The sequence below is a fragment of the Ceratotherium simum genome, chromosome 31 (assembly GCF_057802395.1).
Source record: "Ceratotherium simum simum isolate JZ-2026a chromosome 31, ASM5780239v1, whole genome shotgun sequence".
Classification (NCBI taxonomy): domain Eukaryota; kingdom Metazoa; phylum Chordata; class Mammalia; order Perissodactyla; family Rhinocerotidae; genus Ceratotherium; species Ceratotherium simum.
In genome coordinates, this window is record NC_141930.1 from 5597714 (window position 1) to 5669802 (window position 72089).

At 35.0% G+C, this 72089-nt stretch overlaps 1 long non-coding RNA gene across 1 annotated transcript; it reads right to left on the minus strand.

The window, feature by feature from the left end:
• Positions 1–17264: 17264 nt before the first annotated feature.
• Positions 17265–53495, minus strand: LOC147913006 (uncharacterized). Its single transcript, XR_015549270.1, has 3 exons — positions 53420–53495; positions 18078–18210; positions 17265–17827 (listed from the first exon to the last, which is right to left on the minus strand). It is a non-coding gene; the product is annotated as an uncharacterized LOC147913006 (long non-coding RNA).
• Between the last annotated feature and the right edge of the window lie 18594 nt (positions 53496–72089).

The window sequence follows — 72089 nt, forward strand, 5'->3', positions numbered from 1 at the left end:
CTTATCTTCAAGTTTGCTTATTCTTCACAAATTCGACCCAAATCTGCTCTTGAACCCCTCTTGTGATTTTTTAAAAATCTAGGTTATTGTACTTTTTAGCTTCAGAATTTCTATCTGGCTCCTTTTTAATAATTTCTGTCTCTTCACTTACTTTACATTGTCTATTTGTTCATACGTTGTTCTTCTGATTTCCTTTAGTTCTTTGCCCATGGTTTTCCTTACCTTGTTAAAACAGTTGATTTAATGTCTTTTAGTAGTAATTCCAATATCTGGGCTTCCTCAAGATAGCTTTTTCAAATCATTTTTTCCTGTGAATGAGCCATACTTTCCTGTTTCTTTGTAATGTTTTTGTTGCGAATAGAACATTTTGAGTACTATAATGTAACTCTGGAGCTCTAGATTCTCTCCCTCTTCAGGGATTGTTTTTGTTCCTCATTGAGTCCTGCATTCATCCATTTTTATAGTAATTTTTTCAAACTATTTTGGCAAACTTTGTGTTTCTTTTTCTATGTGGTCACTGAAGTTTCTGTTCTGTTATCTCTGTGGTCAGCCATTGACCCGATAGAGATTTCTTTAAATATCTAGACCAAAAACAAAACAGGTACTTTCAATAAACGCTGCTGGGGAAGCCAGGCCTAGGGAAATGAATCAAAGGCAACCATATGTGTTAGTCCCTCAGGGAACCATCAGAATGACCAAAACGCACAAATCCAAATTATCGGAGGACAAGTCCTTACCGTCCACCCTAGCATCAGCTGGATGATTTAGGAATGTGGGCTCTCATCCCCACAGCCACAGCAAGGGTGAGGAATGGAGGATAGAAACATGCCCACCTCACTTACCAAAGTGCAGCAGCCTCTCCCTACATCACACACTCCCCTTGCTTGCTATAAGTACATGATCAGGTTCCAGATCTCCAAAATAGGTGATTCTCACAGTTTTTTACAGCTTAATGGTTGTTACGATGGAGGGACTGACAATGGGAACTTCCTACTCTGCCATTATCAATGATGTCAATCCTAGGTTATCTTTTAATCTATTTAAAAATCATACTATGACTCATAGCATCTTGTTCTAAAAGCTGTTTTGAGATTAGAATATTGTCAATAAATATACTATGAGTTTTATGAAACATGTTTAGGGCATAATAAATAAACTGACTTAGTCCATTATAGTCCATATCCATCTTTTCACTAACAATATCTTATTTTATTCTCACAACACCTTGCATGGGTACTATTATTCACATTTCAGAGAAGACAAAATAAAGATTACAAAAGTTAAATGATAAATTCACAACTTGTGAATGGGAGAACCGGAATGGAAAGTCAGGTCTCCTAAGTCTGTATCCTACACTCTTCCAACAATACAATACTACCATAATTTAGACATTACCATCTGATGATTTCAGTAAACTATGAATGTAAAATGTGTAAATTGAAGAATCTGTAGACTTTTCAAACTATTTCATCCCGTTACCAAAGTTGTCATTGTTGTTTTCAAATAAGAGAATGAACACTTTTACACTGTTTTACATGATAAAAACAAATATCTCAAGAGATGCCCTTCTACTTCTTTTTCTAACGGTATTATTTTAAAGTTTGAGAGATATGTCAAAACACTCGTATCTTACAATAAGAATAGAATGGCAAAAAAAATACTTCCAAGTTTTCATTTGACTGGTGGAACTTTTCAGTTGTTTAGAAGCAAGTTATTTATTTGAAAAGATTGTGTGTTTTGTTTTTCCTTACTAAGTCAGCATTATTGTTAATCCACCCAAGTAAATAACAGCAACCTGCATGCTCCCTAGCCTAATCAGTCCTCTGAATCAAGGGGGATAAAAGTTTCTCTGTATGTTGACATTAAAGTTCTTCTTGTTTGCGATCGGAACACCATTTACTTTGTAGAATATAGAAATTTTTTTGCATGGCTTCCTGGAAAATTTAAGTAAGGAAATTTGAAGAGAGTATGCAGAGATGATAGCTTACTATAGGTAGACCCAAGGATAAAGAGAAATGTGACAACTTACAATGATTAAAGGAATGGACAGATTCCTGAGATGTTGCAAAAAATGATGGCTACAAAAAGTGATTAGTCATAGTTAATTTATTATAAAAGGATATTAAATTACTTCAGCATTACATAATAAGGAAGGAATATGCACTCTTCTCTGGAATATTTCTATACATATTTTAAACATTTAATGTGTTTCCTGGGGCCGGCCCAGTGGCACAAGCAGTTAAGTGCGGGCGCTCTGCTGCGGCGGCCTGGGGTTCGCCAGTTCGGATCCCAGGCGCGCACCGATGCACCACTTGTCAAGCCATGCTGTGGCGGCATCCCATATAAAATGGAGGAGGAAGGGCATGGATGTTAGCCCAGGGCCAGTCTTCCTCAGCGAAAAGAGGAAGATTGGCAGATGTTAGCTCAGGGCCAATTATCCTCACAAAAATAAATAAATAAATAAATGTGTTTCCTTTGGGAAAAAAATAAAACTTGATGCCAAATAAATATGGCATTGTAGTGCATGGTTTTAATACATGCTAACTTATTTCAGTCTACAAAGGAAGGTGATTATAAATTGGTAACTAACTATACAATAGGGTTTTCTTAATAACTTCCCCATTTTAAATCTCAGTGTTGTGTGAAATACATATTGGACAGAAAAGGAATGTCATTTGATCCAATTAATTTAATGATATGTAAATTAATGCTTATTTTGAGTACATTGTTAATTTAAAGAAAACATGTAATCTGAATGTCCAGCAGTAGAGGAATGGGTGGATAAATTATCATGCTGCTAGTACATGGAGCATATTGTGCTGTTCACTATCTATTGATACTCATCTTCATCCCCAACCATGTCAACTTTTAATTATATCTCTTAGAATGGATTATATTTCCCATACACACTTACAAGCAGAGTTCTCATTTAGATTCAACAATGAAAAGCACTTGTTCAATATTTAAAGGTAAAAAAAAAAGGAGAAACCGTTATTCTCTGCTGGAAGAGATAGACACGTGGTTAGCTGTGAAGCATGAGTGTGAGCTTTCGTTAATAACCTGCAGCTGAGATAACTGATAGGCCCTTCTTGTGATATGAGGATTTACTAATTTCTTGAAAGCTATAAGAGGTGACCATTGTTCGTTGCCACCCCCCCATACTTCCAACTGTTTCTTAAACATCTAATTTCCTTTATCACATGCTCCTGATAAAATGTGTAATTCTAGCCCTTGAGTTAAAAATAAATTATATGTCTTTTAAAATTAATGACTTAGACCTCTATGCATTGACACGGAGAAAGGTTCACAAAATACCATTCCATCAAAACAAAAGAATGCTGCAGAATGATAAATGTTTTGTTTACTTCATGAAATTTTAAAACTCTGTTTTAATAAACTCTGTTCTCACAAAATATGTTTATATTATAAAATATACATTTATATGAACATAGTTATGGGAGTAAGATGGTGTAGGGGCAAAAGGATAACCTCTACTCATCTCAAAATTATTTAACTGGATAAAGCATACATTTTTTATTTGTAATAAACAATAATCTTGAGTAAAATTATTAGCATTACAAAGTTTTCAAAAGAATATTCTGTCAAAATTATAATTGTTTATAAAGGATTAAATTGTCTTGATTGTATCAGGGTACACAGTTTTTCTAGTCTATGAAGTTGTTTGCTCTTTTTGTTCTCCATATCCATTTATCCTTCCTTTTTGTTGTTTTGCCTTGTTTGTCAGTTCTGCATCGACCACTCTTACACAGCTCATATACTTTGAGAGAAGCAGAGACCAGTACTAACTTTAGGATTAGTCCCTAGTTGGCTTACTTCAGGATGATATAAGAAGCCCAATTCAAGCAAATAAGATAGAGTAAATGTATTTTGGCATGCCAAAACATCATGTCCCACTCTTCAAGTGTTTCTGAGAGATACTTTCTCTGTCCATATGATGTGAAATGTGAAGTTTGTAGATCCTGGAAATTTCTAGAAGCTATTTAATGAGTTTGAGAAAAATCAACAGGAAAAATTGCACTCCATTGAAGGTAGAAAAATAAGACACAAAGAAAATAGATCTTTGAAGACAGTAGGAATCATTCGATCAAGCTTTCCGAGAAATAAGAAAAATCTTAACTAAATTGAGTCGGGAAGGCCTGTAAGGGGGAGCTCTCATGCCCTATCATACCTTATCAATCGTACTAAACGGGAAGGGATGTGTGCTTGCATCTCGGACAGGAAGTACAATTACTTTATTACTGAAGGAAGATTCCTCTCCCCTCGCATGCAGCCCAAGCGATGAGAAACGCTGCAGCTCAGCCAATGAGAAACTGTTGCCACCCTGGACTGTTGCTTTCCCCCAATGGCCCTTCATTTAGAACAGACTCTTCCTAGTCACACTTTTCCTGTATAAAGGCAAGATCTCCTCCTTTGTTCTCTGGATTGCCTATGGTTCACCCTAGCATGCACATCCTGAATTGCAATTCTTTTGGCTATTCCCAAATAAACACATTTTGAGGGTAGAATAACATGCAAATTTGCTGTTTAAGTTAACATTTCTGAACCTCATCCTAACTTTGAAATAATTTTGCATATTCTTAAAGCTAGTGTGAGTCTTGTATTCTTATACTTGCAAATGAAAGACTCCTAACAAATACAGAATAGGCGATTAATCTTAAATTGTAGACTTGAGTAAACAAAGGATGTACTCTATTTCAGGTTGGAGGTTGGAAATGCATCTTTAGTAGAAAAATAATTGTTAAAATTGTTTCCTGTCATAATGATTAACTCATAGTATTTATTTGACTTCTAAGAGTATAGCTTAGGAGGTTGGGAGGAAAAATGCAGACTTTTTGGATCATATTTTAGTTTTCAGTATTATAATGCCAAATATTGGTGGAAATGTGAGAAAATAGGATTCCTCAATTACAATAGTGGGAAATCTGGTTTATATATCCATTCTTGAGACCAATCTGACAGCATTTCATCAAATTAAATTTGCATATATCATGTGGCCCAACAATAACTCCCCAGTTTATGTTCCAGAGAAATTCCCATACAGGAATTCTCATAAAGGACCACGCAACATGTGTAAAGATGTTCATTACAGCAATGATTGAATAATGTTATACCAGATTATTAGAGACATTCTAGGTTTCCAATGGATAAATATAATGAGGTAGATGAACACCATGGAAAAGAGTTAGAAACAATAAACTCAGTGTACACAGTAGGCTATATAGGATCCAAAAATAGTGGTGGTAGAAACAGAGTCAAAATGAAATTTATAGGAGAGTACCATTTGTGTAAATTTGTATAAATTAACAATAAATACATACGCAAAATACATGTTTTTAAGAGCTACACACAAACTCAAAAGTCCATAGCAAGCAGCCTAGAACTGTTGTCTAAGGGGATGGAGTGAGCTAAGAGTGGAGAATAGGAAGAAAAGGAAAGGAAATGTATCAATAAGGAAAATAATAATACGGGATTTTGCAAGGAGTGATAATATTTTGCTATGAAGTGAGACGAATGATTAATTCAAATTTTGTCCCAGTTCCCAATAGTATAACAGTACTAAAGTAACATACCTTGAAGATCAGGGATTTGAATTTAGGTTTATTTGACATTAAAATTGGTACTTGTTTCACTGCACTATGTCCTTAAAACAAATTTCATTTAATTCATGCAAAAATAATTAAAAATAATATCATGATATCTACATTACGAGAGAAAAATCTTTTCAAAACATCAGATAATAGTAATTTAATATCCCCAGAAGACTAGGATTCAAAGCTGGCAGTCATGGGTGGGAATCTATCACAGTCAAGTGCTGAGAATTATTGGGTTGTAGGGTTAGCAACGAAAACATACTTTGCAGAGATTTATTATGGGATTTCAATTTAATTTCCCCCAGGCTATCAGTGGTAACAAAGCGTTGTTTCCACATATCCAGGGGATTTACAGCCAGCAATATATCATTATTTCTCTCACTTACATTTTATATTCTTTCAATTTATCTAGATCTCAGTAGGGTCACAAGTGTGGTTGTGAACATCAGTGGCCTCTGTGAATTATATTTTTAAAGTAAATAGATAAGTACGCTTACCATAATGCTATAAATACAGAAAAAAAAAACCTGTTTAAATAATCTAAAGTTGCCTGACTACAATTTGGACATGTTTTACAAATAAAGTCTATGTTGAGATCAATTATTATCTCAGACAGTGTTTAAATAGGCAGTATTAAAACATCTCTGACGTTTTTCATTTTGTTACCCTTCGTATGTGTGAACTCCCCCTTTTTTGCCAAAACCTCCTTTATCTGGATAACTTTTAATCGCTCTTTTTTTAACCATTGGTTAACATTTTAGACATCATTATCTGAAACCTCAGGCTGATATTTGAGCCCCTCCTTTGAGTAGCATGCACCTTACCACACTCTTAACTGATAATTTACTTTCTTTTATCCCTAAATAGACTATGATATATGCGAATGGAGAAGTGGCCATATTGAATCCTCAGTACTTGATAAATATGCGAGATATGTTGGTTGACTATATGGGTATAAGTTACAATTCTGTAAAGGTATAGGTTTATGGTCTTAACACTGATAATATCTATCAATTAAGCTTATAATTAAAATTTACCATAGGAGTAAAATATTGAAAAACAGCTTAGTGGTGCTTGGGATATCTTGGTTCTTCGTACAATATTTTTGATACACAGTTAACAGAAAGAAGAATGATGTAAGTTTCTCCATGTCAGTTATCCATGACTCTGATTTTTACTGAAATTCTTGATAAAATAATTTCTGATTATTCCTTCTTACTTCTTCTGTCTCCTAAATAGACCTTCATAGTTATTTCAAACCCCTCTTCAATTCTCTCTGTATATTCTGTGCATTTCTGAATTCATACACCTGCTTGGTTTGAATGCTTATATAGCCGTCATTGAGCCCGTAAGTTTCTTCTGTGTCAACCTTTCCTCATAAGAACAGTGTCAGAGTCACAGATGTTGGATGGCTATCTCCACTGGAATGACTTCCAAATGCAAACTCCTTACCCTCTACCCACCCAACCAAACTCTTGCATAATGCTCTTAATAACGTGATGAATTTGTAAAATTAACACTTGTTAAGCGGAGCACTTGTTAAGGGTACTGATGGTGAGCTGCAGTTCAACAACAGACTACAACAGAAGTTGAAATATGGATCCTCCTTGACTTATGATGGGGTTATGTCCCAATAAACCCATCTTAAGTGAAAACTATCTTAAGTCGAAAATGCATTTCATACACCTAACCTACCAAACATCCTAGCTTAGCCTCGCCTACTTTAAATGTGCTCAGAGCACTTACATCAGCCTACACTTGGGCAAAATCATCTAACACAAAGCCTATTTTATAATAAAGTGTTGAATATCTCATGTAATTTATTGAATACCATACTGAAAGTGAAAAGCAGAGTGGTTGTTGTGGCACAGAATGGCTGTCAGTGTATCAATTGTTTACCTTTGTGATGGCGTGGCTGCCTGGGAGCTGCAGCTCAGGGCCGCTGCCCAGCACCGCGAGAGAGTACTGTACCACATCTCGCTAGCCCAGGAAAAGATCAAAATTCAAAATCCGAAGTACGATTTCTACTGAATGTTTCTAGCTTTTGCACCATTGTAAAGTCAAAAAATTGTAAGTTGAATCACCTTAAGTCGAGGACGGTCTCTAGAGATGTTTATTACTTACAAGTCCTGGAAGAAGTACCTGGCTCAGGGAGGTCAAGGCAGAGTGCATACAGAGAGAGAGACAGGTCTTGGGGAAACGCCTTTACTAGGGTCGGTGGGTGGAGTGCTTTGGGATTCCTAGCTAAAGCCAGATTGATCAATTCAAACCAAAAGAGCAGGGTTTTGGTAAGCCTCACGGAGGTCATATCTAAGAGGCACATAGGGGAAGGTGTTGAGACGTGGGGGAGACTGTTGATCACAAGGGCTGTTGGGGAAGTCACATCAGGAACTTACATTTACCTTTGCTGTCTAGTGTGTGCACTTGCATGAGGAGCTAGTGTCAGTTTAAGGTCCCTGCAGTCTGGTTGGCCAAAAAAAATGGATGCCAAGGCAGCAATACCAAGGAACAGCTTAACTGAAGTCTCAACAACACACCATATTCTTTCCTATTCATTCACATTGAAAATGAACAGCTACAGTTAAATTCTCTCTTGCCCACACCCTTCCTTGATTACCAAACCTTTTTAAATTTTAATTTCTATTTTCAAATAATCTCCCACATTTATCACTTTAAAATTTAATTTCATCACTAGTTATACTACTCACTATTAATTTATTTATGCATTTATTCTAGAAATATTTATTGGGCATCTACTATGAGCTAGGAGCTATTCTAGGAACTGGGAATGGTACAGTCAACAAAATGGACAACAATCTCCAGCCTCATGGGCCTCAGATTCTAACAGGGTAAGACCAATAGTAAAAATAAATAAATAAATAAATAAATAAAATGCATGTTTATCTTGGAGAGTGATAAACGCTATGGAATGAAATAAAGGGAAAAAATGGTGATTGAGAGTATCAGCAGAAGGCTAGAGTGGGGCTATTCCCTGAGAACTACTATAACAACCTCCCTCTGCTAGTCACAAAACCAGTCCCGCGATTGGTTCCCGTAATCTTTCCTCCACATCACTGTCAATCTGTGCAATGCTGATTTTTTCTCCCTATTTGTTTGAGTTTTTTCTCATTTCACTTCTTTTTTCCTCTGGAAGCTTTTAGGCTAATTCTCTTTTACAGTATACTTTCAAACGGTATCATAGGCCATCTTTTAGGGGTTTTTGTTCTGTTTTGTTTTTTATTGTTCTCTGGTTCAGAAGCCCATGGGCCCTCTCATGCTGGAGGCTCATGCTATTCAACTTTAGTAAGTCCCTTCATATCATATTTTTAACTTACTCCTCCATACGTTCACTGTTTTTCCTCCTGGAGCCTCTCTAACTTGAATGTTAGACTTCTTAAAGGGTTTTGCTTTGTTCATATTTTCCATGTAATCATTCTAATATTCTAATTCTTGATGGATTACTATTATTTACAGAGTATGTTAAAAGCTAACTTTGAGTAACATTTCCTATATTTTCATGCGTTCATATGTTTATTGGCCACGGGGTAAACTCAAAAGTATTATTCATCCTTATCTGTTAAGCTTTCTCTGCTGGTTCACCTTTATATTTCTGTCTTCTGCATCTTGGCTGGGTGATATTTTATAACATTGATAGTTCTGCCATGTGTTCTAGATGTTCTGAGTGGGAGAGTTTGTGCAAAGTACCTTGTCTGCCATTAATCAAAGTTGAAGTCACTAACATTTTTGTAATTAACCAAAACTGACATGGTGGAGTTACTCGACAGTCAGCATCCCTTTCATCTCTAAAGCAGGCAGACCTATGAAACAACATGTGTGCATTCTTTCATTCCCTAAATATTTATTGAAATTCTATGTTGTATGATTAATTCATTGCATGCTAAAAGCAGAAGACTCAGTTTGAGTATTTTCCCTCTATGTCCATCTCATACACACGTAATATAATATCGTATATACTATTTGTGCTGAAACAAAAGTATTCTCTTCTGATACACTGGAAGTGTGAACACAAATTCATCATTCAGCAAATATTTTTTAGTATCTTTTGTTCTATCATGCATTAGACATAATTATGAGATTGGGAATTTCAGCAAAAATCTCATAAACAATTAATAATAATAAGACCGTTATGGGCAAGACTAGAATTATACAATATGTTCAAAATGTGGAGCTATAAAAAGAATAGAAGCTTGGCAACTTTCCTAGTTTCTATCCATGAGACAAGTATGCCACTGCTCCATCTGGAGTTATTTAGCAAAATGTATTTCAGTAGTTTGATAAAGATGGCATGGGAAGAAGAGAAAATAGGACAAAATCATAAAACAAAAGTAGCAAATGTCAAACTGACAAGACTTTTAGGTACTGAAAAGTCCTGAGAGGAAAAATGTCTTGTCTTACTAAATCTCCTTTCATGACACCACAATATCTGTCTGGAGCATGCATTACCAAGTTACACTAGCAAGAGAGCACAAGTCTAACTGTATCACATAACCGCAATCACTCAGTGCAGATAAATATTACCTGGATAAAAAAGAGTGATAGGTGTGATATTAAATGATCTATTATAATTGGTATTTCTCCCTCATTAGCATGGGCTTCCTGTGAAGTAACTTAATAAAGGTGGGCTTATAGCTAATTCTCATATTCAACTTAGAAATCAATTACTTCTACTTACTATGTTATAAACATTGTGTTTTAAGGTGCCCTGCTGGATTAGAGACAAACTTGTTTGATTTCCAAAAATAAAATGCTATGTAATATAATAACAGAGCACTTGAAGCAGAATCTAATAAGTAAACAATGCTAAAGATTAAAGAATAGATATTATTGAATAATGTAGGACGTTCAACACAGCCCATCATTTATGATCTATAAAGTCAAATAAACACTAAGCACATAGTTAAAATTCAATGACATCAAATTTTGTCATGTCTCTTGGGGACTCAGAATCTTTAAAGATTAGTCTTGCAATTAGCTATTATCCATATCTATCAAAGAGGGTGCCTATATTCTTAGTAAGGCATGTAGTTACATTGTTTCATCACTAATGTGTTCAATGCTATTATCTCAAAAATATTACTATAAGACATAATTTATGGAAATTCACCCATATCACAGTAAACAAAATAATTGGAAAAGACGTGGCACATTTATTTGTGTAACAAGAGTGTTCAAAGTATTTTAATAGGACTTATTTTATCAAATCAGCACAGATTGGTGAATGATCTTCTAGAAATGTCTTTGGTTTTAGAACTAACTAAACAATAATGATAGTAAAGTTTCTTTAATCTAAAAAATCAATTTTAAGTGATATAAAATGGATAACATAGTTTTGCAGAATCTCAAAGTCTTGTTTTTTGTTCTTTGATTTTTTTGTGAGGGAGATCAGCCCTGTGCTAACATCCGTTATCAATCCTCCTCTTTTTGCTGAGGAAGATTGGCCCTGGGCTAACATCCGTGCCCATCTTCCTCTAGTTTACATGCGACGCTGCCACAGCATAGCTTAAGGAGCAGTGTATTGGTCTGTGCCTGGGATCCGAACCAGTGAACCCGGGGGCGCCAAAGTGTAGCATGCGAACTTAACCGCTACACCACCAGCCCAGCCCCCAAAGTCTTTTGTTTTTAATAAGTGTATTTTACTAATCTTTTCTAAGTAAAAACTTTATAAAAAACTCTTTTTGAGAGAAAAATAATTGGCACATAATTTTAGTGGAGAGCCTTTATCTGTCCTCCAGCACCATCCTGTCATCTCAGCAGAACCTGTCAGGGGCCCAACAAGATGTCCGACTCCCAGCTACTTCTGGCACTGAAAGGATTTTTTAAAAAAAGGAAAGAGGCGTATTTTGAGAACACCAAGCTTTTTCAAATCACAATAACCCTAGGTCAGCAAATGAATATTTCCTTGCACCCTCACTCCTTATGTAAGTCTTTTGCTCTCATCCTCCTATTCTTCAGAAGAACGCCAAGCTGTCTGTCCAAACACAGTCGTCATCTCCATCTCAACTCATTTCACTGAGCCCTGCATACACAGCCCCCAGCATCACTCTCCTCTCCAGGATACGTATACACACAGGTAACACTCTCTTCTCAAGACTGCTCAGTATTTTAAACACTGAGCAGGTGACATTGACTTCTGTACTGAAAAACAAAAATAGAAGTTATGAGACTTGCAATGATACTGCCTTTCATCTAATTTACAAATAATAATATGTTCGTGCGTGGTGGATAGGAAAATAGCATCCAAGAGACACCCACCTCTTAAATCCCCGTAAGCTGTGAATATGTTACCTTACATGGCAAAATAGACTTTACAGATGAGATTAAGTTACGGAATTTGAGAAGAAGAGATTATCCAGGTAGGCCCAGTCTGATCATGTGAGTCTTAACAGTGGAGGATCTTTTCAGAGAGATGTAACGTTCTGAGATGTAATGTTGCAAAATGCTCAGAGAGATGTAATGTTGCTGGTTTTGAAGATGGAAGAAAAGGGCCATGAGCCAAGGAATGTGAGCAGTCTCTAGAAGCTGGAGAAGACAAGAAAAAAGATTCTCCCCTAGAGCCTCTATGATGGAATGCAGTCCTGCAGACACACTGATTTCAGCCCACTGAGACCCGTGCCAAATTTCTGACCTAAAAGGCTATAAAATAATAAATTTGTGCTGTTTTAAGCCACTAAGTTTGTGGTAATTTGTTATGGCAGTGTTATAAAACGAATAGAGTGGATATATACACATCTATATCTATACCTGTAACTATACCTATACCTAAACCTACACCTATATATACACATGACAGATAAATATATGTAAGAGGCATAATAAGAAATTTGAGATGATACCAAATCACTTCTTATTAGTGGTTATTTGTGATAGGCAAGGTCACTGAGGTTGGTGATAGGGATAAAGGGAAAATTAGCTTTGTCAGTAATGTTCCAACTTTCAATTCTTCTAAATTCCTTTTAAAGAAGAATGCTTCTTGGATAATGAGTGTAACAAATAAATTAAACTTTTAAAAAGAACCAGAAAGTTCTAGAGGGTAGAGGGATTGAAACTAATGTAATTGAGAAAATCTATTTGTAAAACTGTTATACACATCATCTTTTCTACCTATTTCCATTATCCTGGGTGTTCAGTAGTGATTTGGCCCCCCAGGGAGAATATGGATCCAAACTTACTAAACCAACGATTGGGTAGATGAGACCAGCACTCACATCATAATAGTGTCTAAATTACAAGTTACTATGACAGTTAAGTGAGTTAACATCATGCCTGACAGGTAGTATTTAGTATAAAAGTATTAATAATTAGTACTATTATACCCTCAATGTCCATCCACGTTGTCACAAATGGCTGGATTTCATTGTTTTTTATGGCTGAGTAGTATTCCATTGTGTATATATACCACATCTTCTTTATCCATTCATCCCTTGATGGGCACTTAGGTTGCTTCCAAGTCTTGGCTATTGTGAATAACGCTGCAATGAACACAGGGGTGCATGTACCTTTGCAAATTGGTGTTTTCAAGTTCTTTGGATAAATACCCAACAGTGGAATAGCTGGATCATATGGTAGTTCTATCCTTGCTTTTTTGAGGAATCTCCATACTGTTTTCCATAGTGGCTGCACCAGTTTGCACTCCCACCAGCAGTGTATGAGAGTTCCCTTCTCTCTACATCCTCTCCAACACATGTTGTTTCCTGTCTTGTTAATTATAGCCATTCTGACGGGGGTGAGGTGATATCTCAAGTGAAATAAGTCAGAGGGAGAAGGTCAAATACCGTATGATTTCCTTCATTAAGTAGTAGATAATAACAACAATAAACAAACACATAGGGACAGAGATTGGATTGGTGGTTACCAGAGGGGAAGGGGGGAGGGAGGAGGGTGAAAGGGATAATTTGGTACATATGTGTGGTGATGGGTTGCAATTAGTATTTTGGTGGTGAACATGATGTAATCTTTGCAGAAATAGAAGTACAATGATGTACACCTGAAATTTTTACAATGTTATAAACCAATGTTACCGCAATAAACAAAAAATTTAATAAATAAAAAAAATAAACAAAAAAAATAATTAGTACTATTATGTAATGCACAAAATCTTGCATAAGAGGTCCACATTTCTGATCTTTTATTTAGACCAAAACCCAAATTCTTTTGTGTCTTTGATTATAGAAAACTTTTCTTAGTTTTAGAAATCTGTTGCACCATTGCTTTGACCATGAATTCTAAACTGAACATTCTCCACTAATTGGAATATCTACTCATAATTATGTAACGCTGAATTCTATTTCCTTTTCATTTTGCTGCCAATTTTGTCTTTCTTTTGGAAAGGCATTAAGATCTGCCAGGAATTGAACCCTCTTCTGGAATGTGATCTTCGTCCTTTTAGAGGAGGGAGGTAGGAGACTCTTGGAGTCCTGCCTCTTAGTCCTAGGATAATTGGTGTCTGCGTATTCTGACTAAGCAGGTCTCATTCATCCAGTGCCAAGCAAAGGACAAGTTGCTTCCCTCATTCTCCCCGTTCTAACTCTAAAAGTAGAATAAGCTGACATATAAGTATTGTTTTCTACCCTCCATTTAAATTGAAATCCCAAACACAGGAGTTTATTCCTGCGTTTTATTTGAACATTAGAAGACCTTTCTTGTAAGTCAGGTCAAGATAAAGATTTTCATAAAATGGGCGTGCTTAAAGCACTCTGGCCTATAGGAGTTCTCTGCTTGCGAGACTAGAAACCTAATTATTTTATTAAACATACAAATTCAGATGACTATAAGCACTCCTAGCCCAGTGTTTCTTTGTTTTAAAATTAATATTGTTATTTTAAATTCACTTAATAGCCCCAGCAAATCTGAGAAGCAAGAGTTCTATCTATCTCACTTCTCTCTTAAAGATGTTAGGAACATACCAGGCTTCATCCAAGAAGAAATAATTTGAGGATAATATATATATGAAATTTATAAATGCTATATTAGTAAAGTCAAATCTCAATGGAAGTAATAATGAGGCAACTTTGTCTAACTAGAGAAAATAAGAAAAGAACAAATGATTATAGGGAAGAAAGAAGGGGAAGAAAGGTGGTAAGTAAGCTTCAATAAAAGCGATTACCAATAAAGCAGACATTGAACATTATTACTAGTAGGACTGCAACTATGAATAACAAAAATAATAGTTTCTGGCATTTAATGAGCGTGTATTATGCACCAGGAACTTTTCTAAATGCATGGCATTAATTAACTTATTTATTCCAAATTGTAATTGTGTTTTCCCCAAAGAAAAGAATTATAAACACATTCCAGAGAAATAAACATCATGGTTAAAGGACTAAAAGTTCAGGGTATACAAAGGGTGAGTCAAAAGCATGGGGTGTGGCTGGAAAACAGTAAGAAAGAAAGTTCGATTGAAATTGTACACAACTTGAATGTCACAGTAAGACATTTGAGTTTGATGACTTGGTGGTGACGAGCCATCAAAATAATGTAAGTAAATAAAGTTTGCAAAGCTGATCTATCTTTTAGAAACATAACATTTCAACAATGTGAAGGTTAAATTCAGTAGTATGGCAAAGATACTGGAGAAATAAAGATCAGATAGGAATGGAGAGCAAGGCGGAGTTCGCTCTTCAATGGCCCTGAATTTGCTCTTCAAAATACTGAGACTGAAATGCCAATGGCACACCTTGGAGAGAAGGCTAAAGATAGAGATTCATAATCATAGAGATATGAGCAATGCCTGAAGCCAGTAATCATATAAAGTAAAAAAGAGACAAAGAAATAAATAGAAGAAGACAAATGCCAGAGAGAGCATCATTCTAGCAAGAGAAACTGGGAGGAGTAATAAGCGAAGGAGACTAAAAGAACATTGTCATGGAAAACAAAGATTTTCCAATGAAAGAATCCGCAGTGTCAAATGGGGCAGATGTTAGCTGGTTTAATTACTGCTGGATTTTGAAAATATCAAGACGTTGATGAGCCTGGAAACAGCAAACTAAATGGAGGGTGGGAGTGATAATTAGATCCTGGAAGATTGAGGCCCTAAATGGTTACTTTTAAAAACAACATTCTTTAGGACTCTTAAAAAGAAAATTTCCAAATAAAGAGAGGGAAACAGATGGAGACAATTGTTTGAATGGGGGAGGAGGAGTTAAATTAGAGAAATGTTAATGAAGGCAGTTGAAGTACTTTCTAATAGGTTACAAATTACTTAGCGCCAGAGAATACCCAATGCTCATAAACACTCCTCTGAATTATATTGAATTATCAATAAGCTCTTAGGAGATAAGTTATTTTTAATTTGTGGATTGCCTGGATAGAACTTTTTATATCGTACATTTTTCTCAGGGGATCTTGTAACAATATCTTCGAAGCTAAGAAGAGATGGAGACACAAAAAATATGACTAAATAATATTTTTTAAATGTTATTAAATGAAAACAAAAATTATTTACCACGTAAATCTTGTAATTAGTCTCCAAACAGCAAATGCCCATCACATGTGCTTATTGTGTTTGGACATTTAATGAAATGGATAATTAATGTGAAAAATCATTGTATTATTTGCTGCCCTTGACAATATGGCTAAAACTGTAGCCTAAGGGGTGAAATTAAGGAACGTAGCATTTCAAATGTGTAAGTAACTATACAAATAGACATATTCCAAGTAGTTATGTTGTACTTTGTGCAATAGTAATAAACACCATAATCTGAGGGATTGATTTATCCGAAAATCTCTGTGAAATATAATACTTTAAATAATGTTAATGCTCATGTTACTATTTACCACTCCTATAATTTAGTAAGTTTGAAAAATACTATAGGACTTGATCCTAAATTTCCCTAATAAAGATGGTCATCATGCCACAATTGATTCCTTTTCAAAGAATATACTATATTTTTATGGACATTTCAGAAAAAAAGTTCAGCCATTACACAAAGTTCCTCTGTAATCATTGATGTATATTGAATGCATGAATATTGAATATTAAATTCATATCCGAATAATAAAATACTTTCCTATCATAACTAGGGCTTATATTCTGAATTTTTTCTCTTCTCTCTTATTTCTTAAAACAAATACTTTCCAGGTAGCTGTAAGGGATAAAACAGCATTTAAAGGGCAACGATTTAAACTTATCACAACAAAATATTACATTTCCCAACTACTCATATTACACTTAAAATTCACAGATGAAAATGTCGAGGCTTAGCAAGGATAAGAAATGTGTTAATTCATAGATAGTTCTTTTTGTAGAAATAGCTTTTATTTTAATCACCCACTAGCCAATATACTCCAAAAATTTATAGAACATTAAAAAATATCACTTTTGTTCATGATCTTTCAATTAACGTAGAGAACTTTTTAAAGTACTAGTTGAAGGGGTTACTTTTTCCTTCCCATCAACACTTCCTCCGCTCATATAGCATTCAACAGAGCAGAAGACCAGAAAGACGGCCTGAATTCTCTCTTCTCCAGGGAGAGTGCAGAGCTTAATTGAGACCGCACCATATCAGTCTGCACAAGTAAGAGTGTTCCTTTGGGTTTTGTTGGTGCAGCTTGTCTTTTCTATATCAAACTAATTTAGCAGTTGCGATTTATATTTAATATACTACGTATAAAATAAGGACTACAGAAGCCTACATAAGAAAATAAAAGCAGCAAACAACCAATTAAGGATTTCCTGCTACATTTTTCTGTCTGAGTTGCCTTCCCAATCAGAGGAAATAAACTCATGGCAAAATTACTAGCAGATAGAAGGCATTGATGGTCAGGTAAAATTCGTTAACACCCCAATCGTTCTTCTCATCGTTTGTAGGCATAGCTTTCCCTTCTCCCTGCAAAACCCATATACAATTAGAAGTACTTACGTGGAAAAGAGATGTGGGGACACAGCAGAGGAGGCACACCAGCCAAAACGACAAGCTACGATTTCTAATTTCATCCCATTTAAAACGCATCTACATAATGTTTTCCGAAAAATATTTTTCCATGTATCTTCCACTCTTTTCAGGCTCATTGCCTTGGCAATAGTCTTGTGACTTCAATGGTGGCAGGAAAGCAAAAGAGAAGTCAGTTTTCTGGGAAAATGTCCCCGTACTGTAGAGATTTCCAGGTAGCTTTATTCGGCCACGGTGCTCACTGTAACCAGTTCACAGGCCCTCAGTAATCCTCTGGAGGCAAGCCAGGTATCACAGCCTCTGAGTCTGGGGGAAGCCATATGGTCATGCTTTAGCAGATATTCTGTCAAATTTTCTATCATGCAGGCTGAGAGCTTACACACACGTAGACACACACGCATACACTCCATACGCAGATATACATGCACACACTCACACACACACACATCTTCAGAGACTCCAATTTCTCTCAGAGTAAAAACTAAAGTCCTTACAGTGGTCTGTAGGTTTCTGAGTGACCCGCCCCATCCTTCACTCGCCTAGCTTTACCTCTTACCTCTCTTCATCTTCTTAGAGCTTCTAGTCAGCGCTAGCCATCTGGCGTGCAGACATTCTTGCCGTTCTTAAGACCCTCGGTAGGCTTCCTCATGAGGGCCTCCACTCTGGCCATTCCTCCCGCGTAGGCCGCTCTGCAGATGGGCACATGACTAGTTAACTCGTCTACTCATGTGAGTTGTGTTTGTCTGGTCAAATGTCATCTTCACAGTGACGCCCATGTTGCCCATTCTTTTTAAAACTTCAAACCACTTTCAAGTGCAAATCTCATCCTCTTACTCTGTTCTCTGTTTAAAAATACGCTTATCTTGTTTAAGGTACAATATAATACACTTACTGATTATGTTTTTTACCGTTTATTTTCCTCCACTATCAAGTAAGCTCCAAAAAGGTAGGGGCTTGCATTTTGTTTGTTTTGTTCTCTGATAGACCCCAGGTGCGTAAAAGAATGCATAGGATAGGGAATGCATGTAAAGCATAGAAGAAAAGAGGAAGAAAGAAGATAGAGGAAAAGAATAAAGAAGAGAGAAGATAATCGAAAGGAACAGGTAAAGGTGAGAGGAAAGAACTGGAAATAAAGGTAAAAGCAGAGATTAAAAGAATCTGCTCTCTTTATCAGGATCTTCAGTTTCCCTATCATAACTGCCCTCCTGTCATGAAGTGCCCATCCTGGGGATGGCTCTGTGCCAGAGATCTATGATCAAAGTCTCTCTCTCCTTCATCCAAAGGACTCTAACCCAGGATGTCAAAAATGCAGACATTTTCAGATTTAGACTTGTGTATTAGCTCAGACACTTTTGCTTCTTCTGTCACCTTTGTACTTCTGTCAAAAAAAAAATTCATGCTGACATGTCTGTTTTAGAATTCCTTTCAATCTCAGAAAGATCTCATTCTTCCATAAGTTTTAGTTAATATGGGCTGGTTAGAACAGAGATGTATTCCTTAAAGGATTAAGTTAATGCTTCTAATGTTCTGTTTCTCCAACATCACATTTTTACCATAAAGATGGGCACAGGGAAATGTCTAAAAGGAAACGGGATTAAGATTATACATCATTTTAGGGGGGTTTTAGTCTCACAGGAAGCTATTAGTATAACATAGTTGAGATTTTTTTGAACCAAAGTGAAATATTTTACAGCTATTATTTTTAAAGTAGAAAATAAAATGCATTTTCCTTTTTAAAAACAATTCATTCTTTTGTATGACAAATACCTTTTTTTAAATCTAGATTCACCTTATTACTCATCTAAATAATGTCTTCCAAAGTACTTAAATATAATAAAGTTTATAAAAAGTGATTTTGTATGCCAATTAATTATTATATGACTGGTATTATGAAACGTCACTTGATTTCCTTAAAGAACATAAAATATTAACACAGTTAATGAAATTCATCTTTATTTTGAAAGTGAACATAATAAAAAAATAGGCAAGTACTTGATTTTTACTGTTATTGATATGCATGTCATATTTAATTTTAATGTGGGCCTAACAATCTAATCTGAGATCATTAGAATTTAAAGTTATACTTTAGGTATTTTGTAAGCAAAATGAAAAATCATTACCCTGGATTTTTGCCCTCTGACAAGACAGATTTAATTTTATAATTTCAGTGATCATTGAAAAGTGAAATATTACCTAAAACTTTAATACTCAGCTTCTTTATGATATTTAGTTCAAAAACTCAAAAGTTAAAAATAAAATCATACTCTGAGCAAAGACTCAAGGTTAAAAATAAACCATATTCTGAAGAAAACATCCAGCTTCTTATTCCTAATTGGAACCTCACAGATAACATGGATTTTTTTTTTTTAGAAAAATCTGTGACTGCAGGCCAACAGTAGCTTTCTAATTCATTATTATTCTATGACTATATCACATTTCTGGATGTATGTGGATTCAGAAAAGGCAAGAACAACTATGTTCTTTGAAGGAAAGGAAGTGCTTAGCAAAGGTAGTGGATAGGTAAAAATAAACACAAAGCAATGTGAATGCCCACTGTAAAAATCATGTTTCCGCATCTCTCCTCTCTCTTTGTCAAAAGCCAGAGAGATCAAGCTTTCTTTTCAAGCATTTAATTTTTCCTCAAAATCTAGACGCGAGGTCAGGTTCAGATGTATCTAGATTATATTTTAATCTCTTAAGTAAAGAGGAAGATGGGAGGTAGAAATAGAAAGGAACATATTTCTTAGCTTTCCCTCTTTAAAATATGATAATACATACATTGAGGGAAGAAAGATTTCCTGGAAAGTTTCACCACCATCTCACCAGAACTTTTGTTGTTTTTGTTATTTCTATATACAAAGTGCCTGTGAATCATTTGACAGAGATACTTAACTAAGGAGTATCAAGGGGGCAAACTTTTAAGAAATAGTTTGAATTGAAATGTTAATCATTTTCTCAACCTAGAAGAGACAAGAAAGCAAATTTCAGAGTATTTTATTTTGTACATTGCCACAGTATGAGCTAAACAAATAAATCATACATAATATGTAATATAATTTATTATATTAAACATATATATATTTATATTTATATAACAATGATCCAAATGTTTAACCAAAGTTAAAGGCAAGACATCCTTGACATTCAGAATTAGTACAAGCCGTGTATGTAACAATTAGCAAATTTAGAATTGTCAATATTTCAGCCAATTTTTAAATTCGATTCTGTCCTTGCTATACAAATGTAGCATTATTTATGAGCCCTCTCCCTACAGGGGAAATGTTTTGCAGGGAACTAAATCAATGTATTGTGGGTCTTGTTACACTTAGTGTCACAGAAGATTTCATTGCAAATGTTTATAGGTCTTTTAGCATTTTACAAAAAACAAAATCAAACTAACAAAAAGCAACCTTTTACACCCCTTATCTTATTTGATCTTCACAAAATTCTAGTGACTTAAATTGCCAGGTATCATTATTCCTATCACTTAATTAAGGGAGTTTATCTTGAGAAATGCTAAGCAACATATCGAAGGTCAGATTGAAGCTCCATATCAGCACTGAGTCTCAATTCTAGGTGTTTTATTCTTCGCACCTTTCAGCTACTACTATTTTTAAAATTTTAATTCACTAACAGATTGTTAAATGCCTATCTGATGAAAACGTCTATACAAATGCTAATTCATCAGATTGTGTGTTTGGAGCAATTACTGCACTTTGATAAAATTGCAATCGAAATTTTGAAAAATATTATTGTTCTTATTTTAATTTATTGTGATATAATTTGCAGGGATGTGGAAGCAATAATTAAAGACCCTCACACTGCTTTTGATAAAGATGCTACAGCTACCAGTAGTTTGAAAAATTATTGCACTTTTAAAATTAATGCTCAACTTAGTACTAAGGAGCTATTTACATCCTTAACATACACTGATTAATTTCTTATTAAATGCTATTGCATCTTACAATTGAAATGTGTATTAGTACGCCTTAATTGCAAGATTTCTGAGGAGTAGGATAAGTTTTGAAGATAATGGATTAAATTATTTATTAGATGCAAGAAGCTCATACTGAGGTTACTAGAGATGATCGTTCTTACTTCTTATTGAATCAAAGAATAGTCTCAGGTCAGAATCCTGGTTGATCCAGTCCAATAAAAGCATAATGTTTTCTCAAGAAATAAATCTGTATACATCCATAGAGTACCATGATAGTGGCATTATTTTTATTATTTTTATAATTAATAGCTCCTGAAACATAAAGCAATTTATATTTACAGTGTTCTGGCTCTAATCCAGTAAATAAAATAGAACTGCTATTTTCCAATGGCTTGTTATTCTGCCAGCTTGATGATTTACTATATACGTAGGCAGAATGAGTAAGCAACAAATTAACTTCTATTTTCAAGTGAGAGGGCTAAAAATTAATTAGACCAGTTTCATAAAGCAACAAGGTTATTCTAGTCTATCCATACACAGACTTTGATGATGTAAAAATGAATCCCTTTCCATCTCTTTTAGAAAGAAACATGGAATAGATACTTGCTTTAGTCAATAGGTTCTCTTGAAGTTTGTGATAAATTGGCCAATTATACTCTCCGATCTCAAGGGGGAAATTAGGCAAAATTTGTGTTTCACATGATTTTAAATCTGGTGATTTCTATTGGAAAACATGCAATAGCCTGAGTGCAATTTGTAGGCTATATTCAATGTACTTCTAATGAATTTCTAGGCTGATGAAAAGGACTAAAGTAAACTGTTGCAAGGGCATTTGTGAGCGATGTGCTTAAAATTGTCATTTTAGAGCAATCTGTGGTCCTATGATTTTTTTCCAGGTAATTGTGATTCTTAGATTTAATATAAATAATTAGACATAAATTGTATGTTGTCCTCTGATTATTATGCACATTGCCGAAGAAAGACCTCCTCCTTTCATTCATCCCCAAAACTTGATTGAAATTTATTTTAGCTAGGGTCAGGTTAGAATGCATTGTCATATCAGAGATCATAATCCTTAACTTAATTTAGAGTCCCTGGTGCTCTGTGGAAACATCTAGGCAATTCAATTAGCCCATTTGGTGATTTCTGTAAATACAATGTAGATAAAAACAACAACACATTGTACTAAAAATACTAGAATAAGTATTTTATAATGCTCCAATATTTAGTCATTATAAAAATCATAACATAGAAAATATTATCTTTATTTTATGGTTTAGGCAACTGAGTATCTGGTATGTGAAGTTATTTCAAAAAGTCAGGAATTTCCAAGTGATACATTTGAGTTTCCATTCTGAGTCTTTTCAACCAGTTTCTCCAATGGTGGTCCCTAGACCAGAATCATTTGCATGGTCTGGAAACTTGTAAGAATCAGTAGCAACACGTGCAAACTGGAAATGGAAATTCTCAAGCATCACTCCAGAACTGACATATCAGAATCAGAATCTTCGGGGGTAGGGTCCAACAATCTGTATTTTAACAAGCCCTCCAAGTAGGACTGATGCACACGAAAATTTTAGAACTGTCTTAGACTATAAAACCTATACTTTTTAAATGATTCTAAAGGACTCCCTCAGACAAAGTTTTGAAGTTGCACAGACATCTATGTAACAGACATTAATAATAGGTTATGTAAGGAATGGAAAGGAGAAAATGAAACTCTAATTACTGGTGGATAATATAATTGTCTCCGAAGAACATCCAAATGAATTTATTGACAAATTAATGAAATTAATTTGAAAGTTTAGCAAAGTCATTGTAAAAAGATCAGTATACATATGTTGTCTGTTTTTCTATATACTATCCAGAAACAATTAGAAACATAATTACAAAATACATTATTTAAAATTCTAAATAAAATTGTGAATTAATTGGAAAGATCTGACAAAAATTTGTGTAAAACCTATGCATTAAAACTTAGAAAACTATATTGAAGAACATTAAAGAAGACCTAAATAATTAGTTTAATATTTAAAGTCCATGCATAGAAAGATTTACTACCATAAGGATATCATCCTCTCCAAATTGTTCTAGAGTTTTAATGCCATTCTAATAAAATTCCAAATAGAGTTTTTATGGCCTTGCCTGGTTAATTTTAAGTTGAATATAGGAGAGCAAAGATCAGAGAATATCCAAGATACTCTGAAGAAAAGGAGGAAGGAATTACTCTAAAATATATCAAGATTTATTGTAAATCGATAACAAACACAGCAGTCTTCTTCTGGTGGAAGAAAAGACACACTGGAGGTAATAAAAGTTTTGAAACAGGCATATATGCAGAGAAAATTTTGATGTCTGACAAAGATAGCATAACAGAGTGTCAAGAACAAAATAAACTGAATAATTAGGGAGCTAGAAAAAAGGTTTTTTTTAGAAAAAGGAAAGAAAAAAGGAAGGAAGAATGAGAGAGAGGTAAGGAAAAGAGAAAGAAAGGAAGAAAGGAAATGCAACCAAACCGTTCAGAAAAAAGTATAAACATTTTACAATCTTGATGTAGGAAAGGATTTCTTAACCCTCTCCCCCCTAAAAAAGTCAATATAATATAATCAATATATGCATATATGTATAGATGTATATGAATTCAAATGCATTAAAATTGAGAAATTCTGTTTATCAAAAGACATATTAAGTGAAAAAAAGCTATAAAATAGCTAAAGGGTAATTGTAATATATATTCTATAATTAACATTCAAAAATTTTAGTAACCGATAGGTCATGAACACAGATCTATAAGAGTGGAAAGTAAACAATCAGTATGCACACACTTGTTCACATCAACTGCACATAGTCAACAAAGGAGTAGAATCAAGAATGTGTAAATAATTCCTGCCAATTAACAAAAAATGAAACCATATATAAAAAAATGGCAAATGACATGATCTGATAATTCATAGAAAAATAACATATATATGGCTTTACACACACACACTAAGAGAAGCCCAGACAAACCATTAATCAGAAAAATGCAAATTTAGATCATAATTACACTTTCTATCAATGTACCTCGAAAGAATTAAGACAAATGATAGTAACAAATGATAGAAAGAATATGAAAAATATGAATCAATTATTTTCCGGTGGGCATGTAAATTAATAGAACGACTTGGGACAAAAATTAGCATTATTTTAAAAATTTGCTAAAATTCTGCACAGCAAAGGAAACTATCAACAAAAGAAAAAGACAATCTAACAATTGGGAGAAGATATTTGTAAATCATATATCTGATAAGGGGTTAATACCCAAAATAGATAAAGAACTCATACAACTCAACAACAAAAAAGCAAACAACCCTATTAAAAAGTGGGCAGAGGATCTGAAGAGACATTTTTCCAAAGAAGATATTTAGATGGACAACAGGCACATGAAAAGAGGTTCAACATCACTATTTATTAGGGAAATGCAAATCAAAACTACAACGAGATGTCACCTCACTCCCCTAAGAATGGCTATTACTAAAAAGATAAGAAATAACAAGTGTTGGAGAGGATGCGGTGAAAAAGGAACACGCATACATTGCTGGTGGGAATGTAAACTGTGCAACCACTATGGAAAACTATGGCGATACCTCAAAAAATTAAGAATAGAACTACCTCATGATCCAGCTACTCCACAGTAGCTGGTATTTATCCAAAGAACATGAAAACACAAATTCACAAAGATATATGCACCCCTATGATCAGTGCAGCATTATTCATAATAGCCAAGACATGGAAACAACTGAAGTGCCCATCAATGGATGAATGGGTAAAGAAGATGTATTATATATATACAATAGAACACTACTGAGCCAAAAAAGATGAAATCTTGCCATTTGTGACAACATGGATGGAACTTGAGGGCATTACGCTAAGTGAAATACGTCAGATGGAGAAAGCCAAATACCGTATGATTTCACTTATATGTGGAAGATAAAACAACAACAGCAACAAAAAACAAACACATAGATACAGAGAATAGATTGGTGGTTACCAGAGAGGAAGGGAGGATGGGGGAGCATGAAGTGGATAAAAAGGCACATGTGTACGCTCATGGATGAAAATTAGACTTTGAGCCATGAACATAGTGTAGTCTATGCAGAAATCAAAATATAATGATGTATGCCTGAAATTTACATAATGTTATAAAGCAATGTTACCTCAATAAAAAAAACAAAAATTTGAAACTATTAGGAGCCATTCTACTTCTAGCTATACAGGCAAGGGAAAATGCTGTACATTCAAAGCAAGAAATAGGTACAAAAATATGTATAGTATTGTTAACAGTAGTGAAAAATGGGAAACAACCTAAATATCATAGACTAGATAACTGAGAAATTAATTTTGGTATATTCATATAATAGAACACTGGAGAATAGTGAAAACTCAATGCGGTTATATAAAATAACATAGATGCATTTTAAATACCAAGTTTCAAGGGCTTTACGCAATTCTCGGATGGTCATTTCTCTACATGTCAAAAATAGACAAAAATAGCTGTGTATGCACCCTACACATACACACATATGCATATGCATCAATCAAAAGTCATTAAAGGCATGATCAGTGGTTTGCCGGCAAAATTTAACAGTAGGCTCTCCAGGGAAAGCACAAAAAGTCCTGACTTGTAGCATTTGTAAATTTCTGTGATGTAAATATTCCCATAATGATATCAAACTACAAATGTCGAGACAGAATGAAGGAATAGTAAGAGATGCACACCTTGTCAGTTTATTGTCTGCATTGATCCTATCAATAAGAAACTAAAGCTACATATTTTCCTGTCAATTCTACTACCTTACAGCCAATAACTATCCCTAATTATGTGATCCTTTCAAAGAATGAATATCAGTAAAATGAGGTGCATATTCAAATGTATCTTAAAAATATGTATCAAAATGATAATCATAAAGCAGATTCATGAGTCCCAGCATAGACCTGTAGAAATCAGCACAGTGCCTTTCCCAAACTAGCTACTCACTTATATTTTATTGAACAAACAAATGAAAATCTGGATCTCTTAAGGACCTCATATTTTTGCTACATTTTTAATCTTCCCCTCTTTTTCTGCCATCTCTGTTTTTTTTTATTCCATTTGTTTAAACTAAAAAAAAAACAAAAACAGTTAACTCATTTCTCCTACTCACCCTCCACCTCCCGGCAACCACCAATCTATTCTCTGTATTTATGAGCTTGGTTATTAATTAATTAATTAATTTATTTATTTATTAGATTCAAAATATAACAAAGATTATATGCTATTTGTCTTTCTCTGTCTAATTTATTTCATTTAGTATAACGCCCTCGAGGTCCATCCATGTTGTCACAAATGGCAAGATGTTATTCTTTTTAATGGCTGAACAATATTCCATTGTATATATATACCACATTGTCTTTATTCATTCATCTATCTGTGGACACTTAGGTTGTTTCCATATCTTGGCTACTGTAAATAATGCTGCAGTGAACGTGGAGGGTGCATACATCTTTTTGAGTTAGTGTTTTTGTTTTCTTTGGGTAAATACTCAGAAGTGGAATTGCTGGATCATATGGTAGTTCTATTTTTAATTTTTTGAGGAACCTCCATACTATTTCCCAAAGTGGTTGCACCAATTTACATTCCCACCAACAGTAGTGCACAAGGGTTCTTTTTTCTCCACATCCTCACCAACACTTGTTATTTCTAGTCTTTTTGATAACAACCATTCTTACAGGTGTGAAGTGATACCTCATTGGCATTTTGATTTGCATTGCCTGGATGATTAATGATGTAGAGCCTCTTTTCATGGACCTGTTGGCCTTCTGTATGTCTTCTTTGGAAAAATGTCTGTTGAAATATTCTGCCCATTTTTTATCAGATTGCTTGTTTTCTTTTGCTATTGTGTTGTATGAGTTCTTTGTATATATCGGATATTAGCCTCTTGTCAGATATATGACTTGCAATTTTTTTCTCGCATTCAGTAGGTTGCCTTTTCATTTTATTTATGGTTTCCTTTGCTGTGCAGAAGCTTTTTAGTTTAACGTAGCCCCCCTTGTTTATTTTTGGTTTTGTCACTTTTGCTTTTGGTGCCAAATTGAGAAAATCATGGCAAGACCTAGGTCAAAATCTTACTGCCTATGTTTTCTCCTAGGAGTTTTATAATTTCAGGTCTTATGTTCAAATTTTTAACCATTTTGAGTTAATTTGTGTGTGTGGTGTAAGATAGTGGTCAGGTTTCATTCTTTTGCATGTAACTGTCCAATTTTCCCAGCACCATTTATTGAAGAGACTGTCCATTCCCTTTGTATATTCTTCCCTCCTTTGTCATAAACTAATTGACCATATATGTGTAGGTTTATTTATGGGCTCTCTATTCTGTTCCATTGATCTGTGTGTCTGTTTTTATGCCAACACCATGCTGTTTTAATTACTATAGCTTTAAAATATAGTTTGAAATCAGAGAGAGTGATGCCTCCAGCTTTGTTCTTCTGTCTCTAGATTGCTTTGGCTATTTGGGGTCTTTTATGGTTCCATACAAATTTTACGATTTCTTGTTCTGCTTCTGTAAAAAATGCCATTAGAGTTTTGATAGAAATTGCATTGAATTTGTATATTGCTTTGGGTAGTATGGACATTTTAACAATATTGATTCTTCCAATCTATAAGCATGGAATATCTTTTCATTTATTCATGTGTTCTTCAATTTCTTTTGTTGATGTCTTGTAGTTTTCAATATACAAGTCTTTTACCCCCTTGGTTAAATTTATTCCTGGGTATTATTGTTCTTTTTGATGTTATAGTAAATGGGAGTGTTTTCTTAATTTCTCTTCCTGATAATTCATTATTAATGTATAGAAACACAACAGATTTTTGTGTATTGATTTTGTATCCTGCAACTTTACTGAATTCATTTATTAGTTCTAACAGTTATTTGGTGGACTCTTTAGGGTTTTCTGTATGTGGTCTCATGTCATCTGCAAATAGTGACAGTTTTACTTCTTTCTTTCTAATTTGGATACGTTTTATTTCTTTTTCTTGCCTAATTGCTCTGGCTAGGATTTCCAATACTAAGTTGAATAAAAGTGGTGAGAGTGGGCATCTTTGTCTCATTCCTGGTCTTAGAGATAAAGCTTTCAGCTTTTCAATGTTGAGCATGATGTTAGCTGTGGGCTCATCACATATGGCCTTTATTATGCTGAAATATTTTCCCTCTATACCTGCTTTGTTGAGAGTTTTAATCGTGAATGGATGTTGAATTTTGTCAAATGCTTTTTCTGCATCTATTGAGATCATCATATATATATTTTTCCTTCATTTTGTTAATGTGGTGCATCACATTCACTGATTTGCAGATGTTGAACCATCCTTGCATCTCTGGAATAAATCCCACTTGATCGTAGTGTATGATCCTTTTAATGCATTGTTGAATTCAGTTTGTTAATATCTTGTTGAGGATTTTTATACTTCAGTTCATCAGGGATATTGGCCTGTAATTTCCTTTTCTTGTGGAATCCTTGTCTGGTTTTGGTATCAGGGTAATGCTGGTTTAGTAAAATGAGTTTGGAAGAGTTTATTCCTCTTCTATTTTTTTGAGGAGTTTGAGAAGGATTAGTATTAATTCTTCTTTGAAAGTTTGGTAGAATTCACTATGAAGCTGTCTCGTCCTGGACTTTCATTTGTTGGGAGGTTTTTGATTACTGATTCAATCACTTCACTAGTAATAGGTCTGTTCACATTTTCTATTTAATCATTATTCAGTCTTGGTAGGTTGTATGCTTCTAAGAATTTATCCATTTCTTCTAGGTTGTCCAATTTGCTGGCATATAGCTGTTCTTAACAGTCTCTTGTTATCCTTTGTATTTCTGTGGTATCAGTTGAAACATCATCTCTTTCATTTCTGATATTATTTATTTGAACCTTCTCTCTTCTACTCTTGGTGAATCTAGCTACAAGTTTGTCAACTTTGTTTATCTTTTCAAAGAACCAGCTCTTAGTTTTATTGATGTTTTCTATTGCCTTTTAGTCTTTGTTTCATTTATTTTTGCTCTAATTTTCATTTCCTTCCTTCTACTAACTTTGGTCTTCAGTTGTTCTTTCTCTAGTCCTTAAGGTGTAAAGTTGGGTTTTTTTATTTGAGACTTTTCTTGTTTCTTGACATCGGCATTTATTGCTATGAACTTCCCTCTTAGAACTGCTTTTGCTGCATCCCATAAATTTTGGTATGCTACATTTCCATTTTAATTTGTCTAGAGGTATTTTTTAATTTCTCTTTTGATTTCTTTGTTGACCCATTGGTTGTTCAGTATCACGTTGTTTAATTTCCACATACCTGTGGCTTTTCCAGTTTTTTTTTTGTGGGATAAATTTCTAGTTTTATACCATTATGGTCAGAAAAAGATGCTTGATATGGTTTCAATCCTCTTAAATTTATTAAGATTTGTTTTGTGGCCTAACATATGATCTATCCTGGAGAATGTTCCACATACAATTGAGAAGATTGTGTAATTTGGAGGGAATGTTCTGTAAATATCTGTTAAGTCTATCTGACCTAACATGTCATTTAAGGTTGATGTTTTCTTGTTGATTTTCTGTCTGAATGATCTATCCATTGGTGTAAGTGGGATATTAAAGTCCTCTACTATTATTGTATTGTTGTCTATTTCTCCCTTTAGGTCTGTAATATTTGCTTTATATAGTTAGGTGTTCCTATGTTGGGTGCATAAATATTTACAAACGTTATATCTTCTTCTTGGATTGACCTCTGCATCATTATATAATGCCCTTTTTTGTCTCTTATTACAGTCTTTGTTTTAAAGTCTATTTTGTCTAAGTATGGCTACTTTAGTTTTCTTTTAATTTCCATTTTCATGGAACAACTTTTTTCATCCCTTCACTTTCAGTCTGTATGTGTCCTTACACCTAAAGTGAGTCTGTTGTAGCCAGCATATAGACAGGTCTTATTTTTTTAATTCATTCAGACCCTCTATGTCTTTTGATTAGAGAATTTAGTTCATTTACATTTAAAGTAATTATTGATATATATGTGCTTATTACCATTTTGTTAATTGATTTCTGGCTGTTTTTGTAGTTCCTTTCTGTTCCTTTCTTCTTTTCTTGCTCTCTTCCTTTGTAGTTTGATGAATTTCTTTAGTGGTGTGCTTATATTCCTTTGTCTTTATCATTTTTACATTTTTGCTCTGTGGTTACCATGAAGCTTGCATATAACAATTTATATCTATAGCAGTCTATTTTAAGTTGATAACAACTTAAGTTTGATCCCATTGCAAAGCTCAATATTATTACTCTCCCTCCTCCAACATTTTATGTTTTTCATTTCACATTTTACATCTTTTTATCTTGTGTATCTCTTAACTAATTATTGGAATCATAGTTATTTTTACTACTTTTTCTTTTAACCTTCATATTAGCTTCATAATTGATTAATCCACTACCTTTACTGTATATTTACCTTACCAGTGAGATTTATTCTTTCAGATGTATTCTTGTTACTAATTAGTGCTCTTTCTTCTCACATTAAAGAAGTGCTTTTAACATTTTTTGTGAGGCTGGTTTAGTGATCATGAACTCCTTTAGCTTTTACTCATCTGGAAAAATCTTTATCTCTCCTCCCTTCTGAATCATAACTTTTCTGGGTAGGATATTCTTGGTTGGAAATTGTTTTCTTACAGAGCTGTGAATATATCATGCCACTCCCTTCTGTCCTGCAAAGTTTCTGCTAAAAATATCTGCTGATAGTCTTATGCAGATTCCCTTGTATGTAACAAGTTGTTTTTCTCTAGCTGCTTTTCTTATTCTCTCCTTGTCTTTAACTTTTGACATTTTAATTATAATGTGCCCTGGTGTGGGTCTCTTTGGGTTCCTCTTATTTGGAACTCCCTGGGCTTCCTGGATCTGTTATCTATTTCTTTCCCCAGGTTAGGGAGGTTTTCTGGCATTATTTCTTCAAATAAGAGTTCTGCCCCACTCTCTTTGTTCTCTTACTGGAAGTTCTGTGATGCAAATGTTAGTCTGTTTGATGTTGTTCCATAAATGCCTTAAACTATCTTCACTTTTTTTCATTCTTTTTTCTTTTTTCTGCTGATTGGGTGACTTCCACTGCCTTGTCTTTGAGTTGAATGACCCTTCCTTCTACTTCATCTTGTCTCTTCCGGAGCCCCTCTACTGTATTTTTTCTGTTCAGTTATTGCATCCTTCAGCTCTGTGACTTCCATTTGGTACTTTCTTAAATTTTTCATTTGTTTGTTTGTTGAAGTTTTCAATGTGTTCTTCTCCCCAGTTCAGTGAGCATCTTTATCACCATTACTTTGCACTCTTTATCAGGTAAATTATCGCCATTTCATTAAGGTTTTTTTTCTGAGCTTTTATCTTGTTCTCTCATGTGGAACATATTCCTGTGGGTGGTAGCTATTTAAGCACTTTTTCTCCATTGGCTACAGTCCTCTGGGACTCATGAGCCTAAGCCCCACTGGGCACCAGAGCTAGGTGATGTAGAGACATCCCCTGGCAGCAGTCACAAGAATTGGGGCACCAGAGAGGAGTAGAGGTGACTTCAATTTTTACAGTCCTATGGAACAAGGAATGCAAGCTCCTCTGGCCTCCAGAGCCAGGCAATCAAGAGGCATCCCCTAGGCAGTAACTGCAAAAATCGGGGCACTAGATGTATGTAAAAGCTCCCTTCCAGGAGATATTGGTGTCTGAAGGACAGCAAAGGGAGAGGATGAAGATAGCATCCACCAGTCTCTGTGTCCAGAGAGTATTCCAGCAGGATCCTAGATGCATGTGTTAAATTCAATGCCTTCCCCTCAGGCAGACACTTTAATATAAACAAATAAGCCTCCTTCACTTAAAGTCTGGGTGGGATTGGCTGCCTCTAAGCTGGGCCCTGGGGTGCATAAATCCTAGCGTGGGAGCCCTTTAAGAGTGGTGTCTCAGGTCATTTCAGTCTTGTGTGTCTCGGGACATGAACCCTGTTGGTTTTCAAAGTTAGATGTTTTGGGGGTTTGTCTCTCAAATGTATGTCTTAAAAGTTGGGGTGCCCAATGTGGGGTTCAAACTTTTTACTCCTCAGGAAGAAGCTTTAGGTTTTAATTCCTTCCCAGTTATGGGTCACCACACCCTGGGGAAGGAGATTTATTGTGAGATTGTGTCCCAGCCTCTCCTACCAGCTTTGATGTGGTTTTCTCCTCATTTGCCCAATGTGCAGTTGTAATTCAGCCAGGCTTTAGACTTTTTTAAGAGGAAATTGTTCTGTATATGTATAGATTCAGTGTGTCTGTGGGAGGATGTGAGTTCAGGATCTTCCTATATAGTTACCTTAAAATGGAACCCCTCAGTTCTCTGCTACTTTTTAAAAAATAGTTTTATTGATATAGGTATAACTGATACACAAAAAACTGTACACATGCAAACACCTGTGAAACCATCACCACAATCAAGGTAATAGACATATCCAATATCTTCCAGAGTTTCCTCGTGTCCCTTTGTTGTAGTGGTAGGGTGTGTGTGTGTGCATGCGCACATGCGGTAAGAAGACTTAACGTGAGATCTTCTACTGAGACTCTCAATCTTAGACATCTTGAAGTTTTATTGAATTCCCTCTCTCTTTCAAAATCTGACTGAAAAGTTTGCATTGCAAATTAGCAGATCTACAATCATTTAAAGTATTCAGAAGCCATGGTATCTCCTGCATTTGTGGTGTTTATTCAAATACCAGAATATTTTACTGTTTGCCTCTGTGCTTTCTGGGAAGGATACACTGAGGAATATGATTTCTTGGGGTTCAACAGAGCGAATGCATAGCTTTGGTATAGTTTTGTTTTTCAATTTGTGTTTAGTTGCTTTCTACCTAACATGCTATCTCCATGTTGTATTTTATCACCTACAATTTACTTTTGTAAATTAAATGCCAAGCTGGGTGATCTTGGTCAACTAAATAGTATCCTTAAATTTTATAAGCATAGATAGAAGAATTGAGAGGAAGTATATCATCCAGATGCTTTAACCAGGTAACCTAGTTTTTAATATGCTTCTTGAATGTCAGGTTGTGATTCCATTCGGCAGAGATTTCCTGTTCTGTGCATTTCACTTGTTTTATTTTTCTTTCCTTTTTGTCGTGGGTTTAGTTACACTATGTAAATGCAAACTTGAAGCACTTTATAATTTGCATTTATGTAGAAAAAATTAAAAATGAAATTAGATGCTGTACTTAAGCAGATGTGATCACATAAAGTATAAAGGCATATTTTATTATAAGTGGATATATAATGAATGTACGCATGTTTATATATAATCTAATTCCCCAGTTGTTTTGAGAAATCACATTGCAATTTTTAACAACTCCTGCATGTAATTCCCAATTAATGATAACAAAATTAAAAAATTGGCTTCACCATGAAAATAAATTTACAACTTTATGAAATTTTGATATGGGAATTGGTGGCTCACATTGGAAATAAATTTTATTTTAGCAGTAGCTACTACTTTAGATAGTAAGATGCAATTCTGAAATGCTGTTTAGAATTATCTCCTTTAAAGATGATATAATTATTGGATATATTAGCAGAACATAATTTAGATGCCTTGAATTTTCTCATTCATTCACCCAACTATATGTATTTACCATATTCGAAATACTCAACTGCTTAAGTATCTAAACTCTTCTACATTGCAAAATTAGTGGGGGACTGCAAAGAAGATTGGAGATAGAATAGGAGAAATTTCTTAGTGTTTAAAATAAAATAACCTGAAGGACCTTCTGATTATGTTACTTACTAGCTCTCTACATTTGGCACATTATGCACACTCTCTAAACTCTTATTTATCTGTAAAAATAACAAAATAAAGAATGTTAACATCAAAGACTTGTAATAGACAAAAGGTAAATGGTGCTAAATCATATATAAACCTTAACTTACATGCTGATGGCTTTAAAATACTAGATGTGGTGTATACAATAAGCATAAATAAATGGTAACCAATACTAGTGGATGAAGCCACACTATATTGTTCAATAAACAGATATTAAGAAACTATACCATGCTAGGTAATGGAACAACACAAAAATTATTCAGTGAAAGAGTAAACAATTTAAGCAAAAAACCCAGATAAGTCAAAACACATCTACAATATAATATAAGTCATATATGGGTTACTATATTTAAACTCTCTCCAAGAGGATCTGACTCATTTTTGGATGGACAACAAAACTGCTACTTGGAAAAGTTGTTGATCTACAAAGATTAAGTACCAATAAGATGAAAATATGAATCTTCCAAGAAGAGAGAACAGCACATATAAAGGCTGAGAGTCAAGAGGGTCTAGTTATTTGGTCAACTGCAAATAATTCCTCATGACTGGAAGGCAAAGCGTTAGGCAGGATTGCTAACAGATGAGGATAGAGGTGTAGGAAGGAGCAGGTGAATGTTTGCTTATGTGTTATCCTAAGGACTTCTGATTTTATCCTGATGTTGAATGAGGAGCCATTAAAGATTTTTAATTAGTATAGGAACATTCTCATATTTGTGCTTTATAAAGATGACTTTGACTGGACATTAAAAGCAGACATAGCATTTAGTGGGCCATTACAGCCATCTATGGAAGAAATGATGAGCCAATGGTCTGAACAAAAGTAGATGTAGTGGCTAATGAAGAGAAGTGGGCAGTGGACAAATCAGAGGCAAAATGAGGTGATGTGAACGTGGGGACCTTGTATGGCAGGTTGAAATAGTAGGCTTTTGTCTCTTGGGCAAGTGAACGATTTCTGAGGCAGACAGAAGGCAGATGAGGTAGAAATATTTAATTGCAATGGGAAGAGAATAATCGCAAATTTTTTCTTAATATATTGAGTTTAAGAGGAACCATCCAACTGTGGAAACTCTGACCACTTTTTAACTACGTAGAGCGCCCTTCTTCCTGTGAAACATCATCACAAGACAATCGCATTCTTTAGTCTTTATGCAATCTGCAATAATTCACACAATTAGACTTTTGAAATCACAGCAAAGGCTTCACATCTCTCCACAGTTTGCTGTTACCAGATATGACAGAACAGGCTGTCGACTTCAGGAAAGTATAAACTAAATAGTCAGTTTTGAGAAACGAGACTTGAGCATTTTCTTTTCACTAAAAATAAAGATAAATCATCTTCAAACTATTGAATTATGCTACTGAATAAGTGAGGACATTTTTTAATGAAATTCAAAGAATTAAAAAAAATTTGTTAAGATTATGGAATGCCTTCCTCATTAAAATCAATGTGATAAATTTTATTAAAATTTTAAAGTCTAATTTTCCACTTATTAACTTTCTAATAATCTGACAAGAGGATCCTGATCTTGTCCTATTTTGCAATTTTGAACCAAATGGAAACACATGCTATTGATTCTTTGGGTGATCTTTTCACTTCATACGGCAATATTTAGAAGTTTTGGAAAACATCAAAACTGCCAACCATATAGTGAAGTGAATGTTAATTTTTTTAATACTACTGGCGAAATAAGTAGAAACCTTACACAGGTTTGCCCCAGCATCTACAGTATTCCCTCACTGACCTCTCTAAGTTTGAGTATATTTATTAAATTTGGGATCATGTGATTATTTACTGTTTGAAATGCATGACAGCCAAACTGTAGTTCTGGCACTGTTGCATTAATGTCTTTATATGAAAACACCAAATCACACATCACTTTTGGTTATTTTTTTGATTTGGGCTTTTATTTTATTACTAGGCATTTTCAAATCTCTTCTTTTCAGGTTACTCCCTAAATACTGAGAACTAACTTCAGAAAGAAGGTCCATAAAAGTTTACTTTAGGTGAAGAGTTCAGATTTACCCTAATAGAAAGTACTAGAACAATAACCTCTAAATGAATGAATAGTAGGGAAATGAACACAATGATCCTTTTTCTTATGGTAGTTTACCACTGTCTTCTACTTCTGTTTTTCTACTCTTTGCTTCATAGCTTTAGGATTTGTGTGACAATCCTTCAAAGCATTATTGGCTGTGTAATTCAGAATTGAAAGCTGAATTTTGAGCAATACCAAAAGCAGAGCTCCTAGATTGAAATTTTCTTGTTTGTCTTCCTATCTAATGGTTCTGATGTGTACCATGATCATTCAAACAAAAGTGATGGTTATGGATGTATTACCTTTTCTTGTTTGCCTCCATTTGGGGATGTCTAAGAACCTTGTTTTGAAATATCAGCTGGAACAAGCTAGATTTAGCATTAGACTGCACACTTACTGTTCTAATTATTATGAGACATCTGACTGAAGATATACGTAGTAACCTTCCTCTTGGTAGTGAGTTATTAAAATGCCACACGATGGAACAGGCAGGAAAGATAAACCTATTGCAGCATATAATAATGTTTCATCTGCCAACACTGACAGCCTTTGTTATCTGGCCTTTTCCTCTTACAAGTGTTTCTCTATAACTTTAATAACATTATTACTATTCTCTCCTAGATACATTTTTCATAAGCAATTATTAACAGCTTTATTTTTAACGAGAGTATCATGAGTATCACAGCCTTGTTGCATACATTTGGTGGTGCATTTACATATGTGTGGCTTAATGACTTTGCAAGCCATATTGCATTTTATTCTTGAAAGATGTGATTAGAATTTATGCCTTTAATTTCCTAGAGCTCTTACTTCCACCTAAATAGGTAAGCATCTTATCATTTTAAGTTGTTCATTATAAATTCATGCGTGTTAAATTGGTTTTCAAACTGAATTCAGGAATCATCCAATTGATAAGCATAGTAAATTAATGCAAAATGAATCAGGCTGCCAAGTAGTAGTTGTTTACTGAGATTTTTCTGCACAGATCTTTGCACATATAAACAGAGTTAGTTTACCCATTTATCACTTTAACTGCTAAGGCGCTATAGTAGTGCTATATGTCATTTCTACACTGTGCACATTGGAAGAATTTGCTTGGTTACACAATTGTGATAGTTTCTCTGTTTTCTCCCTACAGCAAATGTAATACACTCCCTCAAATGCCAGATGGAAAACTAATTTTCTCTAAAACAAATACAGCTGTAGCTACCTTCACAACTGGTATGTCTTAGTCTGGCCTGGAGGAGCATACCTAGAGACAAAAGCCAAGCATAATATTTTCATGTCTAGTTTGTCATCTGAGACTTCAAATAAGAAAGCGTATTGTGAGAAGGGTGTGAGGAATTTTTTCCTGGTTAGTTTGGAGGGAAGAGTTGAGGTTCAAATGTCATATCCACGGCCAAGAATTATAGTTCCCAGGACAGCTCTTATTTTAGGCTGCATTTGAATTAGAATGTAGAAAGTAAAGGTTCTTATCCTATTTCAGGAGAATTTAAAAGATGGGATCTACTAAAGAGTAAGTAACTTTTGGCTGAATTTTGTATCTTGACTAGAGATATTTTAAATACAGAAATTAATAAATGCATATTTTCATTTAACGTGCTCTTATTGAGTACCTCCTATGTGCCCAGCATTATTCTAGGTCCTACAGACTCAGTGGTAAACAAAAGGAAAAGCTAATCTCTGTTTTCCTAGAGTTTGCGTTCCAGTGAAAGAAGATGGGCAATATAAGAACAAGTAAAATATAGACTACAGTAGACGACGATGACTGCTATGGGGAAAACTTAAGTGGGGAAAGGGATATTGAGTATTAGGAGTAGCGGCTGCAATTTTAAAGAGAAGTGCATGGAAGGTCTCATGAAGAAAGTAGCATATGTGTAAAGACCTGAAGGAAGTAAGAATGTGAGCTAAGGGATTTATAGAAAGAGGAAATAGCAAATTAAATGCCCTGGAGGTGAAAGCATTCTTGGCATGTTTCAGAAACAGCGGAGAGGCTAATGATTAAGGAAAATGTACTGGGAGAATATGAATAATGGGATACGAATTTGGAGAGTTAACAAGGAAACAAATAATGCTGGGCATTATCAGCCACTGTGATGATTCTGACTTTGAGTGCGTTAGAGAATCATTATAGGATTTTGCCAAAAGGTTTAACATGATCTGACTTACATTTTAAAAGAATCACTCTGGCTGCTATTTTGAGATTAGACTGATGAGACCTGAAGCAGGGATACAAGCAAAGGGTGTGTTTCTATCACCAAGATGAGACACGATGGTAGATTACACCAGGATGGTGGCCATAGTGGTGGTGAGCAGTGGCTGAATTTTGGATGTAATCTGAATGTATATTTTCATAGAATTTGCAAATAAGTGTGCCAAACTGAGAACAACAAATGAATCAAGGAGGATGCAGGGGAAATAGAAAATTTTTGGAGCAGCATTCTTGAGTAGATGAGAGTAGACAGAATCCAATGCACAAAGGCTTGGACTTAATGGTCAACTTGGAGTTGAGGCCATTTATACAGCAATGAGCTAAGAGGAGAGTACGTGTCGAAAATGATGCTCAGTGATGATGGCCTGAGGAGTAAGTTTTCTTATTGCTTCCATCTTTCTTAGAGGAATAGAAAACAAAGTCCTCAGGTATGACTGAAGATAGGGAGGGGTGTTAGGAATTTGAGTAGTAGTGAGAAGATAAGGAATGTAGCAGAGGGTTGTCCCAGATGTATATTAAAATGCTTCTGGGCAGGATTAGAAGCTCACTCTCATTTAAGGTTAGTGGCATGAATGTAAAAGTCACACAAAAGTGTAGTTAACACATTCTTCTCCAGCCACATTTACCTGGACACTTGTGGCATGGAATAGGGTTATAGCTGGATTTAACCTGGGTTTTGTTTTAGTCAAAAAATTAGTGCCAGAGCTTACAAACCTAAGGGTCAGATCTAGATCATAATGGAATCCCCTCACTTGGCGTAGTTTCCAATGTCTTTCGGAATTGGAAACTGCCTTCTGTAAAACTACATTTTCCAGTCATTTTTCAGATTTAAGCAAAGTTTAATTAGGGCTCAGGGTATACATTTAAAAGTTTAAAAAGAGAGACAAGTTTATTTATTATATCGTACTTAACACTTCATAAACTCTCTGTTAGACATATATAGCTCATCATTTCATTTCAGCATAACAATAATCTCATATATATGAGATATATAATCTAATATTATGTATGTTATAATATATATAAATATATATATATATTTATATATATGTATGTTCTTTTGGAGATTGTCTCACTGACCCCCAACTCCCCTCTAGCCCATCTACATTGTCAAACTTGGCATTCAACTCCAAGCTTCCTGAAAAAGGAAGAGGCCAGTTAACAGAGTTTTGTTAGAGAAGGAAGTGACACCAATCACTTATCCCTCCATTTCCCAACCCCAGTGCTAGGCAAGATACTCTCAGAATACATGTACTCTTTGTTTGGAAAACACACCAGTTAGGACAAATATAATGTTAACCGTTCCTCTAGAGCATGATTTACAATGGGTTATAGAGTCTGTTTAGAAACCTGACACTATAAAGTAACCCTAGGTAAGAAGGTAACAGCCAGATTCTGCATGACTTGTAGATAATTTTAAATATGTGGCTCACTTTATGGCTGGAAACCACTGAATTCTTAAAACAGGTAACATGATCAGATTTGCAATTTCAAAAATTAATCTGGGCCATCCCAGTGGCACAGTGGTTAAGTTTGCGTGTTCTGCTTCAGCAGCTGGGGGTTTGCAGGTTTGGATCCTGGTTGTGGACTTATGCACCATTTATCAAGCCATGCTGTGGTGGCATCCCACATATAAAATAGAGGAAGATGGGCACAGATATTAGCCCAGGGCCAATCTTCCTCAGCAAAAAGAGGAGGATTAGCAACAGACTTTAGCTCAGGGGTAATCTTCCTCACACACACACACAAAAAAACATTAGTCTGCATGCATGTTCCATGACAAAAAGATTGAAGGGAAGCATGTCTTAATATAGGAAAATGAAGTTATTGGAATCTATACGGAAAAATGGTGATGCCATTTTAAAACAAGGTTACGTCAGAGAAAATGCAAAGAAGTGAATGAATTAGAGGTAAAACTGTCAGAGACTGAAAATGGAGAGTAGTGAGTACACATGGTATCAAGAATGACTTCTTACTCTTTGTCTTGCATGATTAGATGGATGATGGTCGCATTCATAGGACTGCAAAACACAAGCAAAAATTTATGTTTTGGAAGAAATATGATTTTTTCTGGGGACTTATTGATAACAAAAGGTTGTTCAGTCATCCTACAAAATGTTACCTAAGAATGTAGTTGTAAAAGTCTGTACATCATAGAATAAATTAAGCTGAAAATATAAACATGAAAGTCATCTTCATATGGCAATACATGACATCATGTACACGGGTGAAAGTAGTTAAGGAGAAAATACGGAGTGAGAAGAAAAAAGTCCTAAGGCTAAGACAACAATTTACACAAAAATTAGAGGGAGATGATGCTGAAAGGGGACTGAGAGGAAACAAAGTGTTAGGCTGAAGACAGGAGGGCTGTGTCATGGACACCAAGGCAATAGAAGGGTAAACACAGTAAGTGCACAACAGTATGGAATCGTTTTCAAAGACTAAGTAAATATGAGAACCAAAAATGTCAAATTAACTTTCATGGAAGCTTTTAGTTATTAGCAATGACTGTCTGGTTAGAGAAATGGAAGTGGAAATGTAATTAGAATGGCTGGCAGACCAAGTGGGAGTTGAGGAAATAAAACCTGTGGCTATAGTTATCTATTTTGAAATGGTTTTCTTGGCCTGGTGTCTAATAGATCTAGCAGTAGCTGAAGGAGAATATGCATGGGCCAATAGGAAGGAGAGAGAAAGAAAAATAGATCATTTAGATTGCTTAAAAGGCTGGAGGAGATGGAATCCAAAATTTTATTAGAGGAAGTAAAGGCAGGGAAAATGACACTATTTTAAGCAGAGTATAAGTACACTGGGTACAGATATAGTTAAGTTGTGTGTATCTGGTGCAGGAAGATGAAAAAAATCCCATTTCTCTGTGAAGTGAGAGGTCAATATATCTCAGGATTGAATTGAAACTGCTGGAAAAAAATGTAGGAATATTTATTAGTACTTAAGATCTGATATGAAGCTGGAAATCTTGACTCAATAGTGGAGCCCATTTATCCTCCTGTGGAGTGTGCTAAGGTATTTGGGTATAAGCATGAAGAAAGAAAATAGAGAGTTTGCCTAGGTTTATATTTTGCTAAAATAGTAACATCAAATGGCAGAAGAATAAGGAATTTTAGGTATTGGCAAGAGTGTTATTATAATAATGGTACTTGTAATCTAGATAATGAGGTAAGTAAATAAAGAGAATGCTGATAAAATGAAAGAAATACAGAAAGCTCAATAGATTGGAGAATCCTATGAGTTCAAAGAGCAGTTACCATAGAGATAGTTGTATAAACTAACTGAACAAAGAACACACTGTGGGGTGCTTGAATTCATGATGTAGGAGAAGAGCAGTCCTGGGTGATAAGGCTCAACATTATAATAGAGCACCAAGAGGCTAACAGAGAGCTATGGTGGAAGGACAAGTCCTGGGAAGGAGAAGACAGGGAGATTCATCATTCATCCACATTGATCTCAGTGTCTTCCCCAATGAAGGCGGGACTTGACATGAAGCCTGAGAACAAAATACAGAGCCCAAAAAGGGGAATCCGGTTGGCATGGTCCTCAAAACTCTTTTTTCCTGTAACATACTGGAAAGTAAGAGGTTAGAATCATTAGTTGAGAGAATTGAGGATACACGACACAAACTCCGTCTCGTGACCGAGAAATTCACAGAGTGTGAGAGGAAACCAAACACTTAATTGAGAGCAGGGAAGTGATATATTTAGGGAAGAGATAGGTATTAATTATGGAAAAGAGGTGAAGAGTACACTGAGAGAAAAGGTGAAATCATAGGAAAGTAGCTAGCTACGGAACTGCAGTTTTAGAAGGCACTTTGTAAAGCTTTGAAAGGAAAGGGAGGGGTAGATCCCTACGTCAGGGACAAGAAATCAGTCTATGGTGGAGGAATAGCTTGGTAAATGTTTGGCCAGGTAGAGGGGCCTATATTTTAGGAGAAGATTGAAAAGAGGAGTGAATGAAAAGCTCAGTTGATTCTTAGCAGTAACTTTGAGGTTATAGACAGAGACCAATGTCTATAGGTCTTAGGTGTCTCCGGTTGGCTGCTGATGAAACAAAATTCTAACACTCTACATACTCTACTGCCTCAAAAATGGATATGCTAATTTCAAGACTGGCATTTTTATTTTTAACAGTATAAAAGAAAAGGAATTATAAGCATCAAATAATGTTCACTAATTCATGAAGATATTATGAACAATACAGTTGCTTAGTAATACATTTTTATATTAAAGTAACTTGCTATGTATAAATTTTATAGATACATATATAAAATGTTTTAGCAGAAAAAATAATTCATTGAACTCTTTATTTGGATGTTAACGAGGATTCTTGCAATGTTAGTGGACATTTAATGGATTGAAACTGAGTTTATCCGATAACTGTGGAGATTCCTAATCTTGCTGTTGGAAGTGTACACAAACAGTGACAGCTGTTGTTTTTCCAATATTATTAATGATTTCCACCTAATTTCTTATTCCTGCAGAAATCACTGCCAAATGCCAACATAGATTTTCTGAAAGACTTTGTGTCCTGATGGACATCAAATTAAGAGAAAAATCATAATAGAGTACTAACTAAATGTAAAGCTTTATGCTGGTGTGTGGGAATACAAATAAGTTCAAAAAACATTGCTTCCCTAAAAAACTTAGGATGTAAGTTGGCTCAAATGGCATATATACATGATTATTTTAAATAATTATGTATTTATTTAATGAGTAATTAAAGTAGTAAAATACTTAAAGTGAAATGTAAAGATAATTTTTGTTTATTTTTTCTATAAAATTATATAGCAATATTTTAATAGAGTCTGAGTAGAAAAAAAATGTGTGGTTTCATATCGATGCTTGCAGTTGGTGGATTCTATGAATTCAGTGCATGTCATTATAATTTTCAACAATCTTTTTCTTCATAATTATATGCTTAGTATCTTTAGTAGAATAAAAATTCTTGTTCAAATTAAAATATTTTGACCAAGTAGTCACTAGACACATAGGTAGCTACTACTCTCATGTAGCTTTTTAAATTCAAATTAATTTAAAATAATAAAATTTAAAAATTAGTTCCTCAGTCACAATAGTCACATTTCAAGTGCTTAATAGGCACCTGTGACTACTGGCTGCTGTATTGGAGAAGCACAGGTGTATGACATTTCCATCCTTAGTAAAAGTTCTATTGGACAGTGTCGATATAGCCGAATCTTATTTTCATGTCTTTTTATTTTTGACAATAGGCTATACTAATTGACACACCACAGTTTCCCAGATTGTCATTTAGCCGTAGATTTTACAAATGGTAAATTCCAAAGGTCTTTTGTCAAACCATGTCTTTGTGTCTAGAAGTACTGCATGGTTTGGGATGGTGGGGAGAGGAGCAAAACATGAAGACTTTGAGAGTTTTGACTGCAATTTTCCTATCTCAACATATATATTATCCATTAAATCATTTTTACTGAGAAATTTTTCAGTAAAAATTGATCCTCAAATATATGACAACAGTAGGCTTATTTTCCATGTAACATCCAATAACACCAATGTATTGTCTCATACTTTGAGAAATACTTATTTAACAAACTTCTGGAAGACTTTTGTAATGATATTTAAAAAGATATAGACTATCACCAGATCTGCTTTTAGATTGGCATCTCAAGCAGACCTATATTGAGTAGGATAAGGGACAGGACCAATCAATCTGGTAGGAAACTTCTGCGGATTTTTTGGCTCCCCAGTGCCTTAGTGTTTCCCATTGCAACAGAAATGGTATCAGCTATGCCAGGTACACTGTGTAATTTACTTGCCATTTGGTTCTGAGATTAGACAGACATTTTACTTTAATAATATGACTATTTCCAATGAGTAGAGATACACTTAATTCAGCCAGTTGTAGAGACATAGGTTCAAGAAATAAATCAATGCAACTTAAAGTCACTATCAATAAGATGCAAATGACTTCTAGGGCCTTCTATTTATTCTTCAAGAGTAATTTTTTTCCCAGAAAAAAGAATTTTCCCCTTGAGTAGCAAAACAGTCATATCTTTCTCCCAAAATCCTGTCTAAAAAAATTGTCTAAAAATGTCTAAACAAATTTTCATCAAAACCAGTGTAATAAAGGATGATATCTGGAGAAAACAAAGCCATGGGGGTAAATATTTGTGAGTCACAGTCTCGGCTGATTTTTCCAAAGTTTAGTTCATACAGGCCATCTGCAGTTAACAGAATTAAAACATAAGCAAACATTTTTTAGAATGAGTAATGCACTCTTTTCAATCAACAAAAGTGCTTAAGTCTATTGCAAATAGTCAAATTACATGTTTTCACTTCCTTTTACTCTCACTAGTTTGAAGACTGTTTTGGATTTAAAAGATACAACATATTTCTAATGTATTGCTGATATTCTGGCTTTGGAACTGATTCCTATTTCTTCTTTGTATATAAGATTTCTGATTTACAGCATTGGACTAGATCAGGGCCATTATTTTGAACATGATAAAAACAAAAATGAACTCTTTGCCTCAGTGTCCTGGGATCATGAGTACATGAGGAAAAGCAGGGAATTTGTTTGCTTAGATGCACAGTTAGCTTAACATTTGTAATAAAATAAGTGCATAGTTTAAGGGAATTTTTTCTGTCTTGTATGATGTATCTTTTTTTCCCTCCTTTTATGTCCCTCCACAGAATGGGAAACCTGTCTGGGAACTAACTTTCATTTTCTGTTTTCAAAAGTGCCTCTATAATGTACTTACAAGTTCTTTTCCTGATGACTCTAAGCAGTTTTCCAAGCTATTATAATTTTGCTTGTAACTGCGCTAAAAATGTTAATTAATTTTATGATATATTGAAGATATTGACTCTCCCTCTTTCATTTACTCCTATTTTATTTTGTGTTCATCATTTTATCTAATTATGGATTGAAATGATTCAACTTTTGATAAAGAAGTAAGCAAGTGAAAAAAATTTTCTAGCACTAATCTAACTTCTAAGCACTTGTGAAGTAATATTCATATAACATTGACCTTTCCGAAAAGGAAGTTTTGGCTTTATGCATAGCATTCAGAGGGAGAGAGTAGGTCAAATTTAATTCCTCACCCAAATTTAACCAGATATCTTTATTATGATTGTATAATATGAGATAGGCAATATGGGGATGCAGTAGATTGCAAAATTGGCCACAAAACTTTCTCCTCTATGTATCCACACTAGCAATTGAGTTTCCTCTCATCAAAAGGTAGAGTCTTTTTCCATCCTTCAAATTCAGGCTGGCTTCATGCCTTGCTTTGGCCAATGGTGTAGCAGCAAACATGACAAAAGCAGAATCTTGAAAAGTAGTTGCACATCAAGGCTTGTTTTCTCTTGAGGCTTTTGAAATGTTGCCACTATATATACAAGCCTGGGTTACCTTCCAGGAGGATGAGAGACAACATGGAGAGAGGCCCTGTTCTATACCCGCTCAAGCCAAACCCTTCATAAGCCAACACCACATACTTGCAGATTCATGAGCCAACTGGCCCAGACTGGAAGGACAGCGCATGTGATCCAAATTGCTGATCTGCAAATTGTAGGCTAAACACATGGTTTGGATGGTTTATTATAGCATAAAATCTTACTGATACATGCGTGAATTCCGGTTATGGCAGATAGATTCTGATTCCCTTAAAGCCACTGATTATGTTGTAATATATCTTGCTTCAGAATGGTGGAAATTCAGGGGGAAAAAAAAAAAACAGTGTCATTTACTTTCTTGTTAAGTCCACCCTCTGTCCCTGTCTTCACTTTTGAATATAATGTGTCCCTGTCCATCCATTTGTCACCAAAATCCAGATGCCTGATCTTCAGAATCATTTTCACTTGCTTTTCTCTCATTTGATCAGCCACTAATGATCTTTCATTCACTCGTACTATGCAAAAATGTCATATCCTTCCAGTGACCAGGTCTCCATCCCACCTCCAACCTTCAGGATTGCCAAAACACACAGGCAAATTATCCATAATTCTACAGCCAGCATATTTATACTGCCTCAAAAGACACCCTGGGAACATGGGAAACTGAAGAACAAACAGTAACTCTCTTCAAAAATTTCTATATCTACACATCCTCAAATAGGGAGCAAGGAGAGAGGGAGTATCAGAAACAGTAGGTTTCAAAGAGGATCACACAGGCCGTGAGCTATTAGGCAATGTGCAAGAATCCTTATGCTGTAAAGCGAGAAGAACTGGAGATAGGTAGCCATTGCTGTTAGAAATCTAAATTTATTCTTTGATGTTTTTCTCAGAATATTCCTCTAATAAGAGGAAACTTAACATTCATGCTGATTATAGATACAGGGAGCTAACAAGTTAAAGCCTGAGGAACTAAAATGCAGTTTGACTGTACGACGGTAATAATAATTGCTGTCACTTCCATGAGCTGCTTACCTATCGAGGGCTAATTGCCAAGCAGTATAATAGCAATTACATTTATCACCATTTGTGATTCAAAATAAGTCTCTCCGCTTTATTTGTTGACAACAAATTGCGTATATACAGGTGTGAATTTAATGCGGTGAATCGGAATCTGTGAGTCATGCGTTCAAGTCATCCACCTCATTGTGTAGCCACTTCTTCCTTTCTCGCGTCTCCAGGTTTTGCTCAAGCAGTATGATGACGCTCATGATATCAAGGAAATGATCTAAGGAGGTATCACTTTGAGGCATTTGGAGAAACAGTCAGATTCTGGTTTAATTTTAAAAATTGGATTATTTTAAATTATTCTATCAAAGTTACCCTTCGGTTTTACCAATTTGTTAGTTAAAATGATTTTGATTATAAGTAACTACATTTTACTTCAAATTAACTTGAGAAAAATAAAGGATTGTATTAGAAAGACACAAGGGAGATCAGGGACAGGTTTTGGAACAAAGCTTAAACACGACTTATGTGTATCTTGTTTCATAAAATATTTCCTAATACAGCACACATAAAAGGAGTTTTTATTTTCAATTTTAATGTATAAAAATATGATTTCAAGGGGTCTGCCCTTGTTAGTGTCTGGATCAGCAATTAAATAGACATATCGTTCAGGAAAATATTCCAGACAATATGCAGTTCACAGTTAAATGATGGCAGGCATAGCCTTACTTAAGTAATTGTAGCTTCCTTGGGTCCAAGGACACAGGAAAAATATCTTGGTTGAAGAGTCTTAGGATATTTTTATAGTTAGAAATATCTGGGGAACCTAACATATATCCTATCTGAGCTAAATTCAGGGAAAAGTTTTTTAATCTGTTGTTCGATACGCTTTCTCTGTCTTCCTTTTTGCTTCTCTTCAACTGTAAGTCCCAGCACAATTCCATAGTAATGGCTGGCCTAGAGGTTTCTAATTTTTCATTTCTGTAGTCTAGTCTGTCCTAGGATGAGTGGAAGCTAGATCATGAAAGGCCTGAAATTTAGAATATTATATTAAAACAATGGAAAGATAAAGATAGTACATGTTTTCAGTAGGAAAGTACCATGATCAGATTTCTGTTTCAAAATGCATTTTAATGTCCATTGTCATCTGTTAATGACAACAGATGATTATATAATACTCTTTGAGGAACAAATTTAGTGCCTGCCTTCTTGACAGTAATGGAGGAAGAACTTGATAGCGTGGAAAGTCACATAACATTCTAAAGCAAATTTCATGCATATAATATTCTTATATAGTAAGTGAAGCAACAGGTCAAAGCTCTTAAGGAAAAAGTACTTTAGAGGCAAAAATAAATATTGGAGGGAGAGCGAACTGTCCTAAAAATTAATTTTTCATATTTATTATTATTGCCTGTATATTACATAAATAATCCAGAAACATGTATTTAGATGAATTTAGATATGATTCATATAGCAAAATTTTTATGTATCATTTTTGAAGTTATTGACGCAGTAAAATAACAGAATCAAAAAAATTCTGCAAACTGGGCTAACAACGCTGTAACATGGTTTAATTCATTTAAAATGACAAGTGTGCAGGGAGAAGACGCATGTATGTGTAACAAGGGAATCAGTCACTGTACATACCACACCTTTAAAATAAGGGTAAAACATTTTATGTTTTTCCCTTTCTATTTAATGAATTAAAGATTATAACTGGAAATGTTTCAAACGTTCAATTTTATGTGAGAATCCATTAAAGAGCATTATCGAAGTCAAAGTTTGGAAGACTTTCTTTTCTCCTGAGAGAACTTTAAAAATACTTTTCTTCTAAAAATAATGTCACTTGCTATAGCATTTTAATTCTAATAAGCTGTGCCTATGATAAGAATTTCATTTGGTTTTCATGCCTAAAAAACCCTACAGAATTCTAATGAGCATTGCTAACCGAAAACAAACAAAATTTTTTTAGAAGATAATATAACTTTGCAAAATACTATTTTAAATTGTAAGCACATTTTCAATATACTATATATTTGTGGTCTACTTATTTTAACTACTTTTTGGTCAGACTAAATGAATAAACTAATGGTTCACCAACATTTTCTTGTTGTCAATATGCTCCTGCCCTGACTTAATCATTTTGAAGAATATGCTGTTGTATGTAAATATCTTTCACTATTTAGCAGTTTAGCTATAACAACTGCTTGTCTCTCCCTGTTTCTCTTACACTTATTCTAGTAGGTCCATAATTTGTTGAGCTGATCACAGGACATGTGAGTTGATGCACCCTAGAAGACAGCTCACTTCTTTTGGTTCAACAGAAATGGAAATCTTTTAGTTGCATGAAGATGTCCTGCTAGTCAGTAGAAGATATTTTCAACAAGTTAGTAGTTATTCACAGCAGTCAGCATCATTGTACATTTTACCAAAGTAATTCACTTTATGAATAAAAAAGTACTAAAAATGAGTAAGTGAAGCTATGGAACTAATTGATTTTGGAAGTACCTTGAAATAGAAAATATTTTAAGGGAGTATTGTCATGCTACCACTCAAAAATACCTAAACTATGTTTGTTATTGCCTTTGACCCTCTCTGTCTTAGCACTTTTTGCATTTAAAAATTATTTTGGGGCCGGCCCCACAGCTTAGCGGTTAAGTGCGTGTACTCCACTGCTGGCGGCCTGGGTTCGGATCCTGGGTTCGCACTGATGCACCGTTTCTCCGGCCATGCTGAGACCGCGTCCCACGTACAGCAACTAGAAGAATGTGCAACTATGACATACAACTATCTACTGGGGCTTTGGGGGAAAAAAATAAATAAATAAAAAATTATTAAAAATAATTATTTTGAAGTAATTATAGATTCACATGAAGTTGCAAAGATAGTACAGAGAAGTCCTGGGTAACCTTTAGTTAGTCTCTCCCAGCGTTTACTTCTTATATAACAATAGCACAATATAAAGACCAAGAAATTGACATGGGTTCAATGTGTGTGTGTGTAGAGTTCCATGTAAATTTATCTCACGCATACCTTTGTGTAACCCCTACCACAAATGAGACATTGAACTCTACCATCACAACAAAGGTCTCCCTCCTGCTACACCTTTGTAGTCATATCCACTCCTTGTCCCACACCATCACAACTCCTAACAACCACTAATGTGTTCTCAATCTCTATAATTTTGTCATTTTAAGAACATTATATAAACAGATTCATTTTGTATCTGAACTCTTGAGATTGTCATTTTCACGCAGCATGATGCCCTTCAGACACATGCAAGTTGTAGTGTGTACCAACAGTTCATTCCTTTTTATTGCCAAATAGTATTGCATGGTATGTATATACCACAGTGTTTTAAACAATTTATGCATTATAGGATATTTTGACTGTTTGCAGTTTGGGGCTATTACAAATAAAATTGTTATGAACCATCATGTAAAGGTTTTTGTGTGGACTTGCTTTCATTTCTCTGAGATAAAAGCCTAGGAATGTGGTAGCTGGGTCGTATGGCATTTATTTGTTTTTCTGTTTTTTTTTTTTTTTAAGAAACTGCCAAACTATTTTCCAGGGTGGCTATACTTTTTTACATTTCTACCAGCAGTCTTCCAAAGATCCAGTTTCTCCACATTCTTGCAGCATTTGGTAAAATATATGTATGTATATATTTTTTACTTTAGCTTTTTCATAAGTGAGTATCTATCTCTTGGTGGTATAAATGTGAATCTCCCCGATGGATATTAGTTGTTTATCATCTTTTCGTGTGCTTATTTGCTATCTATATTTCCTCTTTATATCTTCTGCCCATTATTCAAATTGCATTGTTTTATTATTGAATTTTGGAGTTTTTTATGTAGTGAAGATCTCAGTTGTTTATGTGCTTTTCAGATAAGTGGTTTTCAAATATTTTCTCCCAGTCTGTAGCTTGTCTTCTCGTCTTCTTAACAGGATCTTTTGCAGAGCAAAGTTTTTAATTTTGATGAAATTCAATTTATTAATGTATTTTTCTTTTATGGATTGTGGTTTTAGTGAAAGTCACTGATTTCTGCCTTTTTTTTTAATAAAAGTTTACTAGCTTTACATTTTAAATGGAAATCTATGATACATTTTTCGTTAATTTTTCAGACAATGTGATGTTCAGTTTGAGGTCATTTATTTATTTTTGATGATAAATATCCAATGAGAGCAGCACCATTTGTTGAAAAGGTGCTACCATTCCTCCATTGATTTGCCTTTTCACCTTTGTCAAAAATCTGTTGATCATACTTGTGTGGGGCTACATCTGGGTTATTTTTTTTATTTCATTGATTTATATGTCTATCACTTTGCCAATACCACATAGTCTTAATTATTACAGTTATATAATAGTTCTTGAAATCATTATTTTTTTAAAAAATGTGCTTTACTTACTTTAGTTCCTGTAACTTTTAAATACATTTAAAAATGATCTTTTCAGGGCCAGCCCAGTGGTGTAGGAGTTAAGTTTGAGCATTTCCCTTTGGCAGCCCAGGGTTCATGGTTACAGATCCTGGGTATGGACCTACTCACTGCTCATCAAGCCATACTGAGGCAGCATGCCGCATAGAGGAGCTACAACTCTACAACTATGATACACAACTATGTACTGGGGATTTGGGGAGAAAAAAGAAAAAAAAAAAAGAGAAAGATTGGCCACAGATGTTAGCGCAAGCCAATCTTCCTCCAAAAACAATAATGTGATCTTTTCTAGATCTACAAAATGCTTCCTAGGATTTTGATAGAAATTGAGTTAAAGCCACATATCAATTTCAGTAGAATTGGCATTGTATTAGTCAGCTCAGGCTGCCATAACAAAATACCATTGACTGAGTACCTTAAACAACAGAAATTTATTTTGCCACAGTTCTGGAGGCTGGGAGTTCAAGATTAGAGAGCTAGGATGATCAGGTTCTTGCAAGGAGTCTCTTCCTGGCTTACGGTTGGCTGCTTTATTGCTGTGTCCTCACACGAAGAAGAGAGAGAGAGAGCAAGCTCTCTAGTGTCTCTTCTTAGAAGGGCAATAATCCCATCATGAACTTGATAACTTCATCTAAACCTAATTACCTCCCAAAGACCCCATCTCCAAATACCATCACTTTGGGGGTTAAAGCTTCAACATAATAATTTTGGGGTGACCACATTCAGTCAGTAATACTATGGAATTCACCACTTTGTCATCCCTCAAATTCCATGACACTAGCCTTTCTGTCTTCTCTCCACTTTACATGGTCGTTTTACATTCATTTTATGTATCATGTAGAGGGTTTTCAGCTCTACGTGGTGGAAGGAATAGGGAAAACATATTTATTCCATCTTTTCAGAAGTGCTTTAGCACTTTTGATGCTTATTGTGTCACTGTAATAAGATTATTCTTTTATAATACAAAACAAACTAAACCATTTAAAGGAAACTATATGAACTAAAATTCTCCTTTTTCTATATTATTGTCCCAATAATGAACTAATAACAAAAAGAAAAGCTTTTCTACAATATAAAGAATTTTTAATTCCAGTGGGATTTAATTTTATAACAATTTTTTCTGGGACATTTTTCAGACAGAGAAATACAAATTCAAAAGCCAGAAGTAAGATATGGTATGAAGTTCTTTCATTAACCTTCAATATGACTGGTTCTTTAGGGACCAATGAATGAAGGGTATTGTAAGCTATATTGAGGACTTTGAAATCTATCCTAAGAACAATGGAAAATCAATGAAAGGTTTTAATCATGAGAGAAATGGAATAAGGCATATGTTTTAAAAAACCACTAGGGCTAGGGGTGGGGATGAGATTAGATAAGACCATGACTGTCCCGAGGAGCCCAATTAGGAAATCGGCACAGCAATCAAAGATCGAGATAAGGTTTGCATGAACTTAGAAAATAACAATTAAGACGGATAAAGAAGGCTGATTCAGCAAATACCTATGGCTCCTTATTAGAAGTGATTGAGGGGGAGGAAGTCAAGATGGCGGCGTAGGCAGACTCTGAACTCACCTCCTCCCGTGGACACAGACAATTTACAACTACTCGTGGAAAAATTACCCCTGAGACAGAACTGAAAACTGGATACGAGGAACTCCTGCAACAAAGGACAATCCTAACTGAGGTGGAAGAGGCAGAGACTCCCTTCCGGAGAGGAAAAACGCCGCCTTCACAAGCCGCCAGCTTCACGGCCGCCGGGAGCAACACACAGGTCCGCAGCCTCCCTGGAGGCGCGGGGCCCTGAGCCGGGGAGCGCCCCCGCTGTGGGCATTTTGTGGACCCAGCACAATCAAGACGAGTGGCAGAATATCTGACTTTGCCTGCTATTAAAACATTGGCAAGTACCCCCAGAAAAGCTGGTTCACTAAGAAATTAAAACGGGCTCTTAAAGGGCCCACGCGCAAACTCACCCGTTTCAGAAAGGAACCTAAAATCACCAGAAAGAAAGGTGCACAGTGCTTTTGTGAAAAGAGACTCACCTAATAGGCCCTGAGTGCATCTCGGTGAGAGGTGAGACCTCTCCAGGGACTGGGACATTGGCAGCGGCTATTGTTGTGGTCTGGTGTGGGCGTGCTGACACAGACACCATTGGAGTTCTCCCTGTGGCCTGCTAACCAAGGGTCTGCCCCACCCACTAGAGCAGCAATTTAATCCAGCTCAGCCAAGGCAGGCAGCCCACCCTAGAGACTGGCCCCACCCAACAACAAGCCCTTGGGCAACTTGTGGGCCTGCATAGATTGGTGACTGGATTCTCTGCAGCCTGGCAACTGAGCCGACTTCAGTGGGGCAGGGTGTGCACAAGGAGCGGGTAGAGAATGTGGGGCGGTGGCGGAGTGTGTGGGGCTCCCGCCCTGGAGAGACTAGGTCTGCTTCGGGAGGTCGGAGCACGCACACGGGGCAGGACTGTGTTGACTGTGTGTGTGGACCTGTGGGTGGCACGGCTTGTTAGCTGCAGAAGACTCTGCTTCTCAAAGACCCACATAGGGGGTTTGCCCCACCTTCCAAAGCCTGAAACAATTGGGTGCTCCGGAGCCTGAGGCCAGCCCCACACAGCTAAAATTCTTAGAGAGCTGACAAGAGACCTAAAGGCTGGAGGGTTATAGCAATTGTAAGGCCCTGAGCCTAACAACCAACCACGCTGGGGGCCTACTCACTTAAAAGAAATACTGCAACACAAATGTGGTATTAGAACTTGCAGCCAACTGTGCTGGGGCTCCCCACACCTGATAAAGAGACTGAAGGGCCCACAACAACTACAAGCAGCTGAGCATTACAACAGCTGGCTAGGAGCATAACTCGGCCAACCTGGGTACCTACAGGGAGAGCAAACAGGCCACAAGAGAGAGACACATGTAGCCCACATAGGGGTCACCCCCGGAACATTGAGAACTGAGGGAAGCACACAGCAGACTTCCTAAGCCATCACTTACATAAGGTCACCTATCCAAGAGCAGGAGACGTAGCTGACCTACCTAATACACAGTCACAAGCACAGGGAAAGAGGCAAAATGAGGAGGCAAAGGAATACATTCCAAGTAAGGGAATAGGACAAAACCCCCGAAAAGGAACTAAGTGAAACAGAAATGAGCAACCTACCCAACAGAGAGTTCAAACTAAGAGTGTTAAGGATGCTCACTGATGTGGGGAGAAGAATAGATGAACTCAGTGAGAATGTCAACAAAGAAATGGAAGATATAAAAAAGAACCAATCAGAAATGAAGAATACAACACTGGAAATGAAAAATTCACTAGAGGGACTCAAAAGCAGAGTAGAGGATACAGAAGAACGGATACGTGAGCTGGAAGAAAGACTAGAAGAAATTACCCAAGCTAAACAGGTAAAAGAGAAAAGAATTAAAAAGAGTGAGGACAGTCTAAGGGACCTCTGGGACAACATCAAGCACACTAACATCCGTGTTATAGGTGTCCTGGAAGGAGAAGAGTGAGACAAAGGGGCAGAGAATCTATTTCAAGAAATAATAGATGAAAACTTCGCTAGCCTAAGGAAGGACACAGACATCCAGGTACAGGAAGTACAGAGAGCCCCAAACAAGATAAACCCAAAGAGGCCCACACCAAGACACATCATAATCAAAATGTCCAGAATTAAAGATAAAGAGAGAATCCTAAAAGCCGCAAGAGAAAGTCAAGTTACATACAAAGGAAATCCCATAAGGCTATCAGCTGACTTCTCAGCTGAAACCTTACAGACTAGAAGAGAATGGCAAGATATATTTAAAGTGCTAAAAGGAAAAAACTTACAGCCAAGAATACTCTACCCAGCAAGGTTATCATTCAAAATGGAAGGAGAGATCAAAAATTTCCCAGACAAGCAAAAATTAAAGGATTTTGTCACCAAGAAACCAGTGTTCCAAGAAATGTTAAAGGGACTGATTTAAGGGGAAAAGAGAAGACCACAAATAGGAAAAATTATCTATTTCCATGATAAGAGGGTAATGGATACAAATGCACAAAAAAGAGGTTAGACATGATATCAAAAACATAAAATGAAGGAGGGAGGGGAGTTAAAGAGTAGAGCTTTCAGACAGAGGTCAAACTAAAGAGACCATCAATTCTGTATAGAAGAAGAAAGGAACACAGAAGGACTACTAAAAGACTGAGAAAAAAGTTAAAAAATGGCAGTAAGTACATACTTATCAATAGCTACTTTAAATGTCAATGGACTAAATGCTCCAATTAAAGGCATAGGGTGGCTGATTGGATAAAAAAACAAGACCCATATATATGCTGCATACAAGAAACACACTTCAGACCTAAAGACACTCACAAACTGAAAGTGAAGGGATAGAAAAAGATACTCCACGCAAATGGCAATGAAAAGAAAGCTGGGGTAGCAGTACTCATATCAGACAAAACAGACTTTAAAACAAAAACTGTAAAAAGAGACAAAGAAGGGCATTACATAATGATCAAGGGAACAATCCAACAAGAGGATATAACACTTGTAAATATCTACACACCCAATGTAGGTGTACCCAAATATATAAAGCAATTATTAACAGACATAAAAACAGAAATAGACAGTAACACAATAATAGTAGGGGACTTTAACACTCCACTTACACCAACGGATAGATCATCCAAAGAGAAGATTAATAAGGAAACATTGGCCTTAAATGATACACTAGAACAGATGGACCTAGTAGATATATACAGAGCATTCCATCCAAAAACCGAAGAATACACATTCTTTTCAAATGCACATGGAACATTCTTCAGGATTGATCACATATTAGGCCACAAAAAAAGTCTCCATAAATTTAAGAAGATTAAAATGATACCAAGCATCTTTTCTGACCACAACAGTATGAAACTAGAAATCAACTATACGAAGAAAATCAGAAAAGCCACAAATACGTGGATATTAAACAAAATGCTACTGAACAACGACTGGGTCAATGAACAAATCAAAGAAGAAATCAAAAAATACCTGGAGACAAATGAAAATGAAAATACGACATGCCAGAATTTATGGGATACAGCAAAAGCAGTTCTAAGAGGGAAGTTTATAGCGATACAGGCCTATCTCAACAAACAAGAAAAATCTCAAATAAACAATCTAACAATGCACCTAAAGGAACTGGAAAAAGAAGAACAAACAAAGCCCAAAATCAGTAGAAGAAGGGAAATAATAAAAATCAGAGCAGAAATAAATGAAATAGAGACCAAAAAAGCAATAGAAAAAATTAATAAAACCAAGAACTGGTTCTTTGAAAAGATAAACAAAATTGACAAAACTTTAGCTAGACTCACCAAGAAAAAAGAGAGAAGGCACAAATAAGTAAAATCAGAAATGAAAGAGGAGAAATTACAACAGACACTTTAGAAATACAAAAGATTATAAGAGAATACTATGAAAAGCTATATGCCAACAAATTCGACAATCTGGAAGAAATGGATAAATTCTTAGAATCACGCAACCTTCCAAAACTGGATCAAGAAGAAGTAGAGAATTTGAATAGACCAATCACCAGTAAGGAGATTGAAACAGTAACCAAAAACCTCCCCAAAAATAAAAGTCCAGGACCAGACGGCTTCCCTGGTGAATTCTACAAAACATTCAAAGAAGACTTAATACCTATCCTTCTCAAACTCTTCCAAAACATTGAGGAGGGGGGAAAGCTCCCTAACTCATTCTATGAAGCCAACATTACCCTGATACCAAAACCAGGCAAGGACAGCCCAAAAAAAGAAAACTACAGGCCAATATCACTGATGAACATCGATGCAAAAATCCTCAACAAAATATTAGCAAATCGCATACAACAATATGTTAAAAAGATTATACACCGTGATCAAGTAGGATTTATTCCAGGTATGCAGGGATGATTTAACATTCACAAATCAATCAACGTGATACACCACATTAATAAAATGAAGAATAAAAATCACATCATCATCTCAATAGATGCAGAGAAAGCATTTGACAAGATACAGCATCCCTTTATGATAAAAACTCTGAATAAAATGCGTATAGAAGGAAAATACCTCAACATAATAAAGACCGTATATGAGAAACCCACAGCTAATATCATCCTCAATGGTGAAAAACTGAAAGCTATCCCTCTAGGAACAGGAACCCGACAAGGATGCCCACTGTCACCACTCCTATTTAACATAGTACTGGAAGTCCTAGCCAGAGCAATCAGACAAGAGAAAGAAATAAAAGGGGTCCAAATTGGAAAGCAAGAAGTGAAACTGTCACTATTTGCAGATGACATGATTTTATATATAGAAAACCCTAAAGAATCCACCAGAAAACTTTTAGAATAAACGGATATGGTAAAGTTGCAGGATACAAAATCAACATACAAAAATCAGTTGCATTTCTATACACTAACAACGAAGTAGCAGAAAGAGAAATTAAAAATACCATCCCATTTACAATTGCAACAAAAAAAATAAAATACCTGGGAATAAACTTAACCAAAGAGGTGAAAGAGCTGTACACGGAAAACTATAAAACATTGCTGAAAGAAATTGAAGAAGACACAAAGAAATGGAAAGATATTCTGTGTTCTTGGATTGGAAGAATTAACAGTTAAAATGACCATACTTCCTAAAGCCATCTATAGATTCAATGCAATCCCTATCAAAGTTCCAACAACATTTTTCACAGAAATAGCACAAAGAATCCTAAAATTTATTTGGAACAACCAAAGACCCCAAATAAGTAAAGGAATCCTGAGAAAAAAGAACAAAGCTGGAGGTATCACACTCCCTGATTTCAAAATATATTACAAAGCTATAGTAACCAAAACAGCATGGTACTGGCACAAAAACAGACACACAGATCAATGGAATAGAATCGAAAGCCCAGAAATAAACCCACACATCTATGGACTGCTAATCTTCGACAAAGGAGCCAAGAACATACAGTGGAGAAAAGAAAGTCTCTTCAACAAATGGTGTTGGGAAAACTGGACAGCCACATGCAGAAAAATGAATGTAGACCACTACCTTAAACCATACACAAAACTTAACTCCAAATGGATTAAAGACTTGAATGTAAGACCTGAAACTGTGAAACTTCTAGAAGAAAACATAGGCAGTACATTCTTCGACATCCGTCTTAGCACCTATTTTCAAGCACCATGTCTGACAGGGTAAGAGAAACAATAGAAAAAATAAACAAATGTGACTACATCAAACTAAAAACGTGCACAGCAAAGGAAACCATCAACAAAATGAAAAAACAACCTAACAATTGGGAGAAGGTATTTGCAAACCATATATCTGATAAGGGCTTAATCTCCAAAATATACAAAGAACTGATGCATCTCAACAACAAAAAAACTAACAATCCAATCAAAAAATGGGCAAAAGACCTGAACAGACATTTCTCCAAAGAAGATATACAGATGGCCAACAGACACATGAAAAGATGTTCAAAATCATTAACTATCAGGGAAATGCAAATCAAAACTACAATGAGATATCACCTCATGCCCATCAGAATGGCTATAATTAACAAGACAGGAAACAACATGTGTTGGAGAGGATGTGGAGAGAAGGGAACTCTCATACACTGCTGGTGGGAGTGCAAACTGGTGCAACCACTATGGAAAGCAGTATGGAGATTCCTCAAAAAATCTAGGATAAAACTACCATATGATTCAGCTATTTCACTGCTGGGTATTTACCCAAAGAACTTGAAAACACCAATGCATAAAGATACATTCACCCCTGTGTTCATTGCAGCGTTATTCACAATAGCTAAGACTTGGAAGCAACCTAAGTGCCCATCAAGGGACGAATGGATAAAGAAGATGTGGTATATATACACAATGGAATACTACTCAGCCATAAGAAATGATGAAATCCAGCTATTTGTGACAACACGGATGGACATTGAGGGTATTATGCAAAGTGAAATAAGTCAGAGGGAGAAGGTCAAATACTGTATGATTTCCTTCATTAAGTAGTAGATAATAACAACAATAAACAAACACATAGAGACAGAAGATTGGATTGGCAGTTACCAGAGGGGAAGTGGGAGGGAGGAGGGCCAAAGAGATAATTCGGCACATGTGTATGGTGATGGGTTGTAGTTAGTATTTGGGTGGTGAACATGATGTAATCTATGCAGAAATAGAAATATAATGATGTACACCTGAAATTTATGCAATGTTATAAACCATTGTTACTGCAATAAACGGAAAATTTAAAAAAAAAGTGATTGATTAGAAATTATGATTGATGAAAGGAGGATAAGAGGTTAAAGAATTTGCCCAAAATTCTAGCTTGCATAATAGACTGGCCTTGTTCATTCCAATATAAGAAATGACAACTATTAGATGAGAAGGGTCATAGATGTGTGGAGAGTGTTCAAAGGTCTATGTTTGGACTTTTAATTGCTGAGAAATTAAAATGGAAGTCAAGTAAATTGTTAGACATGAGTCATCAGAGATAATTTCCTTGCGTTCCTAGCAGAGAAAATTTGGAGATTTGAACCAGATGTTCTTTTTTTTTTTGTGAGGATGTTCAGCCCTGAGCTAACATCCTTGCTAATCCTCCTCTTTTTGCTGAGGAAGGCTGGCTCTGAGCTAACATCTATTGCCAATCCTCCTCCTTTTTTTCCCCCAAAGTCCCAGTAGATAGTGGATCCTTTGCTCTCTTTGGGGTAGCCCCATCGGAAGTGGCAACATAGTTTATCCCAAGTATGAGATGCCCCTGTAAAGGATCCTGCCCTCTGAGACTTCCTCAGGAACCCACAGGACTAAGCTTTGTAGCCTTGTTTCTACTGGGTGACCTCACCTATCTCTGACCATAAATAATTGTACTATGCATGACAACTGTACAGAGTATAAGTTAATCTATAGGCTCAACAAAACAATAGGATCACCCCATCTATAAATGTAAGTTTTGTATAAAACAGGTCAATGGTGTATGTTCACTTGTAAGGTCATATAAATTTGGGACTGAGTCAGCCATGATTGGACCTTGTGAAAATGGAACAAAGACAGTGAGTCTGCTGAGAGGAGAGTTAGAAATAAAAACAAAACAAACATGCGGGAGGAGTAATGTGTCCAGATAAAAAGACAGCTTAAATACGTATATGATTCCTGTAATCTTTCCAGTTCCTAGATGGACTCCTTTGGTGAGTCTGCTATAGACTTAGAGTTCTACGAGGTGTACCTGATCGTTGCAAGCATATCCCTGATATTAAAGCCACTTTAAGAATTATGTGCTGTTAAAACTTTTTTATTTTGAAATAATTTTAGATTTACAAAAACATTGCAAAGATAGTAGAGAGGCTTCATGTACCCTCCACCCAACTCTCCCTAAAGTTATCATCAGTACAATGAAAAAGAAAATTTTATTTGGGCAGCAGTATATTTTGAGAGTTGAGTAACCTGATGAACATTTAATAGGTGTTGCTCGAAGGCTTGGAGTTTTGTTTTGTTTTCAGAGTTCTCTTAGGAGGTACCTTGCACCTTCACTCTCTTGTAATTAGTGTCTCTGGAACAGTTTCAACAGAACCTAATCCAGCATCAAGTACACTACCTGGAACACAGTAGGTGCTCATTAAATATTTCCTGAATTAATTTTTCTTATTCTCCACTTCTGTTAAACCTGGATGATAAATATCTTATTCTGTAGACACAAAAAAGGAACTATCGAAATTTGTTCTGTATTCTCATCCCATGACTTATGACCTAGGAAGTATATGCTTCAGGTCCACTGTGCAATGCACCAAACCCTCCCCACAATAATGCAGTGAGGACATGTTGAGGAAAAAAGCAGAAAGCTGTTTACTCTCACTCAGTCATCATAAGCTACAGTGATATAAGTTCTTTTCAGATCAAGCTACAGGTTTGTTTATCTGTACTCAAAGGTGCCAATCTGCATTATGGATTAACATCTAAAACCTTCAATCTTCACAATAGATCTGACAAAATATGCCTTAAAGCATGATTTTCTGTTTCATTTATGCTTCCTTAGCTGACAAGTCATAGAGTATTGTAGATTTTTTGTTACACACAGTGAAAATACATCATTATGTTACCTTTCAAACCAGGATGGACTGTTAAAGACAAGTGAGAAGTTACTATGGGAAAAGAGTCTGTGTGTGAGTGTGTGTGTGTGTGTGTGTGAGTGTGTGTGTGTGTAAATGCTGATTCTGAGAGGAAAGGCATCATTCCAATTAAATACCGAAAACATTTTCCTAAGCCAGACTGAAGTTAAAGACAGACTTTTCTTGAGCTTTCAGACTGTTATTTCTCTCTCTTAAATTAGGTAATAAGTTTAGAAAACTGAACAATCTCAATGCAGTTATTTACTATTTGTATAGTTTTATTTTATATCTGATTTGATTTTTTTATACAAAATGTTCTAAAAAATCATGAAAATCTTCTGTAATTACTTGTTTGAAATTGTAAGGAGACTGGATAGAAAACAAATTGCATGGATTCACTGAAAGAATGTTCCTCTTTCTAAGGAAGCATGGATAGCACGGAAATAGATCTAAGATCCAGAATTTGCCACCACATAGACTAAATCAAATAAATCCCCAGAGCCTCAGCTTTCTTTACAAAATAATAATGATAATAATAATAATAACAACAACAGTGTGTGTGTGATAACTCCAATTCATGTTTATACATGTCTCTAGAAATTAGATGAAAATTTGCAAGCCTTTATGCTGAAAATGATAAAATATTGTCAAGAAAAATTGAAGAACATTTAAATAAAGATGGATTATTTCAGGGCCATGGATTAGAAAAATAAAAAATTAATATTTTTAAAATTTCTACTATATATGCTAAACATGTAGAAAAGAATTAAACATACACTCTGCTGATCATTAAAAAATATACCATTCAGAAAAAAGTATGGAATTTCCTCAAAAAATTAAAACTAGAACTATCATATATCCAGCAAATGCAGTTCCACTTTGTGTGGATGTATACAAGGGAACTGAAATCAGGTTTGTAAAGAGATTTCTACTCTGCTATGTTCATTGCAGCGTTATTCACAGTAGCCATGATATACAGCCTAAAGGTCCTTAGACGATGAATGGATAAAGAAAATGTGACATATATATATTTATTCAGTCTTAAAAAATAAGAAAATCTTGCAATTTGTGATAACATGGGTGGAGATGGAGGGAAGTACGCTAAGTGAAATAAGCAAGACACAGAAAGAGAAATACTGCATGATCTCACTTATATATGGAACCTAAAATAGTCAAACTCATAGAAACAGAAGACAGAACGGTGATTTCCAGGAATGAGGAGAGGGGGAAAATGGGGAGATGTTGGCCAAAGGGTACAAAGTTTCACTTACACAAGATAAATAAGTTCTAGAGACCTCAAGTACACCATGGTAATGATAGTAAGCAATACTGTATTGTATACTTGAAATATTGTATACTTGAAATGAGAGGATAGTTCTTAAACCTCCACGTACAAAAAAAGGTAAGTGCATAGAAGTGATGCGTTACATCACGTACCTTGATTGTACTGATCTTTTAACAATATATGCGTATATCAAAACATCAAGTTTCACACCTTAAATGCACACAATTTTTCTATGTCCAAAATATCTCAATAAAGCTGTTTAAAAAAGAAATAACAGGCAACTCAGAGAATCAGGGATTATATTTATACTATAAGAAGACACTTATCTACAAATAAACTCATCCAATGAATATTAAGAACTCTTAATAGATCCTTAAAAAGGATACAATCAGATTTTTTTTTAATGTGCAAAAACTAGAAAGGCACTTAAAAAATGAAAATAACCAAATTGCCGATAAACATATTGTATTAGTTTATCAGTGCTGCCATAACAAATTACCACAGACTGCTGGTTTAAACAACAGAAATTTATTTCCTCACAACTGTAGTGGCTAGAAGTTAAAGATCAAGGTGTTGTCAGGGTTGGTTTCATTCTGAAGTTTCTCTCCTTGGCTTATAGATGGCCGTCTTCTCCTTCTGTCTTCACATCATCTTTCCTCTGTGTATCTGTGTCCTAATCTCCTCATCTTACAAAGACGTCAGTCATATTGAATTAGAGCCCATCCTAATGACCTTATTTTACATCTTTAATGATCCTATCTCCAAATACGCTCACTTTCTGAGGTACTGTGGGTTAGGACTATAACATAAGAATGAGAGGAGCATAACACATAAGAACATCAGATTTGAGGAAAATGTCAGTTAATACCACAAAGCAATATTATTTCACAGCTACCTGAAGGGATATGCTTAAATGGGCGTGTTACTGTGTGTTGGCTAGGATGCAGAGCAATTGGAATGCTCACGAACACTGTTGATGAATCATGTTTTAAATCGTTACAACCACCTTGAAAAGCATTTGGCAGCATACACCAAAGCTGAACACCTGCATTCCTATGATTTCCAATTTCACTCCTGGGTATATACTCTACAAAATGAACAAGTATTTTCACAGCAGCACGACTAATTTAAACCTAAAGTTGGAAAAGCCCAAATGTTCATCCACCATAGAACTGACCTCTTCCAAAAAAAAAAAAAAAACGAAAATGTGGTGTATTCATAGAATGCAATACTACATTTCAATTAGAATAAACACAATGTACAACTATGTGCAATAGTATAAATGGATCACCTAAAAATCATGTTCGGAAAAAAAGCCAGAGACCAAATAAGTACATCTATTAAGATTCAGTTTACAAAAAGTTCAGAAAAAGTTCAGACTTTAATCTATGTTATTAGAAGACAGAAGAGTTGTCACTCTTTAGGAGATACAAGATGATTGGAAGGGAACACAAATGCTGGTAAAGTCCTATTTCTTGATCTGAGTGCTGGGAAAATGGGTGTGATCACTTTGTGAAAGTACATTGAGATCTATCCTTAGAATCCATGTACTTTTCTGAATGGAGATTATGCTTGAATAATAACCTTACATTAAATATTTTAAAAACTTCAACTATTATAATTTATAACTCTATTTATATTAATGATATCTGGATTGTTAATCTTAAATTTGTTTGATATTGCTTGATTTTGTATTTGTAAAATTGTATTAATCTTTTCACATAAATATACACATTTAGTTAATACACAGATTTCTTCATTGTAATGTATTTAACACATTTAAGATCAATAAGTATATGCAGCATGATGTGCTAAACTTACTGGCAGAAGAAAAAAGCTGGTAGTTTATTATATGTGGAGAAAGTAAATTTATAAACTCCCAAGTTAGATGCAAAGAAAGAGGAATCTCTTGCTTTTTTGCTTATGTAGGCTGAACAACTGTGCCTACATTCAGTAGTCAAGCAAAAAAATATGATGTGTGCTCCTGCTGTTAAGGTTTTAGATTTCAATATTATTTTTCTCTCATAAAAGGAACCAAGTTCTTTGAAGAACAGGTGATTTTGAGGCAAAAAAACATTAATCACTCTGGAATAGTTTAATGTGAGAATCTAAGGATGTTCTCTATGAATCATCATCATATTTCTGCCTCTGAGTCTTACCATCCCTGAATCAGTTAAATGTGTTCTAACACCACCTCAGAATCTTTTCCTCTCTAGCATGGCACTGGAATCTGCAATATCTCTAGTTTATTGCGGCATATGGCCTCAAACACAAGTGCTAATTATTGACTAATATTCATACTCAATTGCTGGTTGTGTGCTCAGGAAAATTTAACATGGTGAAAGCTTTAATCAGTTCAGCTGGGTCCACACTAATTCTAGGTCCTCCTTGCGTGCTTTTTCAGGAAGTAAATTAATGTTGACCAGGCCTAGCTTTCATTCTGAAGCAGTCACGTGCAAGGAATTCACTCTCCCAGAGATTATGATACTATTTTAGCTAATTTGTCTTTGGCGAATTCTGAGGACCAAAGACAAGCACTGTCCTCTGAGCGCTGCCTCTCTTCACTTGCACCGGGCTTTGCTGATAATCGTGCAAAAGTTGTTCTTGGCAAATTAGTTTATAGTAAAATCATTGAATGTAAGTTGCAATTTTTTCTGCTCATAAATTCAAAATCTTGGAAGAAGACATCAACAAATATATTTTGGTTCTCCTCTTGGGAAACAAGTAATTTAACCTGATGTCAACCTTGAAACAGAAATCACTATTCCTTCCTATTTACCTTAAAATAAACAACTCACATCAAAGCTTAGTCTTGCCCTGACTCTCCCTTTTCCAACCCTTTTCATTTGCTTAGCAAAAAAGATTCTCCGGTTACTCGTGCCAAGTTTATCTGAGGGCTGTGAGGAAATTACAAATAAAGGAGCAAGAAAAGAATAAGGTTTTCTAGAAAAGAATTCATATGAAAATTGTATCTAAGAATTGGTCAAGAGATGAGTGACATATTTACTTATTAATTATTTCATAAGAAAAAGATAAGCTATTCTCGTCAGACATAGAAGGTAGTGCTCTCTTTGTATTCTTTTCCATATATGAAAACTCTCTCAAATTTAATCACTTCCACATGGCCTTAGATGACGTCTCCTCTCTCTTTGTCTTTGAGTCAAACCCAGCAGATTTTGAGCATACGTTTTCAAAACATCAGATATACCACCCAAAATTCTAATGAACAGATGTTTATAATTACCATTTGTACATCTTTTAGGAACTAATCAAACCTAAGGTAGAAATAATCATCTTCTTGGTATTCTCCAATATTAAAATGGTTTAAGTCTTTCACATGCACTCTCTGCTAATTTAGTCATAAAAATGGAGTGTTCATATTTAATAAAATTCATGGGCTCTGGTGTGGTGAGAGGCTATGTGAGAAGGCCAGGGGTATATGAACTTCAGGGAAAGGCTGAGGCACAGAGATGTTCATTACTTTCATTTTTTGGTAAGAAAAGACATCATTTATTATGAGATTAGGGATGTGGTGAGAAAACATAGTGTTTATAACTCAATCATTATAAAAGAAACAACTCAAATTTTATTTTCTCAAGATATCAAAATGTCCCATTTCGATATAGCAATGCCAAGCTGGTGATGTCAAGAAGTTCATGTGGCCACCAGAGAGGATGTAGTGAAATTGCTCAGTGTACTGTTCTGACAAAGCCTCTATGAATGGTGGCAAATAGTTCCTCAAACGCTTCCTTTTCCCTTGACTCCTCCTGCTTTTTGTCTACAATATTTTGTAAGCAGCAATGTATCTATTAGCTATGTCTAATTATACATTTCTATCCATCTATATAAGTGTACTAACTGACCATGCTGTTTTACGTCTATATCTATGTCTATCTTCAGCTATATTTATCCCCATAGAAGCAATGTAGTGTGCTGGATAAGAGCATGCCCTCAGGAGTCTAGTCTACCCATTTTGCTCAGATCTCTCCATTTATGGCTTTGTGATCTTGAGATATCTCCCTAAACTTTGTGTGTCTTGTTTTCTTCATCTGTAAAATGGTAAAATATAAGCAGCTATATTTTAAATTCACTGTGAGATTAATGGGTTAGTACAGCTAAAGAATTTAGAATAATGTCTGGCACATACACGTTAGCTGTTATTCTTAAATTGCAACTGCACGTTTTACAATGCAGGTTTAACTCACCAAAAAGAAGCAGAGGTGAAGGGGACACACAAGGGCAGAAATTGTAACAATTTTACTGTATGGAACTTGAGCTGATCGGCATCCTGTTACCTGTCAACTTAAAAAAGCATATTTGTCTGTTATTTTATTTCAAAATAAGTTTACTTGGGAATAGCCAAAAGAATTGCAATTCAAGATGTGCATGCAATGCAAACCATAAGCAAATCCAGCAAACAAAGAATGAGATCTGCTTTTATAGAGAAAAAAGGGGAGTAGGGAGGGGCTGTTCTAAAGGAAAATCCATTGGGGGAAAGTAACAGTTCAGGGCAGCAGCAACAGCTTCTCATTGGCTGAGTTGCAGCATTTCTCATTGGCTGGGCTGCAGTGTTTCTGATTGGCTGAGCTGTGGCATTTCTCATTGGCTGGGCTGTTGCCAGGTAGGGAGAGAAATCTTCCTTCCTAGTAAAGTAGTTTTACTTTCTGTCCAAGATGTAAGCTTCCCTCTCTTCCTGTTTGGTGTAATTGAGGATGTGTGATATGGTGTGAGAGTTCCCCCCAAAGGCCATCTCAACTCCAATTTAGTTATGGTTTCTTTTAATTTCCACATATCTAAATAAAATTTATATCTTCCTACCCCTGAAGACAGATAATTTGAAATGAGGAAAGATATTGGGTCAGTAGAAATTTCTCTTCTGTCTACATGTGCTTTAGAGCTTTTTCCTCCAAGCCCTATATTTAGAAAGTCAAGCTAAATTAACATAAATTTAATAATATGAGTAAATAGCAGATGAATGGAAGAAGCATGAACTACTAGTAGATGGATGATCCAACTGGGAAATAATGAATCGTAAGTCCCATAAGTTTGGTTTTAATTTTAAAAGATCAGTTTCTAAACTTGAAACACTATAGGTTCAGGCTATTTGATCAAAGATCATCCAAGCATGGTCTGAATCATATACCTTAGCAAGAATCCTCTTCAAAGAAGATTAAATTTATCCATCTAAAATTCACCTAAATTTTCACACTTCACATGAGGTTCATTTTCTGCCTTAAATTCTCTTCTGTTTTCTGCAGAAATTCCCTGAAGAAAATATTTTACTCCGTATTTTTATGCTGAGTTGGCTTTCAGTCAGGTATAGTTTTATGTCTCAGTTTCCAATTGATGAGGAAAACATTCTACAAAGTCATGTGCTCCTGAGTTTTATTTGATTTTCAGACAACACAGATTTAGGGAGCTTTGTTCTATGCTGTCATTTGTATATAAAGCTTCTAAAAATGTTCCCTGCTTCTCAGTGACAGTTCAGTTGAGTTTAAGTCCATGACATTGAAAATTACATCTCATTTTAGTTGTATGGTCAACAATTTAATTGATCACTAAGCAAGAATCTTTTCAGGGAATCAAATAATATCCAGGGACTAAAGTTTATTAGCTATTTCTGGTTAATATTGGAAGATGTTTAATAAGGTACTGAATTTCTTCTTATGTTTAATAAGGGACTGCATTACTTAATTCCTTAATTCTGATTGGTGGAATAATTAATGAGCAATTTCTCCTCAACGATTTGTTTCTAGAAAATTGATAGTTCATTTAAATAAGTTATTTTTCTCCTTCAAGAGTCTTGTAGGCCACTTTTGAAAGTTTGTTTGTTAGAACTTAATAGAAAAGAAACGAAAAACATCAAATTTAAGTCAATGTGTCAATCCCTTTTGTTTTCTGTAATTAGGTCTATGTAATATATATGAAGTAATTCAAAGTTTATGCTAAACTTCAGGATATGTTCTGTATTGATTTATAATGTAAAATCTAACTAATAACAAACATGCACATTTCTAAAGGTAATTAACTCCATAAATAGTGAAAAAAGTATTGTTATTTTAAGAATCACATAAAGGCACAATATGTGTTTCAGGGAGAAAAAAAACTATTAAAAGAAATTATTTCCAAGATTCCACACTGGGGATTGACTAAGGAGCAGCTTCATCTCAGAAATAGATGGCTGTATTAGGAAGCATGTTAGATGGTTTTGTGTTTAAGAAAGCTAAGACGTATTTCTATGGATAAGCTGAGAAAAAGAATGGCTAAATTAAAATTTCTCTGGGCATACAAGAGCTTGGGAATTTGAAGCCCTGGAAATAAGATATTGTTATAGGAGGAGAACGCTGAAAAACAAAAGAAGTGGCAGGGGGAGGATTCTCAATACACTGGTTGCAAGAAGAAAAATAGGCAAAAATGAATTTACTACTAAAATGGTAAGAATAAGCAAGTAACTCTAAATGTCTAAAATTGACTTGTGAGTTCCTTCCAATCTTCTTATGTGACTTGCTCTAATCTTCTATTTTTCCAAAATTTTCAACAAAGGCTTGTTACATTCAATGGGTTTGGGTTAGCTGTGTTTTTTAAAAAATAGGAAAAAGCAAAAGGTAGAAGTCATCAAAGATAAAGCAGAGATAAATAAAAACAGTATTCATGGGAAAAGTGCTGATAAACAGTAATTTAGAATTCAATAAATTCAGGAAAGTTTGGTAAGGGGCAACCATGCCAATGAGGTCCTCTAGATAACCCGTTTTTTCCCCTAAAAATCCAGGATACAGTAAAAGAAATGTAGACTGGAGTTTTCTTTAAGGACTAGATAACTCTAGAAGGAGAAATTCTTTGGAATATATATAAATTAGAGAGGAAGGTTTAATTCCACAGTTTTTTCCTGAATCCTAGCTGCTAGCTCTTATTTATGCAATGTTACAAGGCAAAAGTTGTATTGGTAGTAAGGCAAATAAACCACTCTGTAAAAAATGAATAAAAACACACTTTTAACCTATTTTATATGGGCAAAGAGGAAAACTCAGTTGACAGACCATATCCCCTTGAAGAATAATGCTAGTCCTTCTAATATAATCTCTAGTGTAAGTAGAACATAAATTTGTTTTGCCAGTTGATTTGTATGTATTGCATACAGTTAATAACTCAAGTCCAAGACTTTCAACTCCTCTTCACTTTATAACCAAAACCACAACAAAGGATAATTCCATGACATTACTCACTACTTTATCCCATCAAACACAAAAAATAGTATCCTTTCAGAAATATTTTATGCACATAAATCATATATATATATATTCCTTTTTACACAATGCAATATTTGCTGTTCATCATCTTGCTTTTTTAATATAATATTATAGTTTAGAGATCACCCAGTATTAGTGCTTACAGTACAAAAATAAATTCTTCATATTTCTAAAAATGTAATAGCTGTATAGGATTTCATTCTAATAATTAACAAATTTGTTTGAGGGAATAGTTCCTATAATTAAAATTGCTAGATCAAAAAATATATGAAATATCAATAATTAATTTTCAAATTCCCATCATAGAAGCTGTAAGTGTTTAGAAGTGTTTTATTTCACTAAACCCAAATGAATCAGCATGCTTTCAAATCATCCTTCTATGACAGTGTTTTAATTTTCATTTCTTTTTTAAATGAAAATGTAACATGTTTCTTGTATATTTAGAATCATTCACAATTCTTTTCAGTGATGTTTATGTATATATTTTTTATATTTGTATTGGATTCTTGGTAATTTTCTTATTGATCTGTAGAAACATTTTTGAAATGAATGAAATGAATGAATGAAATGAAAATGTAGACCTGTCTTTACAATGTGAATTGCAAAAAAATTTCAATACTATGTATATTGTCTTTACAATTTGCTTATGATAATTTTTTCATTCATATTTTTATGATATCACACATTTTTTTTTCTGTTATGGTTTCTGCGCTTTGTATCAAAGTTAAAGATAGCTCAGAAAATTTAAAGACGTTCTTATGGAGGTCTCCTAATTATTTATGTTTTAGTTATTTCTATTTAAATTTCTTAAGTTTTATAATTTATTTTGGTAAAAGTTTGGATGTATAGATTAACTTTATGTTTTGCTTCATGGACACTCAGTTGTCCAAACTACTTAATGAAAAATTATTAAATTATATATTAAATTAATATGTACTTTGTTATATATTATATATTAGATTCATACTGAATTATATACTAAATTCTCCAATGTATCTGTGTCATTTCTAGATTTGGTAGATTGTTCTGTTGATTTGTCTTATCTATTCATGGGCCTGCCACACACTATAGTACTTACTGAAGAACTATAATATATTTTAATACTTGATAATATAGTCACTCACTTAATTACTCTTTTTATCCCCAGAAATTATCTATAGGCTCATGAGTGTTTATTTTTCACATAAAATTTAACTTCTATAATTCCAAAAACAAAATCAAAATAAAATATGAAACTTGCTAGACATTGAGAACATGTCAGCTGAGTTGACATAGAATTGTTGCCTTTATGGTCTTAAATTCTATTCAAAGTATGGCTTTCCATTGTTTTCAAATGATATTATTTTATGACGCAAAGGTAACTTAGATTGTATTTTAAAATTACAAGTTGATAGCAGTATACAAGATGTCATAAAGGGAAGTAGTGTGAGGAAATAAACCAACCCTGTTAACAAAAGACCTCACCCTAGCATGTAGAATAGACAGAGAACATGATTTATTATTGAGTAAGCATTAACAGATTTACATGCATATAAGTTAGCACCAAAGTGACTACAAAATTAGCCTAAAATGTTACTTATTTTATACAGCAAAGCAGAAGGAAGAACAATGACTTATCTCAAGAGAGAAAAAGCTGTGCCTCATGACAGTATCCAGCATGTCTCATGAAAGACCCCTGTATATTTTTTCCTCTAATTTTGAATATATGTTTTATATATTTAGCAGTTATTCGACCAGTAACCTTGTACATATCTCTACATTGGAAAAACTGGAGAATGGGCTTAATCATTAGAAAGATTTACCTCTATTCTAAAAGTTACAGTAAGGACTCAGATGTGTTGTCTCCAAGGAAATGGTCTAAGGTCTCTTTTTACTTTATTAATTGAGAAAATAATTTCTGTTTAACCTTACAGTAGGGAGGCCAATTAAGAAATTAAATAATGTTATTTTGGAGTTCTAAGATGTATGGCTCATAAATCTTAAGAATATTCCTCTTATGTCTGCAAAATTCATTCTCTTTGACAATCTGTGAAACTTCTAGAATGATTTTTATTAAATGATAGAGGAAGATAAAGTTT